Genomic DNA, 60,948 nt, shown 5'->3' on the forward strand with positions numbered 1-60,948 from the left:
TAGGGTTGTGCTCAAGAGGCAGCCATTTGATGTGCCCCTTTCACATCGATGTTTCTCTCTCTCTCCCTCTCTCTCCCTCCCACTCTATCTGAACAAAGGTGGAAAAATGTCCTCAGGTGAGGATAGAAAAAATAATAATAGTAATGAAATAAAATATCGGGCTTCTGGAGGAAAGGGTGACAGATTAGAATATCCTGCAAATATTAAGTCACCCTGGATCACTGCTGCCCATCTCTTGGGCATTTTAGTTAATACAGGAAAAATGAAATTTTGGCTTATTCAAAAATGAAACTATGTAACTGAGTCCCATGGGAAAAGGAGTTATCTTCAATTTAGATTGTCGATTTTACTAACTAAAACAAGTTTAAAAGTGAGAAGATTGGCACTACTTTTATCCGCTAAAATATTAGTCCCCAGATAACTTTTAGGGAAGTATCTTTAATGCCTCAGATTTCAGAAAAGTATTTTAATCCTATATGTGACTAGATATCGTCCCTCTTAATACTTGTCAGAGTCCTGGGAGGTAAGCACCATTATCATCCTTGTTTGGTAAATGCTCAGAAGAGAGAAGTAGCTAAGGTCGAAAGGGTATCAGCAGAGCTGAAGCTAGAATGACTGTGTCCTATTCAGTGGACTGTTTACCGAGTGCCTGCTGGGAGCCAGGTCCCCCACCACCCAGTGCTCCTAGGTTTTCCTCTGGTGTGGCAGGACTGCTTCCATGCCTGGCCTTGGTGTGGCAGAGCAAAGGGGCCACGCAACCTTTTAATTACGCTAATGCCACAAGTTGACCAAGGAGGGAGAGGGCTTTGTCTCCTACAACTAGGGTGCACCACAAAACCCAGATGCCCTGCCTATGTTCCCAGGCTTAGGCTGCCTATGCCTAAGAGGGAAAAAAAAAAAAAAAAATCAATGCTCTTCTCTTTGATCTAGAACTGTCATTCCTTTGGAGACTTTCATCTCCCAATCTTCCTTCGAGCAGAAAAGTAGTATTCAAAATTGGCAAAACAAACTAAAGACGTTGATAGTCAACCAACTGCAATATATGATTACTGACTTTTTACATTCAAGGCCAGCCCTAATTTTAACCATAATTTAAAGAAGTCCCGGCTCTCTGTGGCTGCGGTGTATACCATTCAGGAAGGGAAGCCAGGGCACTGTTTTTCTCATGGGTGTGGCAGGGCGTTAACCTTTGGAAAGCATATCAACCAATGAATTGATACCACATCTACCGTGCCAAGCATTTCTGCATTGACCAGGAAATGAGAAGTTATCGTTCACACCAGTGACATTGAATATTCATGTTTTTGGGGGGACTGGGGGAAGGGTTAGATCTTTGTGCTCTAGACAGGAGCAATCAAAGCTTTCTGATGGAGATAGGTATTGAATCCCTGCCAAGTCCGCTGGGCCTTTTGGCAAAGGAGCGCCCCAGCCATTTTTACGCTAAAGAATTGCATCCGTAGGCCACAGTGTGTCCACTCTTCCATCTCCTAGCCAGATGGACTGTTCACGGGTCTGTTCTAATTGGGGAACCATTTCAGTTCTGAAGTAGAGTACTTGAATGATGATGTTCCGTGGGAACCAGCCACTGACTGAAGTTTTGGCCCACCACTAGGAGCTTTCCCATTCCTGTCCTCACCCATCGGTAAAGTGTCTGTCAACAAACTACATCCTCTGCTGCTTGGGTCTTTTTTTAACCTAGCCTCCCGAATCTGAGTCTACTCTGCCTAAGGTCCGCGGACGCGCGGCAAATAGCACACACGACTGAAGGGCTCGTGAAGATAGACTAGTGACTAGTACACGGCGGAGGCAACTGTGCACTGTCCCAGTCATGCAGCCAAACCCTCCTCCCAGGACCGAATGGAGCCTCTTCGGAGCCTGTGGGGGTAGCTCTTTATTCCAGAGCCTGCACTTGCCTTTAGATAGACTTTATTATGCAGTACCTTCCCTGGAACCGAGGAGGACAGTTTTGAAGTAATGAGAGCTTTGATTATTTTACCACTACTTTCTTTTATTCATATCACACCATTAGGACACTGATTTCTGCATGGCTAGACAGTATTTGAGAGTCTTCAATAGCGTTCATACTAATAAAACTCATATTCTTCTTACAGTTTGTATAGGTTGTTTTCTTTTTAAATCAGAAAGAATGATCTTTTTAACTTGGTCCGAATATTAACTGCAATGGGAGCTTTATTGATTTATTTATTCAGCATACTCAATATTCTTCAAACTATCATCTAAAAACAACTCCTGGGATAATTCTTTGATGATGAGTTTGTTGTATTTAAATTTTAGCTACACACTGAATTTTGATTCAGACTTGGGCCACCCAGTCTTTGAGTTGTTTCAGATCCTGAAACTTCTGTTAGCAGCTTTCACTGATAAAGTCACTGCTGACATGGAAACCAGGGTAAAGAATGACCAGAATGAAAGCAATAAGGATTAAAAATGTCCATGTAATCGTATGGCCACATATATTCAGATGTCCATGAAATTCTGAAATTGCTTTGAAGAGTATATAAAAATCCATGCAAGAAAAAAGGAATGTTTTTCATATTCTCTCCCTAGATTGGTAATTGGCTCATTTCTGCATCTTGCAAGATGGTTTCTGATTTTCGGCTCTATTTTATGATATGTAAAGGCAATGTATGATTGAGGGAGGTATTCCTGAAGTCATACAGCATGCAAGATGAGCATACGGACTCCCAAAGGTGATAATTTAGCATCTCAGGTCCCTGCCAGTGTACAAAGACTTTAATAGCAACTCAGCCTAGGTCCCCATACTCCGTAATTTCCATTGCACCGTTGCCTAAAGCAGGTTTTTCTTCACAGAGCAAAGTCACATTTGGCATCTATATAGTGTATGTCAATGAGCTTTTCATTCAAACACACGAATTCTAACAAATTCAAAATGAAGAAATTAACAATAAGCATTGAACATTCTGTCCACGATATAATTTATAGTTTATATATAATAAAAAGTATGGTAATGCTTTGACTTTTGTATTCCATTGTGTTCTCTCTAAAGAGCCTTTTTTTTCCAGGCACCTCCAAGAGCTTACAGCAGAGGTTCGAAAATTTTAGCTTTTGTGGGAATCCTCTGGGTTGTCTGTAGTAACACTGATTCCTGGGATCACCACCAGAGTTTCTGGCTCACTAGGTCTGTGGTGTTGCCAAGGAGTTTGCATTTCTAACAGGCTCCCAGGTGATGCCAATGCTGCTGGTCCAGGCACCACGCTTAAAGGACCATCTACCCTGCTAGCATTGGATTTTCCATCCATGAGCCATTTTGAAAGCTCTAAAATGAGCAAAGAGGTTTTTTTCCCTGTCTTCATTGAGATAAGTTTGACCTATAACATTTGTAAGTTTAAGGAGTACAAAGTGTTGATCAGTGAGCAAAGAATTTACATAAGGATCTAAGAAAGCTGGAGTATTGATAGGGAGGTGCTTTGAATATCATCTAATATTACTGCTTGTTCCTGGAAATTCAGATTCTTTTCATAGATGGTGCTGCTGTCCTCGGTCAGGGAAGTTAAACACATCGACACCGTGTGACTAATTGCCATCTGTGCTCTCCGGGACCTTGCTAATGGGAGAGCGTGTCAGAGATCTTTAATGAATTTTAAAACCTTCCACTTATAGATGATCATAAGCCCTTTTCATGTAAAGGAAATTATGGTTCCTGTCTAAAATATTAAATTAACCCAAATAAATGAAATTGAGCCAACACTTTTGTGTGATGTGTAATTAAAGTCCAATTAAAATGTGAAAATAAAGTCTGTAGTTACATAGTCTATATAGCTTCATAAAATGAAAGAAAAAAAAAAAGAAAGAAATTGAGCCACCAACTGAGTCTCTACATAGGTCTAGCTGTCGGGAAAGGACTAAGAACTATCCTCCACTATCAGGAGTGCACATATATATCTATTATTCTTAAAAATAACAGGATTTGTTACAGCTTAGACTAAGTAAAAGGAATATTTTCACTTATAAATTTACAACCTCTACCACTGACTTCCTGCGAGGATCACTTACTCTCTCACTGTATTTTCTTGGTTCCACAATAAGGGACAATTATGTTGACCTGCCCCGTAACTGTATAAGAGCACTATTAATGGAAAGAGCTTTTTGAGAAATTAACTTTCTAAAATATCAATAATGGTAAAAAAAAAAAAAAAATGGTGCAGTTGGTGAGATTTTTGCTATTATGATGTATAGGATAATTTTGCCTTCACATATATTAACATTAATTTTATTGTACTACCTTTCCAATGACTACTGCGTTTTAGATTAGTAATAATTGACTTTGCTCAAACCTTAGTCATTTATTTGTTCATTCATTCATTCAACAAATACTAACGCCTAGTGTTCTATTTGAACTGTGGCTGGAACTGTGCCTCGACCCTATATTTTCATAAAAGATATGTAAGTCTCAGATACGAGATGTTCCAACATGAAATTAAAGAAAATAAAAACAACACATGAAAAGATACCTGGCCTTTAAGGAATAAGTGGCTTCAAAATAAATGAAAAATCATAGTATCAAATATGCAGGCTTTTATGTTCTTCAAGCTGTTGCTTTACTTTGAAACTATACGAAATGCATACTTATATTTCTATCATATGTTCAGTTGTCAAATTGCATTCATTAATCAATTCATCCATGCATGCCACAGGCATTAAAATAATTTTTCAATAATCATATTTCAGGACATTGCTTACAGCTACAGAAATTGAAGACCAAGTTTCCTATGGAGATAAAGCCAAACATTCCTCTTTCCCAAAATCTCCAATTCAATTGGTTAAATAGTACTATATATATATCAATTTCAGGCTAAATTAGCAACTTGAGTGATGGTAAATCAGAAGCCTTATTCAAGTATTTGGGGACAAAAGAGAACATAAGCATTACAGAACTCTGACTTTAGGAAATTTCACTGTGGCTTTTTTTGTGTGTTGAATGTATTCTTTAAAAGCTAAATGTGAGTGAAATAGATTTCTAATTATTTTAAAGCTTTTAAAAACGACATTACCTTTTCAAATAAAATCATTAATTTTGGTATATTTAAATGGAAAATAATATTATATCATAAAAATCTGAATTTCATAGCAATGTTCCAAACACTATTGAGGGCGTACTTTGGACCAAACACTGTGCAAGTCTCTGGTGGTGCAGAAATGAGCAGTCTAGAGAGGGGTCTGAAATTGCTGTGGTCAGTGTTAATCTTTGTTACTAGTGTACAGGATCTATGTAAACAGAGGCTTAACTTTTGGACTAATCAGAGGTATCAGAGTATTTATGGAGCAGTTTTGGACTTTGATGAAAAAGTCTAATATTTCAGAGCAGTAGACAATGGTACTTATACTCTGGAACCCCAAATAAGCCATTCGATTAATATGCTCTTTAATAAGCTTACTAAATTAAATTTTAGGTATTCACACTCTGAGACAATGAATAACAAAAACTTCATGTTTGTAATGAAAACTGAGGAGGTCTGTTTTCTCCGAAAGTGCTTCCGCTTTCATTGTTTTAACCCTGAAGAGAGCATTTCTTCTGCCACTACATACATCAATCCTAACACGAAGTAGCACAGAATTCTGCCCTCAAGAAATAGGCTTTGATTTAGCGAACTGCCTCTATTGCTTAGATTTCTCTTTTATAATAGGTCTGGGCCATTGTTTTGTCTCAGAAGCTTATCTGTAAAGCTGCACCTAGACAATATTTTGAAGTGGGCAAAATTTGTTTCGGGTGCTTTGTTATTCAGAAATTACAAAAGTAAATAAATATAAAATAAATTTAAGTAATTAAATTATCAAATGGTATTTTATACATTTATAGCATTTAGAGTTTGGAAGTGGTTAAAGTTTAAAACTATATGAAGATTTTGAGGACACCCTATAAATAAAAAAATAAATAGACAATATTTAGATATAAAATTAAAATATAAATATATTTTAATGAACAGTATATAATACATATTAACTTATAGAATTATAGATAGAATTATATTATATTATAGAATTATATTATAGAATTAAATATTTATACAAATTTACATGCATATTTGTAAATTTGTATGAATATTTATTTTCAAGCTTATAACTTGGCCACTTACTGCCCTTGGGAAGAAACAAGTCCCTTTGTTGTTCCGCTGTGTCACACGCCGCGGCATCACGTGGCTGTGAAATGCTCAGCTGTGCCTCCCTCTCCCTGGTTCCGTCTTCTGTCCCCTGTTTTCTGATACATGAGGAGGATGAATTCCATCTGGTGGGTGTTCCGTCACTGGGCACCCCTCTCTGCTAGGTACTTCACATAGTTAGGGCTCCATGAATCCTCACGTGCTTGTGAAGGCAGTAACATCTCACGGGTTGCATATGAAAAAGTAACCTCAGAGAACATTTTTCCTCCATAGTCTATTTTGTTTTGGGGCTTTCTGGGTTTTTTCTTTGCTCTATATTCTCTACTTTTTTTTTTTTAATTATTGTTGACAGTATTACAGATGTCCCCCGTTATCTCCCTTTTGCCTCTCTCTACCCAGCCCCTACCCCACCCCAGGCTTTCCTCACACTACTGTTTGTGTCCATGAGTTATACATATATGTTCTTTGGTTAATCTCTTCCTGTCCTCTCCACACCCCTCCCCACTGAGATCTGTTCCAGGCATCCATGCTTCTGGCCTATTTGTTCGTTTTCAAGGGCAGTAAATGGCTGTTACAAGCTTGCAAATAAAAGCTGAAGCAATCTTTTTAAAAAATGTGTATGTGGATATTTATTTTAGTATATATAAATGCCAAAGGAGGTACTGTCTCTGCCATGCTCTGCTACTTTTTAGCAGTGTCATCTTGGGGAACATTGCTTCATCACTCAGGGTCCAAGTTTCCTCACCTAAACAAGCAAAAACTACCCAGTTCACATAGATGGATGCTAAATGCTCTTTCTGTGTTCTACTGCCAACTAATCTTTTTGGAATAGTGGTTTCTCATCTGTGTATTGACTCCTCATTGGAATAGCTCATTGATACATATCCATTGATTCTAATCACAGTTCATCCGTCCTTGTTTATTTCCTGTGTCTAGAAGTGACAATAGAAGCAAAAAATGTGAACTACAAATTTGCTCACATTTCACTGGGATTACACACTGACTTTTCCCCACACACAACTATTCTTTTCCAAAGAGCACTCAGTGCCTTTTAAACTCACCTAATATAAAACAAGACTCTAAACCACACAAGGAATATTAACCAAAAGGAAATATGTGAAGCCATTACTGAAATATTCTATAGCCAAAAATATAATTAGTGACGAAGTTATACACATTCTGCAATGCCTGTAGAGAAGTGGTTAAGAACACGCGTAACAAAGATGTTTCTGAGAACATTAGAAAGAAAGACAAGGAGGGAGGGAAGGAAGGAAGGAAGGAAGGAAGGAAGGAAGGAAGGGAGGGAGGGAGGGAGGGAGGGAGGGAGGGAGGGAGGGAGGGAGGGAGGGAGGGAAGGAAGGAAGGAAGGAAGGAAGGAAGGAAGGAAGGAAGGAAGGAAGGTTGACACTAATTGTTGTCAATCTAACTCCTAACTGGCCATTAAACTTCCACAATGACAAATTTACTGACTTAAATCCCTAGACTAAAATCTCTAGCCTTGATCTGGATGAGTATACTGTACTACTGTATACAGTATACAGTACTGATGTGCCTAAGGGATAGATTGCAGTCTGGTAAAGCAGACTCAAACTGAGTTCTTGGCTCCTGATCCCTTTTGCTCTGTGTTTAACAGACACACCATGACCTGCTCTGCATCATCTTCTGCTCTAAATCTTAATTTAAAAGTCTTTCTGCTTTTGGTGGGATAATTATTTCATTAATGAGTTTGAACATAGTTCTGAGAAATCCAAACAAGTAGTTTCTGAGATAGCTTGCAAGTCCCTAGTAGCCTAGAACTTCTGTTGTAAGTCCAGATTTGTAAAAAATTTAAAACACTGGAGAAAATACAGCAAGGAATCAGTGCTAAAAGGTCATCTTTTTAAATAAATATTTTGAATGAGTCAAACGGGAAGACAGGAATGTGTAGAACAGAGGGAAGGTAGGAATGCTTAAGCGATTTCTAAAAGATTATTATTACAAAACAATTTCAGCCTCAAGACATGAGATTACCATTTCACTGAAAGACTTGCCAGTGATAATTATAATCGAGATTTATGAAACACTTTGTGTGTGTTCAGGCACTTCTCCAAGTATATTGCATGCATTAATTTCTTTAATTCTCCAAACAACCCTATAAGGCAAACATTTATATTAACCTTTTCTTTTTTTTTTCTTTATCCTGACCCGAGGACATTTTTCCAATTTTTGTTCAGATAGAGTGGAGAAAGAGAGAGGAAGAGAGAGAGAGAGAGAAACATTGACATGAAAGAGACACATCGAGTGGCTGCCACCCGCACGATCCAACCAGGGCCAGGGACAAACTGCAACCGAGGTACATGCCCTTAGCGGGAACCGAACCCAGATCTCTCTGGACCACAGGCCAATGCTCTAAGTGCTGAGCCAAACCGGCCAGGGCCAAACTTCCCTTTAAAGCATATACTTTATTCTGGGTGTGTTTGGAATGACTTTTCTGAAACAGGTTGTAGGTTTCATTACCTATTTAGAGACAAAGCGTTAAAGATACAGATCAGATATTTATAAAATTTATGCACACACATACATTATTTTCATTTTTATTTATATTGTTTCTAAATCTAATGTTTTGATAATTCTCTGAGATCAATTGCATATGTGAGCTCCTTGTGAAGGAATGCAAGTAATAGAATCAGTAAGTTTATGGGACAACTTGAAATCAAATTTGCTTAGTTGTACTAGAAAGCATTTTTCTCCTTGAGCAGAAATAAATAAAATGCATGAGATATGTTTATAATTTGAATAAATTAGAAGAAAAAATTATATATAATAGTACAAAATATTGGAAAAAATAGACCAAAATATTGGAGGTGGTTGCGTTGGGGTCGTGGGATTGTAACCAATGTCCTTCTTCCTTCTACATAAACTTTTCATTTTATTTAATGGGTGATTGTTACCTATATGATGAGAAATATTTAAGTATGGAAATAGGTAATGTAATTATAGAGTACTATAATCAGAGAATCTTAGAGTTATAAATATATTATCTGAAATAAATTTCTATAAATTATGGGCATCCATTAAAAATTTTTAAGCAGTAATATGCACATTTGTTATAGTTGAGATCTTAGAAACTTACTACTTCAAAAGGAAACCTATCTAATTATCAAATTTTTATATATTAGAATAGATATTGGATTTTTAATATCTACTTACTGGAAACTTCTTTATATTGACCTAAATTTTATTTCACAGTTGTGACTTAGACTTAAATATACAGGAACAATCTCTAGGTTTAAAAAAGCAATTAAAGGGGATGTTTTGCTCATTTGCTAGTAATTTTGAAGCGCTGTTTTATTCAAGGCTCTCTGCTCAGCAGTGACTGAAGTATACCAAGACCAACAGAACATGAGTCCTGTCTCCAAAGAGCTCCCAGTCTAGTTGAAGACATGAGACTTTTACTCAAATAATAGTTGGGTATAATAATTGAAGACATTGGAGGGATAGATTGTAAACTGGGGGTGAAAATTAAATAAGGCAACGTATATAAAGCACTTTAAACATTGCAAGTACACAGCAAATGCTAATAATATTTGATATTATCATCATTGTTATCATTGTTATTTGCTAATATTTTTCTTCAGATAATGTCAATGACATACCATTTTTTAAGGTGGTAAGGCTGTTCCCAGAGCACAAGGGAAAATAGCCTCTGTATATTATTTGAGATTATTTTAAAAGGCTAGTTTAAAAGCAGAATAATTTTATCATCTCAATGAAGATTATTCTTTATAATTAAAATGACAGAAGATGATCTACCTGGGGGTCGAACGACCCTTTCACAGGGGTTGTCTAAGATATAATTACAGTTACGAAGTAGCAACGAAAATAATTTTATGGTTGGGGGTCACCACAACATGAGAAACTGTATTAAAGGGTCGTGGCATTAGGAAGGTTGAGAACCACTGGTCTAGAAGATAGTTTGTGTATGAACAGGACTTTTTGTTAATGTGTAAAATTTTAAATTTGGTTAGGAAAAGAAAAGGCTTACCCAGAATGCACAAAAACTATCCCATAAATGTGTGCATCTCTTCTAATAATCTTATTGCACAAAGAGATAAAGGTTATTATCTTAATTCTATAAAGTGTATAAGGACTTTCTACTTCTTAACTGTATCTGGGCCCTTTCCCTGACTTATTAGGCTTTCTAAGGCCACAGTGTTAAATTATAGTTTATGTTCAAAAAGAAATAGAACATACCCAGGTCACAATAAAACAACTGTCTACACACTGAATGCTTACAGCATGTCAAATGCTGTATGACTCCAACCTTGTTAAAATTCACATTAACACTGCAAGACAGACATTATGATCCCTATTTTTCAAATGAGAAAATGGAGCCTCAGAGAGATTGGTTGACTTTCCCAAGGTCACACAGCTCATAAATGCCATAGCAGGGATTCAAACCTTGCTTGGTCACTTCACGATGCCATGTGGAAAGTTTAAGAGGTTTAACTAAAAAACAAACAAACAAAAACACAATATTCTAGAAAATGTTACCTTTTTAAACATATATAGAAATTTTAAAAATAAAACATGAGAACTCCAATGAATGAAAATACAAAAACAGAAGAAATATCTTTTTAAATCCGCTGTTCTGTGAGAAACCAGTGGTTCTATATTGTATTCAAAGGTGTGCCCTAACAAATAAAAATATATACTTCTACTCTGAGGAGTAGATGTTTTTAAAGAGTTTTTTGCCCTGGCCGGTTTGCCTCAGCAGTTGGAGCGTCAGCCTGCGGACCAGAGAGTCCAGGGTTTGGTCCCCGCTAAGGGCACATACCTCGGTTGCAGTTTGTCCCCGGCCCTGGTTGGGGTCGTGTGGGTGGCAACCACTCCATGTGTCTCTCTCACGTGGATGTCTCTCTCTCTCTCTCTCTCCCCCTCCTGCTCTATCTGAAGATAAATGCAAAAAAAAAAAAAAATGTCCTTGGGTGAGGATTAAAAAAAAAAGTTTTTTCATTCTAACATTTTTTAACAAAAATGATTAGCTTGATCATCCTTGAAAACCTTTTATTCCCCCCACATCCTCTGTGGTACATTTGAGACTTCTAATTGGGGATTGCTAGTATCCCAGTTGTCTGAGGCCAGCATCACTTCGAGACCATCCTAGCAGCTCAGTGTCAAGAGGGGGTCAGGATTCCTGGCAGGTGCAGGCCCCGCCTCTGGCCTGGAGCGCAGAGCATTGTGGGAGCAGCAGCCTTGCAGCAGCTCTGTGTCTGCACCTGTGTGCATCGAGCAAGTGTTAATGGTTGCCCCTGGCCTTCATGGGGCCTCTGGTTTGCCTTAAATATTTTGTTTCCTACATAGTGGGCTCTACGGCTTATTCATTTGATACCAGTTCCTACGGATGCTAATCATACATTAGAAGGAGAGTGGTTTTTCATAAATTATGTCAGTGTCTCCACTTACCAAGGAAAAAAAAGTTGGATGAGTGCGATTTAGATCCAGATAATTTCCCAGGGACTCATCGGATGCTCTTGCTGGTGAGAAGGGCAGGTGCCTCCAGACCACACGCAGCTCCTGAAGAACCACCCAACAGCCTCTTCCTGTCTGCACTACAGCTGCCTTTTAATTAGACTTTTCAGGAGGTCTGTGTAAGTCACAGTAATTCATACTACCAAAAATATAATTTTCCTAAGTATTTTAGGATCTCCAGCTGGACTCGATTAAGCAGAAGTTAAGCCAAAGACTTCCTCCATGTTCATACTCACCAAATGGTGGTTGATTCCATGTAAATTTAGAAAGTCCAGTGTTAGGTATATTTTTAAGGTTCTGAATAACTTTTTTTCTTACAAACTCTGGTATCATAAAATAAAAGAAATGCTTTTCTAAAATGAGGAAACCACCATGAGGTAGTGGGAAAGTGAAAGCTTGGTAGTAAACTCAGAGAAACTTAGGTTTAGGTTTAGATTCTGGTCCGGACGGTATGGCTCAGTGGTTGAGTGCTGACCCATGCACCAAGAGGTCGCCGGTTTGATTCCTAGTCGGGGCACATGCCCAGGTTGTGGGCCAAATCCCCAGTGGGGGGCATGCAGGAAGTGGCCAATCGATGTTCTCTCTCATCGATGTTTCTCTCTCCCTCTCACTTCCTCTCTCTGTAAAATCAATAAAGAAAAAAAAATTTTAATAAAAAAATAAATTTAGATTCTGCCTCTTTCTAATTGGAAGACTGAATAAGTCTCTTAATCCCTCTGGGATGCAGTTCTGTCCTTAATAGAATGAAGATGCCACGTACCACAGAGGGTTGTTGTGAAGGTAAATAGTGTGATGCACCACCATACTATGTCTCCAACAACTGTAAGTTTAAAATCATTCATAGTACCCTATGGATGCTTTCCTAGTAGCAATCCATTCCCGTCCTACTGGGAGGCAACTCTTATTTGTCACTCTAAAATTTCTAGTTATTAGCTACGTGATTTTTAAAATTACATCTGTTTATGTTCCTAAGCAATATACACATATTTTTTTTTTCACCTTGCATATTTTTACACTTTCTGTTCTTGACTCCAGGTCACCTCCTCCATGAAGTCTTCCCCAATCCCACAGGCTCCAGCTCCTTGACTGTCCCTGACTGTAAGACTGCTCTTCTCCAACCCTTTCTCCAAAAAGAATCCTGTCATGCTCCCAAATAACACTCTGGAGGCTCCCCAGTTCTCTTGGTCCGGGCTTAGAGATGAAGACTTTGATGCAACGTATGCAAACTACAGTGTTATTCCTCTCTTTTCTCAAGCTCCTTGGGAGAGCCTTGCCCATTAGGGTGGAATCTTCACAGAGCTATCCAGGAGTCCTGGAGGTTTCCTGGCCGTGAAAGATGAGCCCCACCTTAATACTTCCCAGGGACTTTTCCCCCCATGGCCACTGGGCAGGTTCTTCAGTTCCTCATGTTACTCTGAACCAGGAAAATGTGCGGCAGAGAAATGCTGACCTACCTTGACTTCAAAATACTGTCGTTTTTAGGGGAAGACACATTTTATATCATCAGTGTAAATAATTATAGAGTATTCATTACTCTACTCTGACTTTCACTCTGATCAGTGAAATATAAACAAATGCCTTTGCTCACAACAGGGAAATTTATAGGGAGAGAAAAAAATCTCAAAAGCCTGTAGAAAATATCTTCTAAGATATAGGGCATTCCAAATCATCTCTGAAAATCCCTTCTATGCTAAAATTAGCAAAAGTATTATAAATATAATGTCTAACTAGTATGATTATAGGGAAGCTTTAGGATGATGTAGGCAAGTGTATTTTTATGTACTTGGCCTATAAATATCCAAATTTTGGAATTAGAATGAACTATTACTAATTTGATCATACAGATTTTTCTATTCTGTATTTAAGCTTTTATGATATACTGATGTCATACATATAATTTACTTGATGCTGTCCCTTAGTGAGGGACATTATCTTCAAATGCAACAGTGTTCCTGGAACAAATAAAATTCACTTGATAGAATGATTTCCAATGAGAAAATAAGGAACATCTGTATTTGGCAGAAGCTTCATTTCCAAATGTGAGCATTTCACAGGTTACTTTGGCCAAAGTCTTTAGAAAGAAAATAAAGCTAATTTCTGCAGTTGACCTCCAAAGTTTTAGATTGATTTAATATTGGAATTTCTGCTGAGTTGTCTTGAAAGTTTTTTCATTTTGTTTTGTTTTTGTCACATGTACTAAAAGGTCCAAAAGGACCTAAGGCATCTGTTTATTTATATGATATGAGATTAGGAAGCTTGTTAGTTTTTAAACAGTCTATAAGGGTCTTCTCTTTCCAAGGTAGCAATATCATATTTCTAATAACTTGAGTCTCAGAGTTGCCAGCAATTCTTGAGAGAATAGCTTGGAAAATTAGATTTTCAATAATGTGCAAGATAGGACTTCATCACCTCCTGTCTAAAAACCAATATTGTTGAGGACAATCCAGGAGAGTTGAGGAAAAGGATTTTCCTTGGGAATCTAATGGGATCTGTCTCCACCGTGCTTTTATCTGAACCAAGATGGCACTGCTGTGTCTTCCTTTGCCCTCAGATCAGTCAAGATCTTGCAAAGCCTGAGTCCAACACCAATTCCTAGAGACACAACTTCATTCTCTCTCACCAAAACCAAGTCATCTTTCAAGTGATAACATTCAACCTAATTTGCCAATGGTCATCTTCATGTTTCCTGGGCAGATAGGCTGGTGGTTCTGAGAATGATAAATTGATGCCCACTTACCTGGCGTAATCTTTTTTATGGATCAGTTGGGTCCCAGCCTCACAGCCTGGTGTTTTCCTTTATGTCCACAGTTCATTTCTGCCACACAAGATTTTTAACATAAAAGTTGGATTTTTCTATGATCCAGAAAAAGGAATCATTTAATTTCCTTCCTTAAAATAACTGTTTTTCTCAATTCAGTTAAGAAGAATTGTTTTGTTTCTAAAAATAATCTTTTTTTTTCTACAAGCATACCAAATGCCTCCTAACAGAAAAGTTCCCTTTTCCTTTCTTGTCTGTTTCCCTTCAAGTAGAGAGTTCAGAGAACGTGAAAGGCAAGAGTAAAATGAAGAGCTAAAATTTAATTTTAGATCCAGCCAGACTTCTACCCCTAAACTGAAAGGCATGTTTCCTTACCAACACCTGGGCCACGCCCAGTGAATCAGAATCTTGAATGAGACCAGGAAACCAGTGTGCTTTTAAAGTTCCCCAGGTGGTTCTAATAAGCATCCAGGCTTGAGATCCCCTAGACTCTAGGGCCTAGAGTTTCCAATCATAAAAACACTGAACATCGCTCATGTCCCCAGCATATACTTGCTACTTCATATTATCTGTGTGACTTTTAATATTACCTGAACTGTTTTTGTGTCTGTAAAGTGGAGGTAGTGAGTGGTGACACCTGCTCTTTTGTGTTTTTCACTATGAAAACCACAAGCGAAAATATTTACTTTCCATATGGCAGCTCATTCTGCCTGAAGTTGTTGTAAATGTGCATCAGTGTGATTAGGGTGGTCGATATGTGATTTCCACTCCATTCACTCTGTGAGAATTAAAGCTCCGAAGGTATTTAGTTAATGGCTATTATATTCTTTTCTTTTTAAATTATTCATTCAGCCCTGACCAGTTTGGCTCAGTGGTTAGGGCGTCAGCCTTTGGTCCAGAGAGACCGGGGTTCAGTTCCCACTAAGGGCATGTACTTTGGTTGCAGTTTGTCCCTGGCCCTGGTTGGGTTGTGCAGGTGGCAGCCGCTTGATGTGTCCCTTTCACATCGATGTTTCTCTCTCTCTCTTCCTCTCTCTCCCTCCCACTCTATCTGAATAAAAAATGGAAAAATGTCCTCGGGTGAGGATAAAAAAAAAGAAAAAAATACCATTTCAAGATATGACATGGGTGTAATTTACATAGAGTTGCCAATCTGGCATTTTTTGGTCAAAGACATATCAGAATGTTAATCATTGAACATTTTAAATATTTATCTCTTCGTCTTAAAATCTTAAGGATTGTTGTAGACATCGGGGCCTATCTTATTTACAAATACTATTTGAGTACTGCCCAAGACGGCAGATCACAGATTTCATATACAGTGAGAGAAAGTAAAAACATTGCTGGACAGGGGAAATAACAGAGTCCGAGGATTTCTGCTGCATTCTTGGAGTACCAGTACTGCTAAGGCTAGATATGTAACTATCGTATGCTCTGTTATCTTTCGGTCAGGGGTTACCTTTATTTCAAGCACAGATGTTGTAAAACTTAACTATTTTTAGCTACATTGAAGTAATGTTCAATCATGGTATAGATTAGGGAAGGCAAATGTGAGACACAACAGAATTTGTTTTCTCCCTGCTAGTGGGAATTTCCAAAGAAGCAAAACAATGATAAGAATTAAAACAGAGCCCGGCAGGTGTGGCTCAGTGGATTGAGCGTCATCCCTCGGACTGAGAGGTCCCAGTTCAATTCATTCCTGGTCAGGGCACATGCCTGGGTAGCAGGCTCGATCCCCAGTGGGGGCATGCAGGAGGCAGCCGATCGTCAGTGTTTCTATTTCTTTCTTCCTTCCTCTCTCTAAAAAAATCAATAAAAACATATGTTTTAAATTTGGGGGGGGGAAGTAAAATGGAAAACTTGGGCAAGTATCTGTACTCTCACTGAATGTATTCTGCCTTTGTGTTTTGTTGGGAATTGTTTTTATGGGTATGTTTTGACTGACTATCTTTCATTGGCCACTGAGATTCATTTCCCTTTATAGTTTAGTAATTACATTTGTGAGATATATTTTTAACATCTAATCACTATCAAGGCACTCTTAAGAGATGTAATTAGAACAGTCACCAGACATTCTGTCTAAAATGTACTGCTAACTCATTTTTTTTATTACAACTTGCTATTAGTATCATGAATGAATTTTAATCATAGAGAATATCCTCACTGAAATGGCATTCCCACTGGTTTAAGTGCCTTCTTTTAATTTGTGGGGGATTCCTTACTGGGGATTGTTGTCAAACATTCATTTTTTATTTTTTTAATTAAATGTATAGGGGTGACATCGGTTAGTACAATGATCTAGTTTTCAGGTATGTGGCTCTATAACGCATCATCTGTCTATTTTTTAAAGTATACTTACAGTTACTGGGAGGCAGATTGAAAGCAGGCCCAAACAATTAAGGTGAGATGAATAGAACTTCCTCTCCCCACCCCCACCATTTCCTCTGCACTCCAAAGACACCACAGGGAACCTTCCTATTAGCAACACTAAATAAAACCTGGGATAAAAGTGACTTAATATTTCTCTTTTTATTCTGCTTCTTTTCTATATTTCAAAAGTAATTCCTGTATACGGTAAAAATTAGAAAATGCAGGTAATCAAAAGAAAATCACTGGCAGTAACATCTATGGGCTGCCTCCTACATGCCCCTTACTGAGGATGGAGGCTGCAACCCGGGCATGTACCCTGACCGAGAATGGAACTGGGTCCTCTCAGTCCATGGGACAATGCTCAATCCACTGAGCCACACCAGCTGGGCTATATTATATACTCTTTAAAGCATTGACCAATTAAAAAAAAAAATCACTGGTAACTTATTATCAAACTGTCATTACCTAATATTGATTTTAAATGTGCATATTTTAGAATCAGTGTGAAATTTGGAAAGAACATAGTTTTGAAGAAATGTTTTTAAATTTTGTCTCTGCCCCTCATTGACTGTGAGAACTTAGTCAAGTCATTTAACATCTGTGAACCACTGTTTCCTTACCTATAAAGTGGGGATAATGCTATTTGCATTTGATGTGGAGATAATGTAACATATTAAATTACCTGGCTCTAAGTATGTACTTAATTCATTTTAGTTTCCTTTCATCCTTTCCCACTATTTCTTCTTAAAAGAAAAATGTCCGTTTTAATGATACATTTTAATGTAACTAAAGACTACCATGTATTCTTGGCTATCAATCAACCAAGATAATACATAGGTTTTCTGGATAAACATTAGGTTTCCACTTATCTTTCCAAAGAATATCAGAACTTTCCGGAACCTACAGCCTGAGGTTGAAGGGGTATGTGTTTCACTCCAGCAGCAGAGAACAGGGGCCAAGAAAAGAGCTTTGTTACCTGTCACCTCCCTGCCAGCAGTTAGCTCAGGTCCCAGGAAGGCCTGCCCCTTAACAACTGTGCACGTTAACAGCAGCTGAGAAGCAGTGAACTCATGTGAAAGTCAACTTGCACTGGAGAAGCTATTGCCTGCCGGTCAAGGTAGAGAAGAGTCACAGGTCCTGTTCGAGTCAACTCTTGGTCAATTCTGTTATTCCAATTCAGTTCATTGGCTTTGCATAAATTCTAGCTCTTACTTCTCCGGTGCTCCTTTTAGCTACTATCACTGAATGCAAACCAACAGAGCAGCAGGACAAATACAAAAAAATGTCGTTAGAAATTTGGTCAGATATTGGGAAAATATGAATGGGGATTACTTACGGATCTAGGTTACCTAGATGCCCATACACACATCCTGAATTCACTGAACTTGAGCTGTGTGCTTCTCGGTTATTATCCCATCTACATCCCCAAACCAAATCACATTTATTAAGATGACTTCTTTGGTGTTTCTAATTAAATTTGTGATTGGCTAAGTCTTGTTTTATGCACCGTAACTTCTTTATATATTTGATTTTTAAAAAGTGAACTGGCAGAGTGAGTTATGCAAGTTCCTCACAAGGACCAAGATTTGATTTTAATAAAACAGGCTGCAAAATGTTCACTTCACCCGAAATACTAATTTGCCACATTGCATGGACTTTGACACCATTGTTTCAGATAACTACCTTAGATCAGAGCACTGAAGATTAGCTGTTTGGGTTACGGCAGAAAACAACTGCTAGGAAGAAAGCTATTTGTGTCATCATGGCTGACATTCAGGGTCCCAGCACTATTGGCCATCCCTGATGGCATTAATCCTGCTTAATTTCTGTTTTACAGAGGAATCCAGCTAATCAATAGAGCCTTTAAAAGATACTTTTCAAGACACTCAAATTTCAGGGAAATGGGTCCTATTTTAAAAAATCCATTTATTTTTTAGAGAGAGAGAAACCTTTATTTGTTGTTCCACTCATCCATGCATTTATTGGTTGCCCTGACCAGGGATTTAACCCGAAACCCTGTTGGATGTGGACGACGCTCTAACCAACTTAACTAACTGGTGAGGGTCAGGAAATCGGTCCTTAAACAATTTAAAGAAAAACTTTATAATGATTACGTTACCTTTACTGAGCATTTACCATATTCCAGACTTTTCTAGGTTCTAGGGTTATACGATCGAGCAAAGTCCTTGCTGAAGAGAAGCAATAGGGAAAGTATCAAGAAGCAAATAAATAAACCGATGTCGAAGTTAAGCTTTGTTCTGGTTTTCTCTGAGTCCTTTTCTAGGTGTACCAGATGATAGTCTGATCACAGTTTATCTGTCTCACCTGTTCCCATTCCAAATTGAAAACTTCCAAGTTGCATTTTTATCTGCATCACCTGCCGTTTGCCTGATTTTGTCCTTTTCTACCTGGGTTCAGGTTTAATTCTCTAAGCCTTAGCTTGAAACTATTCTCTTCAAGGCCACTGAATTCTGAACCCTTTTCTCAAAAACTACACATTAGTCTCTCTAGATTCCATTCTGAAACCTATCCATCCTTATTATCAATTCAATTAAGCTATAGGTCTCTGTTAGTTTATCTTGGGTTTTCCATGTCTGTTGCTCTTAACTCTCTTCATTCTTTCTTCTCTTTCCTTGAAGAACCTTGAAGAAGGTGAATTACTTCATTCTCCATTATGCTTCTATCTTTTTGGCCTTGTTTTTCACCCTCAATTCATAAAGCCCTGTCATTCTTTACACCTCTACCTATATGTTCTTTCTCGCCTCATCACTAATCACCATGAAATATTTATCTCAAAGAGAGTCATGACTACAAGGTATTGTTTGGCCCTGGACAATTACATTTGAGATTTTCTGACTAGACACAGGTTCAGTACAACTCAATTCTACTATAAAGTGTGCGTGAAGAATTTGTTTTACCCCTTTATTATCTTTCCTTACATAAAACTATCTGCAGTCATGAAAAACTGTTGATGTCTGCTTCTGACTCTCATGGTCTTGAGTAAGAATGGTGACCTTTTAGGTGACATAATCATTGCAGTGGAAGAAATATATTCTTAATAGCAACTTGAAGCTTGAAGAAAAAATTATAAGAAAGAAAAAAACTCCAGGTTCTAAATAAGACTTCTTAAGTAAAAGTTGGCCTTTTAATTATTATGAATTCTTTACAAGCCACAGATTTTATTTGTTCATGCCCAATCAGATGGCTTCTTTCTGGATGTTTCCATTGAAATTTTCAGCAGTTCTATTGATACCAAATGTTCATTGAAGTCCACATTCATTGCTCTTGATGTCTCTGAATTCTTTATTTTGGTCTTGATATATAAAGGTGACTCCAGATTACCTTAAGGAGGACTTTCAACAACAACCAGACAACACTCTTTCCTGGCAGACAGGAAGGGCAATGGAACATGCATCTCCAAGCATCCTGTTCTTACTTACATGGATTTTACTTAGGGTGTCTAGGAACCTTGATCCTCTACAAGTCAAATAGAAAGACAAAAAAAAAAAAAAAAAAAAAGGCTATACTCAATATTAAAGTTATATTAATTTAGTTTTTGTTATTTTTTTATTTTTCTAGGAATGAAAAAGTCAAACTCAACCGCAAAAATGCAGATCCCATTTACTCGCTGGTGCTTCATACTCCTCATCTTTATGAATGTAAGTAAAACAAAATTATTCTAAGTTATGTTACTCACGAATGCTGAAATATGGAGGGGTATTTTTGGTATGAGTGAATGGACATTAGTAAGAATAAACATTGTTCTCCAGAGGCCAAAACTAAGTTCCTCAAAACTATCATTTTCTTAATATTTTGTTAAGAAATCTCCCCTCAGAACTTACACTGATTTGGTTTAGTGTTAGGTTTACCCAGAAATGTGAGCCTTCTTGGTTTACAAAAATCTAGCATTAATTTGAGACATCTCCTTATTATCTTGGAAATTAACATCGAAGGTTAATAATGTTTTTGTAGAAAATGTTTTTCATGTTAGCCATGTGACTCTGTATCATAGTTTTGGGATTGCTGTCGCTTTAAAACATCTAAACTCTTCTGGTCTGTTCATTGATTCTCAAATGTATTTCTTATCAAAACCTGACCAAGTTTTAAGTTTAACATTACCACAGTCACTCCATAACTCCAGCTTTTGACAGCATGTCTACTTTACATAATTTTATATTGTTTTATTACTAAATGATTAAGCAAGTAGTCAGAACTATAATTGTCTTAAAAAGCCCTATCAATGCCTGTTTTTTTTTGTTTTTTTGTCAACTTTTTACGCCACCATCACATCATTTTAATAGCAAATGAAAGGGAAATGAGTTAATTTTATATAAATAAATTTCAAGTTGTCTTGATCTGTATCCTCTCTACCGCATCACAACACTGGCCAATGAATTGTAGCTGACGGTAAAGATCACTTAGTATCTGATTCTCTTATACTTACCTAAACAAAGATTGCATAGGGTTTTATGATTTCCATTGTTTCTTTAATGTGTAGTCACAGGCTTACAAGTTTGTATAAACTTTACATTATTCAAGGAAAAATATTACTAACATTCTATAAACAATATAATTTTTAAAGAGAATTTTTTTTTGTAATGTTATACATCAAATAAATGATTTGCAGGAATAACTTAAATGTAGCCCTTTTGTATCTATTTGGATAATAAGTATAGTTTATTTTATTATGTAAGATTATCATATTATTTAAATCTTTAGGTAAAGTACAGTGTAATATGCTAAACGTAATCTAATATTTAGAAATGCAGGTAACTTTATACCATTGGAAATATAATAAAACATTTAAACAAGAATATTGTAGAAACTATTAGAATATTTTATTTTGTCTGTAAACGCCTGAGCCTTATTGCTGTTCTCTAGATGCAGAAATATTGGTATATTCTATTTATATATTGATATTGTTATTTTTTGTAGCTCAAATGAAATACTATTTGATCAACTATATGTGAATATTTCTAAGTAGTTTTATTCATAAAGCATATAATTATATTAGACATTGACAAAAGAAAAGGTAAAGTAACTACTAGATAATAACAAGACAGTCTGAGTATCATCTCACCTTTTTTATTACAAAGGCTACAGTAATTTTTGGTGTCTTAAAAACTAAAGTAGGTCACTTTTATTCAAAACTTTTACCTGATATATTGTAACATTCAAAGATAGAAAGAATTTTTTATATTTGCATGAGCCATGGACAGAAATGTTCTGCGGTTAGTGGGCATCTTTCCTAGCAAACATAACTGCACAGGGCAAGGGCACTCCAAGTTTTGTGCTGTTTGTATACAGAAATGTGTTTCTCTGTTGGAATTTGTATTATGTATTTGATTTGAAGGAATTGTCCATAAAACATTTTTGATACATCCATTTCCTTTCACAACACTCATTATGTTCCATGTTGATACTCCTCAGAGAAAAGTACTTTTTTTTTTAACTAAATGACATTGATTTTAGTTACTCCAAAATGTCACTTCTTAGATACATTATTGTGAAAAAGCACTAGCAGTATATTTATTGAATTCTATCAACCTGATTTCCAAATGGACTTTGAAGTACCAGTTTGAGTCACAACATTCCATTAGGCTCATCTACATCAATCAAAACCACCCCCTCACCGCCTCTCCCTTACTGCAGTAATGCAATAATAGGCTTAGAACAGTGCTTAGCACACAGGAGCACTCGAAAAATGCTAGTGGTGGTGATGATGATGATGACCACGACCACAACAACGATGACAACAGTGATGAGAAGCGTTTTGTGTTGCTTCCTTCGCTGCATCCCCCTATTGGCTTCGAGTTTGTCATATCCGCAGCAGTTCTGGTGTCTACTGCTCAGGTAGAGAGTATGTAGGACACCCTGGAGGCAGCTGATCCCACCTCAGAGAACCAGGGCTGACACTTCACGAAGTTCAATTGCACCCTTTGTTACTTTGAAAAGTACAAGTAACTGAAAACTGCGAATAATTCTTCCACATACATTATCGTCAGTAAGGACGGCGATGTGGAAACCCTGTCGGTTATACCCGTTTGTGGTTCTGGACTCCAGGCCCAGGGAGAGCAGTTCAGTCTGTGGCAGGCAGCGGGGACCTCTCCCTGCAGCACAGTCGCCGGGGTCCCGCATCCACGGGGTTCACACTGCAGAGACGGCCCATTTCTCCAAGTTGTACACAGAGCAGCTCTGCCATTGTAGGTCTCTGTACCTCGAGAACCCGCCTGGGACACACAGTAGGCTCGTCGTCTTCCATCGACGTGCATGACCGTGCGAGTCAGGTTCCCTCCCTCCGGACCCCGCGATCGGCCTGGAAGACACCTCCTCGGCTGTGAGCTGCGTGAGGGCAGGAGCCCGGCCAGTTTTGTCCCCGCTGAGTCTCCGGAACCTAAAACAGGGCTGGCACCGGGGAGGCAGAGGATGTACTCACGGAAGAACCGCGAGGAGTCCGCGCACGACACTGCCGCGGCCGCTTGGTGGTCGTATGCGTGGCGCCATTTACTGAGTCCTGGGGAGTGACGTCACGTATATGGCCGCCAAGCCGCCGCACAGGACGCCGTCCCAGGTGGCTTCGCCGGCTTCTGGAAGATTCATGTGACACGGCTTGTGTGCAAAACACTGAGCACCCATCTTCACTCTAAACAACTATGCACCCTTCCTGTCTCTTGTCTATCTTCGTGGGAGCGGAGAATCGTGTATTTATTTGCATCTCCCAAATACCTAGTATAAACAGAACACATGAGACGTAGAATATTTTTTAGGTATTTTATTTTGCTTGGTAGTTTTACCTTTCACTACTGCCTCTAATGTGCTGCTTTATTGCTGAAAATTATATCACCTCCCTAGTGATTTTTATTTGTTTGAAATCATCAGCAGAATTTTCATGTGTTTAATCAACTTTATAAAAATTTGTTTATGTATGTGTTATTTTTTAATTAGTGGTAATTCTATGATTGGAATTATATATTATAATTTTATATATCGTCATATATAAATAATCATGTATATAATTATGTATTTTGTACCTATTTATATATAAATAATTATGTATTTATGTCTATACCAACATATCTGTTATACATAGATACAGGGTGGGGCAAAAGTAGGTTAACAGTTGTTTATATGGAAAATAATACAATAGTTAATAAATAATAACACAAGAATAAACTGTTTCACATACTCACAACTTCTACTTCTCCCCACCCTGTGTATAAGAGAATACCTTGATGTATATGTTATTTTCAGAAGAAAGTCACTAAAACATTCTGCTACCACTGGAAAAATTCATCATCAAAAATTCCATGCTCAAATATGAACCAGACCAGAAGCAAACTCAGATTATTATGGCTCATTTTATAAGAAGGTTCTAATTCCTCATTCCTTCGGTGCAGAAACAATCTCTACTGAACTGGCTCCAAACCAAGTTCACTGGAGATTGTTTCGATATTGCAAGAATGGTAAGATTGAAGCTACTGTCATCTGCATGAAATGCACCTGGTCTTTCAGATGCTCCTTTATCCACTATTACTGATGTTAAAGCTGCATCAAACCACATAATGTAACTGAAAATACAAGCACAGGGTTTTCCCCTCGATATCTTTGCACATCCTGCCTCCCCATGGCTCCCACGGATCTCCAGGTAGTGCAGGAACATGATCTAATCTGTTGTCCAGTCCATTTAAGGATAGAATGCAGAATGTTACTTCTGGAAAGAATGCTAAACTTAAGCAAAATAGTCCCTACTGTCTAACATATCTAATAGAAGTGACAGAAAAGATTTACACATCTCATAGTCCATCTTCTAATTTGATTTGAAGATGGTGGGAAAGTGGCACAGAAATAAATCATATATCAAATGAGAATTCTCATATCAACTAAAGATTCTAATAATAGAGCCACAAAGAATCTAAAATAGATAAATAAGCTGAACCAATCATTAATATCTTTTATCGTGAGGACACCGTGATTTATGAAAGATCATGGTTACATGATCTTTAGTAGAATTATTAAAACATACACATACATAGAAATGTTAGACTAATACAACCCAGAAAGAAGCCTTCGTATTAAATCTCTTTAAAATACTTCTTTTACTCCCAAATCATGTTCCAATTCATGATGGAATATCTGAGCATTTAATGACTGATAGTTCTTTACCTTTCAAGTTTCTGGTGTCAGGAAATATTTTATAGTGTTGATCTTTCTTGCTAAACTGTAAGCTCTTTGAGGGCAGGATCTGTGCTTGTTTTATTGAGCGCGGTATCCTCAGCATCTAGCTCATCAAGTTCGATGACTATTTGCTGATTGATTGATCTTAAAAACAGTGGGAAAAGGGTCATATGACAACAGAATGGTGTTCATCTACATTAGTAAAGGGTTTGCACTTTTGAAATCATTTTTGTTGGCTCATTAATTTCTCCTTACTCTCCAATAAATTCCAGAGGCATTAAATTTAGAAATAATCCTAATATTTTAAGAGTAGTGTCAACTATATTCACAATAAGTGTCCATCTAGAGTTTCAACACTAGAGTTATAACAATAATAATTATTTCCCCTCTTCTTTTGGCAAATGATTTCCAGTCAGATGGCTTGCTGGCCCCTCCAAAACAAGTCTAAGAGGGAACTTTCCGTCTTCCCTGTAGTAAGAATTTTCTTTCCTAATTTGTCCCCTTTCTCAGAGTCCTACCAGTTTTTTCCAGTAATATGGGCTAAAATATCTGGCTGTTTGACTAATACTATTCTCCATTCCTTATATTCAAATCTGCCTTCATGTTATTATTTGAGAAAGTGCTGAGAGTTGCTCTTTCTTGTTCCTTGACAAGACCATCTGGTCCATTACTGCAGCTTCCTGGCTGGTCTCTCCAACTAATCATTGGGCATCTGATGCCTACCACGGGAATTTTACTAACGCTTTCCATTCACAGCTTTCACTGATCAAAATGCTACAAAATATCTTTATTTCTTACCATGTTTAATAATATTCGCTAAAATTCATTGAGCCTTTCGTGTCCCAGCACTTGGTATTTGTTTTCCCCAGGTTCTGTATTATCTGATTTTTCTTGACTCTGTTTCTTACTAACCCTCAAGTATGCTCCCCTCCAGCCGGAGGGTTTCCTTCCAGTGTCTCACACATGCCATTTCCTACTCTATACTTACAAGCATTTCAAAGCCTTCCCCCCCCTCTCTGCCTGTGCAGACACTACATATACTCAAGGTCCTATTCAGATTCTACCATGTGTCTGTAGCAGTCCCTGACTACTCTTGCTCCATGCCTTCTCTCCACTCTAAATTTGTATTGTATTGTACACTGTACAATTTATCACTTAGTGGCATGCTGCCTCATAGGACAGGATGCCCTGTCTACACAATGACGGACATGAGAAAAACAGTGAGGCTGTACCATTAATGGCCTGGGGTATACAGGATAACTTAATGAGGATGATTTTGTTTTAGAGACCGTGGGGAATAGATAACACTATATAACACTATTTCTGCCATCAACACATTTGGGGAAACTTTAATGTTAGAATAATTTAGACAGAGTAAAGCTAAATAAAAGTATGTTTCAACAGATATATAGAGAGAGAGCGAGGAATATTCCTAACTTCTGAAAAAGAAAAGGCAGTGCAGGCTGAAGCTTGCAAGTCTTTTCCAAAAAAGTCTCTGTGCAGAACCTGGATGTTAAAAACAAAAACAGAAACAACAACAAAAAAAAACGTAGATTCAAACACCACTAAAACATTATAGCCACAAAACAAACTGAACACAATTCAGGACAATATATTAGACAGTGATCTTTTTAGACACACACACACACATCAACTTTGATAAACAGGACCTATGATGGTGATAAGGATTAACTGAGACTGACAAAAGTAATGTCAGCATGTACCAAAAATGCAAAATATCTAAAAGAAATATTCAAGATTTACATGAATTTTTACCAATGAAAATGAATGACCCTGTATAGATCATCTGCTGATTAAACCAATGAAAGAGATTAAGGCTAATTATTCAAGGCAGAACATCTCAGAACAAATTTGTTTGTTCTATGGGAAAAATGGGGTAAATTTTTGGCAGTGTGTATAACCTAAGCACAAATAAAAATCAGCTGAAGAAATCCAATGTAAAAGCTTATTTAGTACATTAATGTATCTATTTTTAATACCACAATTAATTATTCTTGAGCTCCAAAGAAAACAAAATTGATTTGATATTAGTATATTTTGGAAATTGGGTTATTTTCTGTGTGTACATCTAAACTTTATAGTGATAATAAAATTAAAACAATCTTATATGACAAAGAGGCGCATGAGTTTGTACGGCTGCTCTACGTTTTCAATAGTGAATGGAATTATGTTATAAAGCAAAAATATTCTACATAGAGATCATGCATAATTGTTGCTGATAGGAGGAAAAATAAATGTTTTTGAATTTTTTATTGTTTCATTTATTTGTGTCCACACCCATCTGTGCTCTCTATAAGTAACTGATTTTTGTTTTTAATACAGTATCCAACCCTGGCACTTCCAACCATGGCAAATGTCACCACTGTTCCAACAGAGCCCGAGCCATTTCTGTACATTGTAGGACGACAGAAACTGATGGATGCACAGACCAGATGCTATAGACGGATGCAGCAGTTACCCCCATACCAAGGAGAAGGTAAAAAGAAAGATGCATGTAAAACATGTGCTTCAAATGCCATTGCAGCTTCATTTTCTTCTGTGAGTAAATATATATCGACTAATTTTAATTTCATGTGCCAGCAGTGTTAACAGTGGTTTTCATATCATGTATGCTTGTGTAATTCATGCAGCAGACATGCCTAGTTCCTTTGCTCAACTTCATCCAAAGACTTTCTGGCTAACATCTGCACTTAGGACAAAATGACTGCAATAACTCAGTATTCCCACCTGGCAAGCAGGAATGGTGCAGGACTAAGTGAGGGAAAGGAATTGGAAAATGACAAGAAGGGAACTGGACAGTGGTGGACAGAGAATTTGCCTGAGGTGGAACCTGTGAAAATTTGGTCTTATTTGGGTTAATTCGGCCTGTCTTCCCTTCCCTGGCAGTGGGTCGGTAACTCATGCTATTCCTTCTCCTTTTCTACCTCCAGTTCCCCGATGAATTAGAAAAAGAGATCTCCTAGGCAGAATTATTTATCTACCATCTTCTCTAGAATGCTCTCTGTGATTGCCCAAATATTCTCAGGGCCAAGCATATTTGATTAGCTATAGAAGGCCCACAGGGAAACAAAAGATAGGATATGCGTTGGCCAAGCATTGCTACGTCCATTTACATTCCCTGCCCTGTCTCCTATAAATCATTTGAAAAGACCCAGCAAGATCTCATACCCTTGTATAGTCTAAGACAACACTCCTTGTATAGTCTAAGGCAGGAGGAGGGGGAGATTGGTTAAATATACTCTGTTACTACATGTAATTCGCCTTCAAATAGTTAACATTTTAATTTGTCGTTCCCATTTTTGTTTAAACAAAAATCGAGTCAATTGGAAGACAGTAGTGCAGTGAAGGCGGGGACGGGAGCAGGGAAGAGAGGGTCAATGGGGGGGGGAAGGAGGGACATTTGTAATACTTTCAACAATAAAGAGAATTTTTTTTTCAAAGATAGGTAGATGGATGTTACTTTTCTGTCTGCAGTAGTTTCAGTGTTTTTGTTTTCTTAAAAACGTGAAAGGGCATTAGATGCAACTCACCACTAAAAAGAAACCATTTCTCTGAAGTAAATGAAACAATAGAAACACAAAACTGCTATTTTCAGAGACCAAGTGAGTACAGTCATCTTCTTTTGGTCTTAGTTACATTGGGAGGTTGAACTTTTGTGTTACTGACCATTTTTGAAGAACTGCCTTCAAAGCTTGAGGTTTATTCTTTTGAATGTCTTTATAGAGATAAGCCTTCAAGTTTGAGGCTTATGTTCAAGATTTAATTTTTGAAAGCAGTGAGAAACCACTTGGAGCCAATGTTGATGAACACACAAAGTGATCAAACTGACCATTATTTTAGCCATTAATGAAGTGTGATTCTAAAGTATGAGACTGTGTATATGCGATCCAACTAGCTGCAAATGCACCTTCAGTGGGAATTTTGAACAATTGCATCACCCTTGAATTAAGAATAGAACCACCCAAGGCAGCCACTTTGAAGTTGGTGGTTAGTAGGATATATATGTTCCAAAATCATACAGTTTTTTCAAGGTAAAATTTATCTAAGGGGATTTTGCATCCACTTTCACATGAGTTCTCTTATAACATTTCCAGAGATATTTTATTTTATTTTATTTTTATCCTCACCCGAGGACACTTTTCCATATTTTGTTCAGATAGAGTGGGAGGGAGAGAGAGAGAGAAACATCGATGTGAAAGAGATACATCAAGTGGCTGCCTCTCGCACAACCCAACCAGGGCCGGGGACAAACTGCAACCGAGGTACATGCCCTTAGCGGGAACTGAACCCGGGTCTCTCCGTACCGCAGGCCGACGCTCTAACCGCTGAGCCAAACCGGCCAGGGCTCCAGAGATATTTTAAAGAAAAGAGTTTGGATTGAAAGATTCCATACAGAAGACACGTGTCTTTTGAGGAACAAATGGAGAACATGCTACAAAAATGTCAATTCCGTTCGGAGTTTGTAAAGTTAATACCTTTATTTTGTTGCTGCTGCTGCTACTGTTGTTTTCTAAACATATTTCCGTGTGAAGAGCCCTGGAATAACTGTCTGCGCACTATCACGTCCTGCTCAGGCCTCTGCAGTTTTTGACAACGGCAGTGTTCATTTCTTCCTAAATGGCCAGGTCCCTTCTGCAACCGCACCTGGGATGGATGGCTGTGCTGGGATGACACACCGGCGGGCGTGACGTCTCATCAGCCCTGCCCCGATTACTTTCCCGACTTTGATATTGCAGGTAGAGCATTTATTTTTATTTCATATTTTGCTATAAAGCTTTTAGCGTTTTCCTGGTCCTGAAAAGAAAATTAGATTAAAAAAAAAAAATACACCTACCTAGTCATACTCTGCATATTTTAGCATGTTCTGAAGCATTTTCATAAATAAAATGTTACCTGGTTGCACAAATATTATAAACTGTCCTTATTTATTTATTTATTATTTATTTATTTATTATTTATTTATTTTAGATGTTTTATTTGTTTTTAGAGAGAGGGGAAGAAAGAGGGGGAGAGAGAGAGAGAGAGAGAAACATCAGTGTGAGAGTGAAACATCAATCGGCTGCCTCCTGCACACCCCCTACCGGGGATCAAGCCCAAAACCCAGGTATGTGTCCTGACCAGGAATTGAACCAGCAGCCTTTCGGGGCTCAGGACAACACCCAGCAGCTGAGCCACACCAGCCAGGGCAAAAAGCTGTCTCTATTTTTTAAGTCACATTACTGGTCAGTTGTGCACACTGGTCATAAATTCCATTACATTTTGAATAAAAATTAACCATTTACCTATTTTAAATACTAAATATTAAATTTTAATAAAAACAAATTAATTTTTCTAAAACTGTGAACGGTTTTTTTTAATGACTTGTTTTTTTAACATTTTTTTAACTGTCTTAAATTTTGGTGACTTACGGTAATGCTTAATCTAGAGTTTGCAAGTACCAGGTGAGTATAACGTGCACAATAGAAATTTTATATAATGTTGAAAATTACATAAAACAATGCCATGTAAGGGAAAATAAATCAGAAGGTGTTAACTATAGGTCCCAGAGTTCGGTTCCAACAGATGATTCAAGTATGCTCAGAAAATAAAACAAATGCTGTGAAAATGGATTCCACTACCACCCAGCATGAACATCCACAGAGCTGTGTCAGGTACACTAGGGACACCAAACTCACGTTAGTTATGAAAGGAACATAGGAGTACTTTTCACTGAATATCATTTTTTTGCTTTTCAAAACATTTTTATAAACATTCCTGTCATCCCCCTCATCCGCAGTTTTGCTTCCCATGGTTTCAGTTACCCCTGGTCAACCATAGTCCAAAATTATTAAATGGAAGTTCCGGAAATAAACAATTCATAAGTTTTCAATTGTGCAGCACTGTTCTGCCCAGGAAGTGAATTCTCTCTTTGTCCAGCATATCCACTCTGTATGCCCTGCCCACCCGTTAAGTCACCTAGTCGTCATCTCGGTTATCAGATCAGCTGTCCGGGTAGCCCAGTACCTGCCTTTAGGTAATCCTTATTTTACTTAGTGATGGTCCCAAAGCACAAGAGTAGGATGCTGGCCATTCAGGCCGGCCCAAGACAAGCTATACAGCGCCTCCTTTAAGCGAAAAGGTGACTACAGTGCGACATCACCTTTTGACAGAGAGACCACATTCACATGTTTACAGAATATTATTTTAATTGTTATATTTTATGATTAGTTATTGTTGCTCATTCTTACTGTGTCTGATGTATAAGCTGAATTATCTGGTCTGGACCAGAGAGAGCCTTTCGACAGAAGGAATCCATGTTTGTTTCACACTTAAGAAAATCAGCTTTGACTTTAGAGTTGTTCGGTCAGAGTTTCCACCACATTTCAAGGTCAGCCAACCCATCTACTTGGTCTCACTCGTTGACTGTGAACAACAGGTTATGGCCCATAGGTGGAAAGTAAAGACATCAGTTAAGACAGAAAATAGCACTCAGATGGTAAATACAGGCAAGAACAGATGACAGCAGAGAGATTCGTCTATCCCCAAGACAGACGAATCTTTTTGTGCTTTGTTCAAGAATGAGATCCTAACTTTACCCCAGTGAGACAGACAGAGATCATGGAAATGGGATGACAGGAGACCACTTTTTAAACCAGTTAGGCCAGCCCCATCTGGGAATCCTCATTCCCTGGGCTCCACTCAGCCCTAGATTCCTATAAACTCTAACTAAACGCTGTTTGATGGTGATCCTTCAGGTCTTTACTGACTCCTCCCAATAACTGATGCTTTATGAATCTTGACTGACGACTACATTACAGGGAACATGACTGGCACAAAGAGCTGTTCTGCCACCGAGGCTCCAAGGCCAGTTCCAAGGGGCTGTCATTATTGACTAAAAGACAATCAGCAAAACAGGGATATCCAGGCATAGATGCATCTTTTCCGCCCGGGTTTTTGGATATAACTTTCTCAGCTGGGAGACAAGTCCACTTCAAAACAAAAGCACATCTTAAAAATACCTATATTCAACAAACTTAAACTCTTTAGGATTTAACATCGATCCAAAACTATATCTTGATGATACACAAAACAGTTTAATGAAATGACAGAGATTTCATTTTAGACAAAGAACTCGAGAAAAGATGGGTAGATCATGAAAGAGTGAAGAACAGTATTGAAATTCAAAAGAGACTAATAGTCTGAAGGAATTTGCTACAATGTAAAAAGCAAATTTAATAAGGAGGTATTTAAGGCCCCACCCTGGGAGTCAAACATTTAATCAACATTAATGGCACAGAGCTAAAATGGTTTAGGACAATGATTCTCAACCTGATACCCTTTGGAATTAATGAACTTTTAAAAAATACTGATGCCTGGTACCTCTCCAGACCAATCAAATTTGAATCTCTGAAGATTGGGCCTAAAAATCTATGAAAAGCACGTACATGTGAATTTAGAATCTAGAATGAATGAAACATGCTGTCCTCTTCATGGGGAGTCCTGCAAACTTGGAGGATGTTGGAGGGAAATACCAGTATTGGAGCACATGCAGAGGGCTCAGGCTGTGAGGGCACAGCGAGCAATGTGGTGGAGTCAGCCGTGATGCTTAGTTTGGAAAGGGAAATCAGGATAGGCACATTCTTTCTTTAAATACTGAAAACCTGCCAGGTGGAGAAGGAGAAATTCTTCATGGCTGCAACAGTTCAAACAGAAAATGCCTATATCCAGACTTTAGTTAAATAAAAACAAAGCAATATTTCCTATAGTCCTGTCCATGATTGAAAGTTCTTCAGGGTGAATACCTCTCCTCCATATAATATATTTCGCCATGCATAGCTACATGATTTTGTTAAAACCAAATTATGTTTATTTTAATAAAACTACTCTCTGACAACCCACTTTTTAAAATTACAAGTGTGCTTGGCATTGTCATCATTGAGAAAGAGCATTAGCAAAACCACTGACAAATTTCCAGTGTCAATTTTTCTGTGCTAGTTAGTGCTAAACCTTTTTCAAGTATTTTTGGTGTCCACGTCTTTACATAGTTTTTGTCCAATGGCTATCTCAGCAAATGCACAATTCAAAAGTGTTCTATTTAACTTTGTAACAGATTTACATTAAGCAATGATGATTCTAAGAGGTTGCTTGAAAATCTGTTTTTGCATCATTTTAAATCATTGTTAGAGTAGACTTAGAAACAAATCTACAATTTGCAGATTAAATTTTGTGTTTCATCTGTAGTATCTGTTTCAGTAATACAAAGAAAAATTATAAATTTAATCTAAAAAGTGCCAAAGATTAAAATATTTTTATACTAGCTCTTAGTATATTGATTGACTTACCAAAACTATTAATAGGAAACTATTTTATTTTTAAAATATGTTTTTATCAAATTTTATTTAGGGGGAGAGAGAGAGAAACATTCATATGAGAGAGAAACATGGATTGGCTGCCTCCTGCACGACCCCTACTGGGGATCAAGCCTACAGCCCAGGCATGTGCCCTGACTGGGAATCGAATTGGGATAATGCTCAATCTACTGAGCTACATGGGCTGGGCAAGAAACTAAATACTCAGTGTCCTCCAAATATTAGTTTGTGATTCTGACTTCCACATCCCTCTGCTGAAAAAGAAACCCAAATCCATGTATAACAACAGAGTTTAGTTATCCAGGGGGGATAGGTCTTTGCCTTTGTCAATGAAGAAAAATGCTTCAAAAATATTTTCCCTAAGAAATGATTAAAAATCAAAACTTGTTCAGTGTTCCAAATACACGTTAAATTCTCTTTGCATATCATACCAATTCATGGTTGTTATAGGATTTCTCAAGCAATAGATACATTGCAGAAGTACTATGGAGAACTAAAGAAAGTCTGAATAACAGATCAGATTTGGCAAGTGCATTCATTTTAAAGTTACTTGTTTATTATTTTTATTTAATTCAAAATACTTTTTTCTTCCCATTATGTAGCCAATTAGGTTGGAATTTTAATACTATCTTGTAGTCAACAAAATTATTTATGATTCTTTGGCTCACTGGAATGGAGTATAAACAACCTTGCTACAGGACTAGAAGGTTAAATGCAGAGCCTACTAGCCCTGCTGTAGCTTTGGAATCAAGTAGACCCAGATTTGATCCCTGGCCTCCCTACTGATAGGGAAGGGGAAGTTACTTAACTGCTCTGAGCCTCAGTTTCCTCACCTGTGCAATGGGGAGGCCAATACCCACTTTAAATGGTCATTGTTAGCATTTAGAAGATAATTCTGCAAAGTGCTGTTAGCACAGTGCCTGCCCATTGCAAAGGGAGAGACCTTTAATATGCCAATCCAGCTGAATCAGCAAATTTCACTGTCATGTAGGAGATGATTAAAAAAGTAAATAGTGAAAGCTAAATCAATGAATCCCTAATATATTCCATGTGGGATGAAGAAAGGTGATTTCAATGAAATTTTTTTTGAGAGGTATAATAATGACTTCTTGATACATCCCTTAGTTTTGGACTTATTTGTTCTACTGAATTTAAGCATATGAAATTGCCAATATTTGATCATTTGACAAAAGCTGCAATTTCATAAGTCAACTTAACATATGAATATTGGGTGTAAATGAAGAAAAGTATGTCTTGCTCTTCTCACATAGTTCTATCTAAAATCATAAATTTAATGTCTGTAAAAAAAACAGGAGATACAGTGTAGGTAGCATGTTAGAGTCTGAAAGACCTGATATTCAGTCCTTGCTCACCCCTATGTATTAACTTTAAATTCCATGACCTCTCTCACTGTATCCATACTCTTTGTAGAATGGAGGTAGTAATGTCTGTGTTACAGGGCTCTGCTGAAGCTAAAATGAGACAATGCATATCACAACGTTCCATATGATTAAAACACCTCTATAATCAAGTAGATTCATGGTTGTCTCTATGTATTGATACACTCAAGTTCTATAAAGTGATTAACATTTTGGAATGATTTTAAGCCTTAGTTTATTATTTTTTCTTCTTGTTTTTTGTTTGTTTGTTTGTTTGTTTTTTTAATGGTAAGGTAATAACTGTTATGTTTCATTAACAGAAATGGTTTCAAAATACTGTGATGAAAACGGGGTTTGGTTTAAACATCCTGAGAAGAATGAAACCTGGACTAACTATAGTATGTGTTATGCTTTCTCTCCTGATAAAATGAAGGTAGGCTCTATTTCAAATTTCAGTTTTTGGTGCGAGTGCCATTATCTATACAAAAGATATATATATAACTGCAAAGTACCTACTTCCAAGAAGCTAACTTATATTATAGAAAGAAATCAGATAATGACCTGTATGCTTAATTCTCTTCAGTTTAGAACATGCATTTTAATTCATTGAAATGTGGAGACTTAAGCATCAATTATCTTTTTTTTTTTTTCCATATTGATGTTTAATATGTATCTGGATTCCATTCTGTGGATAAACCACATTCACCGGTTGATGGACAGCGGAGTTGTTTCCACTGTTTGGCTTATGAGTGATGCTGCTCCAGACCTTTGTGTTGACGTATATTTTTATTTCTCTTGGGGTTTTTCTCTGATCACTCTTTCCAGGGGATATTAAAATTAATTTATTTAAGAACCAATTTTTGTTTCTGTTGTTCCACTCAATTGCATATTCAAGTTCTCTTTATCATATAATTTCTTTTACACTCTTTGAGTTTAATTCTTGTATAACTCCTGTAGCTGGACATTTAGATCATTGGTTTTCAACCTTTTTCATTTTTGCATATGTCTTTTAGTCTTTAAACTTCCCTCTGTGTACAGCTTCATCTGTACCTAAAAAGTTTTGGTATGTCATTGTGAGTTCTTCTTTGATCCAGTGGTTATTTAGAAATGTGTTACTTAATTCTAAACAATATGAGTGTTTTTTATTTTTTTTTATTAATTATTTCTAAGCTGCTGTGGTCAGTAAAGATGGTCTTTAAGATTTCAATTATTTGAAATATGTTGAGATTTGCCTTACTGACTAGTATATGTCATTTTGGATAAACAATCTTGGAATATTGAGTCAACACTTGGAAAGAATGGATATTCTGCAGATGCAGATGCAGTGTGTGTATGTGAATTGTAAAATGTGTTAATCATGTGGTTCAAATCTCCTATAGCTTGATTTTTGTCTGTGTGTTCTATTGATTAACTAGGCATGCCAATCTAAGCTTTATACTTTATATGGTTTGAGTTTATATTACTAGGGGCATAGAAATTTTAAATTGTTATATTTTTCTGACTTAACATCTGCACTTTATGATATTACACCATTTTCTTATGGTTAGTGTTAACCAGGGTCATCTTTGCCCATCCTTTTACAGTCAGTATTTCTGAATCCCAGCATTTAATGATGTTTCTTATAAGCAGTATATACATGCTTTAAAAAGCATCCAGTCCAACCAAATTATTTTATAGGTGAAGACTGCTGAGGTCTAGAGAGGGAAGTGACTGACTATGAATATCACAGAAATACTTAATAATACTCTGAGTAAAGAAGAGCTCTGATAAATCCAACCCTGTGTTCTTCCCACAACATCATGCATATTTTTAATCTTATAATATTCCATGTGTTCATTCAGTCTATTATAATTTAATATAATGTAATTCTCTGAATTTTTTAAAGGAGGGAAACAGTTGTTGATTTACACTGATATTTAAAAATAGAAGCTGTCTCCCTCTTCTATAACGATTGATTCACCCATTTGTTTTTGTAACTGTGTTTGTGGTTGCGTCTGTCATTTCAGAACGCGTACTTCCTGTACTACGTGGCTATTGTGGGACACTCGGTTTCTATTCTCACCTTGTCAGTCTCGCTGGGGATTTTCCTGTATTTCAAGTAAGTACTCTCACAGCATCTACTTTCTGATACTGAACTCAATGGAAAACTGTCAAAGTCTTCTGCAAATCAGAAGAGATATATGGAAGTCAAGAAGTAGAAAAAATTATACTAATGAAAATATCCTTTTAACTCTGTCTTTGAGGGAAATAAGATAGATTCATGTAATCTTTAAAGGCAGTATGAGTCCTGTGAGCCTGTCAGCACGCTGGGTTAACGTGGTAAAGGTCCCACTTACCATGGCTCAGGTTCCGTGCAGTGTAAGAGAGGGTCCTCCTCCTTTGACTCCCACTCTTACAACATGGGGCCATGACCGCAGGTTCAGACACACCTGCCTAATATGAGTTGTATCACAGGTGGATTTGACCAGAAGAGAAGTGGCCTGGTGAGGCCACGATAGTGTTTACCCAGAGAAGGAAGGCGAGTCTCACTTCTTGATTGACGCGCCTGGCCAGGGTCTAAGAGAATCTCTGCGAGAAGATGGCTGTTGTCAGGTGTCAATTTTATGCCCTTTCAAACCTAATATTTTTCACTACAAATATCTTTTAAGACAGTGTGAGGAATAAAATTTCAATGAGAGTTTCGATTCTGACGCTGTGTCTATACACTTGATTGCATTATCCATGGCAACATGATTAAGTTGATATCGATACTGATTTCACAATAATGGAGAATTTAAAACATTGGTTCTGCTTCTGTGTTTTCAGGAAAGGCTTTATAATGTATATGAGAAAGTAATATATGTTAAATTTGGTCCTAAAAACATGCCCTAAATTTAGTGTAATTTCTTTAAATCAAAGGCAGAAGGCACTGCATTATCCTTTCAAGAGAATTCTGACTTCTACGTGACCATGTGGATCTTCCATTAATTTAGTCATGGTGGAATCATACAAATGATGAAGAAAAGCTCCTTCATAGCCCAAACTACAAATAATCCTCCATACTTTAGAGACGTTACATGTAATTAAATATTCAGTGATTCATAAGTAGAATAATAGAATCTTAATTTGATTTTTGTTAAAATATTATGATAATAACTAAAGAAAATTAAACCAAGGGGAGAAGCACCTGCAAACCTACCCTTAACATGACTATTATTATTTTTTATTCTTTTGAAATTTTTGCCTATATCTTATATCATAATTATATATTATATTATATGTGTATCTTATGTAGTCAAGATTCTTATATTGACCCAGCAACAATACTGAATAGCACGTTTTTGTTAACTGAATAGCAAATAATAACAGAGAATGAGCTCCTTCTATGTATAGTTTAACAGGAGAAAGACATAAAGCAACAATACATGAGGGATTAATTATTAGAATTATAATAAGAGTATTTTCAATCACAATGATTAGAATACAGCAAAGTAAACAAGGAATGACCCTGCAGGAGCCCTCAAGCCAGCAGGCTAAGAAGGCCTGCAGAGGAATTTAAAGTTACTAAATATACAGGAGGCTGTATTTTGTCACTATGTTGCCACTAAAAATCCTGGGATATTACTCAGAATGAGTTCAAGACATTCTAATCTTAATGTGATTTTATTCTGAGCATGCCAGGGAAGGCAGCAGGCGGGGCTGTGAACCCTGAAACAAATAAGAATCAAGCTCTCTGTGCTATCAGAAAATAAATGTAGAAATATATATAAAGTCTTTGCTATTTTAAAGAAAATTGAGCTTCTATGTCCCCTTCAAGATAGAGAAAAATTTTCTCAGTTATTTATTTTAATTTGTGTTAATCCTCCCCCCGATGATATTTTTTCCATTGATATTTAGAGAGAGTAAAGGGAGGGAGACAGAGAGAGAGAGAAACATTGATGTGAGAGAGACACATCAATTGGCTGCCTCCTTCACATGCCCAGACTGGGGCCAGGGATGGAGCCTACAACCCAGGTGCGCGCCCTTGACGAGGAATTGAACCAGGACACATCAGTGCGCAGGCTGATGCTCTAACCACAGTCACACCGGCCAGAGCTTTCAGTGGTTTAAATTATAGGAAATGCAATACTAATAATCTTAACTACAAAAGTGGCAGAATTAAAATAATGTTCACAATGATATATGGGTTACTTCTGGTCCACTGGTTTAGGACTTTTGGGGTTAAATAGATAACCTCAGATTAGCTCAGCAAGACTCCTCACTACTGGTGTCAAAAGTAAATGTCCACAAGACAGTTAAGATGAGTCTCCTTGGGGAACATTGGCTGGAAAGTCACATACGTGGAAACTTATTTGTGCTTGTTTCCTGACCATTTTAAGCAAGTTTGCAATAAATACACTTATTTCATCACTTCCATTTACAATTTATCATTTTACATTTCTGTATAATACTCCTAAATACTGATGTTTCTCAAGAAATCACAATAGTAGCTCATTAACATCTATTTTGACTGCTTGATATTCATGCTTTACTGACTGTTAAATATTTCAAATATGAATTACTCTTGCCTTAATGTCAATAAAGATCGATGTTAGAAGACAGGGAGTATCTTCATTGCATTACATTGTCTATATTACATTATATTGGCCACATCAGCAAGAAAGAGGGTCTCCCCTGGGACCTCCAGAAGGAATAGAGATTCCTCTGCTACTCACTCGGTCCTCCCTATTCTTTGTTACAGCTGCAGTGGATCGACAGATAACTCATTCTCTTGTATAGTATCCACTATTATATATTTCTGACTACCTGCTTATTCCTCCAGAGAAACCACTAAATCAATGGCACCAAAGATACCTTCCTTTCTCCCAACCCTCCCACCCCCTTGACATAACAAGACACCAGAGATAACTCAGTCCCATCTTGGCTCACTGTTCACTAATAGAACAGTAGTAATAAGAAAAGAGGCAAAAATTATGATTGAAAGGGAATTCCTTAAGGATAAAAAATTTGTGCTAAATCCAAAGTTCTCAAGTCCCTCGTCAGATGGAAAAGAGGTATAATATATATATATTTTTAGTTTTTCTAGGAGTTTTAATGCTATCCACTCCATGTTCCCTCTCTTCCCCTCACTTCTCTTGTGCATTGTGAACAAGGTATGATACTTAGGTAAAGGGAAACCTGGAGTTCCACTGGAAGACATAACTGCTTGTACCGATCGCAACAATTATTCCAAATGCATATTTCCCCACGCACCAGTAAATCTGTAACAACTTTTACTTGTTTCCTTATTAATACTTGTGTGCTTTGAATGTGACTATAATTGCAGTTTTATAAAGAAGTGAATACTCGTTCTTGTCCTATGATATCAAATTGATTTATGCAATCGGAAAAACTTAAGGCAAAAATTAAATGCTTTCTATGCAACTAAAAACTCTTAAAAAGCATACACCTATCGTGTACTAATAACTTAAAACAAAATTTTGGCATAAAAGATTTGCACCCACCAGGTTAACTTAAACCATGAAATTGACACTTCACTTTAGCCTCAAAATAGGAGCCCTGGCTCAGTTGGTTGGATCATTGTCCTGTACACTAAAATGGTGACAGGTTTAATTCCTGATTCCTGGTCAGGCACATACCTAGGTTGCGGGTTAGATCCCCAACCGGGGTGTATACGGGAGGAAACCAATCGATATTTCTCTCTCACATTGATGTTTCTCTCTTTCTCTTTCAAAACCAATAAAAACATGAGAATTAAAAAATATATACAACATCTTGAGATTCATACTCAAGTAGATCATTATCTCTTCTTCACATCTGAGTGACACCTCAACTAGCCAAGACAGAAGTTTTATCCTCCCACTGTTGGAGGATCTATAGTACTTATGGTTCCCTCTCACTCAAAGAGGGAGTACTGTTCTGTCCACCTAAATACCTACATTTTTAATCAAGATAATAAATCACAGCTCACACCAGGTTTGTGCTGTTGCTACTTAAGTCTCTTCGCATCTGACAGGAAATGTCACCTTGTCTCATATTCATTCAAGCAGCAAGAATTTACATTGAGAACAATTAAACACAGAATTACTCATGTTCGATTCAGTTAATCCTCTTTAGCATCCCATTCCTTCCCTTCAGAATGATGATCACATCAAGGGTAAATGAACAATTCCATAATCTATAAGTTCCCTGAATGCAGAAGCTGTCTGTTTTGTTCACCTACATGTACCCAGAATCTACCAGAAGTTCTGAATTATAGTAGGTATACAGGCACGTGTTAGATTTTGAACAAATTTTAATAAATTTAAAATACCTATCACATTTCAGAAAGTTCAGTATAAATGTCATCAAGTGTAATAAAATTCTTAACAACGAACAGAAACTATATAGAATACTTCAAAAAACAGCGACTCATGTTATGTGTTAGTCATAGTGTTCCTTGTCCAGCTTTGTGATCAGTTTCTCACTGTGTACATAATACAGTACTATGTGTAGGTTTTAGTAATAGAATAATGTCCACTGTTAGTTAGTTAATACCTGCATTAAGAAATTGGCAAATGTTCAGTATGATACAAAGTGTAAGATAGGGGGCAATCTACCCTTTAATATAATTCTCTGATGTACTGGAAAACTGTTTAGTGGCCAGAGTTCAAAGAAGAAAATTGTTCTCACATATTTTTAATTCAAAAAAAAAAAAGAACATTAAGCCCTACAGTGTATCAGACACTCTTCTATGTGCACAAAGAAAACTGCTTCAGCACTTTAATTCTAGTGAGAGAAAAGGAGAAAATAACAGGCAGTAAACAAATGGTATGTCAGGAGCGGAGAAGAAAAATAAAGCCGCATACACGAGGGCCTGAAAGTAAGCTGGAGGTGGAGGAAGCATGTTCTGTTCGGGGTGCTCCCCGTTTACACGGGAAGCGAACACGAACCAGCCCGCCCCGTCAGGGTTGTCCTTGTGCGGTATTGAGCTGCCGGGTCCAGAGAGAAGCAGGCAGCTGAGCAGCGCTGCATGACGCATCCATTCACACTTCTTCATTCTGGATAATGTCAACTGTCACTGCTGTAAGCCAGGCTGAACCCAGTAATGAGACCACAGATATTTGCCTCCCAGTGAGAAGAATGAGAAAATGCTATTATGACTGTATGGAAAATGGCAGGTCATAATCTTAGCCATGCAGTATGATGTTTCACATGGCTGAATTTTTTTCTCTTTAAATCCTTAAATGTGCAACCTACTTTTATAGCATTCTTATGAAATCAATTAGGTTCAGTTTATTTAACAGACTTTTCTGCTGCTAAATAAAGTAGCACATGCGTGGGTGTGTGAAAGAGAAAGAGAGACAGAGAGGGAAATTTCTCTAAACCCACTCTGCATTCTACCCCGATCATCAAGTGGCGAATTGTAAAATATTCTGTATTAGCTGTTTACCAATGCTTGTGCTTCCTGAAATTGAAAAATGTAGCTACAATAATCAAAATGTGTTCTCACACATGCCCTCACTACTTAAATTTACTTTTTACTACAGATAATTGACAACTCATTTTCCTTTGATTTGAAAATATAGGAAAATCATTGTAAGTAAACCTAGACCATCCTCACATTTCATTTTTCCTCGGAATTTTCTTTCCAAAATTCCTGGCATTCTAACTTTATTCCATGAAGATGTTTTAGGGATAGTTACTATTATTAATCTTTAGCATCATTAATTTGAATGCCTTAAGTTTTCACATGATGCTAAGCATTTTTTAACAGGGTCAAATATGGTAAATGCAAGATTTATATTTATCTAAGATAATGGTTCCAATTTTGTTATAGCCATTCTACAGGCTCCCTTCATTTGCATTGGAAAGTGAAATAGGATGTTTAATGTAATGTTTATTCATGTGAACACTCACACAAACACATATTACACCTGAACGAAGTGGGGGACAAAGGAATTTAAAAGATCTAACACATTGCTTAGCGCCCAGAAGGTGGCAAACGGCCACGCCAAGGAGGATAGGTATGGGCAGATCCAAACAACAGATGCCCTAATGAGATCCGATCGGAGCCTCGTGACAAGTCTTTGCCTGTGTCTGAGCTCCACCATCAGGAGGAAGTGGAAAGTAGGAATCACAAAGCTGATTCTAGTTGGAATACGAGAAATAAAAAGGTGTTGGAAGGACTGTCAAAAGAGGAGGATACCAGGACACTTGATAAAGGCTGTGTATGTAATGGGTCAAGGACATGGACCCGGTACTTTGTCACAGGCCACCTTGTCCTGACTTCATGCTCTGGTCTCCTATTGGCCGCACAACTTCTGCCTGGTTACATCAATACATAGTCGGCTTTTCATCTGAAGCACACTCCAAACTGCAATGGTTTCTCTTGTAAGAGTTCTACTCTCCATTAATTTCATGACATTTGTTATCATTGAAAGTGATTTTATCACACACTCTTTCACTTGTACAAAGTCACCTGAGGACTGAAAACTATGAGCTACCATGACTGGAAAACTTTCTGAAAAATCAGACCTAGAAGTATGAGTCTCGTACATGGGACCAAGCTTTACTTCTTTCAGTAAGTTCTCTCAACTCTTGCTACAGGGAATATTAAAAATATTACCAAAACAATTTCCCCAGGACCTTGAACATTTTGGCACTGGTTAATGCTGTTGCTTTGTCTTCCAGGAATCTTGGCTGCCAAAGGGTAACTATGCATAAGCACATGTTTCTGACTTACATTCTGAATTCTATTACTATCCTCATCCACCTAATCCAAGTGGTCCCGAACGGAGAGCTCGTGAGCACGGACCCGGTGAGCACTGCCTTCTTTGACTTTAATCTTATTTTTAAAGATGCAGTATTTGTAAATAGTGAACATGGTCTTATTGTTTGGCCTAAGCACCTCTTTATATGTGTAATCATATTTAATTTCACAGTTGAGTTTTGCATTAAGCAAGGCATATCATTTCTATGTAGTTACTGGGAGTAATGGTTATATGCTATAGTAAAGGGCTGGGAAAATTCAGTCATAACCAAATAAGAATTATACAACAGATTGTGAGTTTTTACTACAAATCAGAAATGTATTGACACCTATGGGAAGTGGACTGAGCACACCTTGTTAACATGAACAACACTAGGTATTCCCACTGGCCCAGTGCGTCACTAATGGGTTACAAGTGTGCCTAAATATTAATACCCTCGGCATTCTGGCATTGGCCTGGGCTTGGACCGGTCACTCAGCTACGAATAGCTCTGCATTGACTCGAGTAAGCCATCTACATATTATCCTGTTCTCTATCTGCATGACTTGAAAAAGGCTTAATTCCCCCTCGTTCACTCTTCTCCCAATCTCTGCTGATGAGCCCCGTGAACTGAACTCAAGAAGAAGCCAGAGGGCAAGCCCTTTCTCCAGACCAGGGCAGTGGGGCGGGGTGGGGAGAACATTGGAAAGCACACGCAGAAGCTGTCTAGCACAGAATGAATGGCCGAGGGGTAACTTCATTTCCGTTTCTCTGCCTAACTGTGTTATGCAAGCGTCTGCAGATAGCCTCATCTTTCAAAACTTGCGTTTGACAACTCTGCCAACCCAATGACAAAAATGCGTGAAATCCGCCCAGAGCGTGCATCCTGTGTGAGTGGCATGGCATGGGAAAGCAGCTCGATTACTTCTGATGGAACCACAGTGGGGCTGTGCCCAAAAGGAATTAAGATCCATCTTCTAAAACCATGCCAACTGTCATCTGAGACAAAGTCCTGTCCTACCTGCAGAATGAGAGCCCGTGGGTTTACCTTGATGAGTTTTCTTTTTTAACGTCAATTAATTTTAATAAAAGTAGTTTTATTTTATTTATTTCTCATAAGACCCCAGTGAAGGATGGATAATAACTAGCTGAGTTAGCAGGCACAGTAGAGGCTCATGTCCTCTGTATCATATAGTTAGCGTTGGGATTCGCACCCAGACCTATCACACAGAAGCCCATCCGCTCTCCTCTCCACTGTACGGTGCTTTTGACTGTCTTGTTTACTTCCTTAGGGACATAGCTTCTTAAAGAAAGGGCTCGGCCATTCCCAAGTGAAGATTTTCCATAACTAGACATGGACACTACATTTAACTAGGGAAGTTGACCGCCACTAAGTTTAAAACAGATGTAGAAGCAATTAACTAAGCATCTCTCAACAGTGAAGACTCCAATTTCCAGCGTTCCATTTCTCATTAAGTGTGGAAACATTGAGAAAGTTATCGTCTGTACAAAGTAGGCAGGGAAATGGCAGTTCTCTCATTAAAGAATTAACCCTGGGAGCAGCACTCATTCAAATTATGAAGTATTGTAGACTCCCGAATAGACTCTCGTCTCTCCTGTGGGTCTCACACCCCCCTGCCATACCACCAGCTCACTCTCCGGTTCTTAGCGTGAAGGGGGCTTCTCGTGCATTGTGGAATTGTACCAAACCTGTTATCTTCCTGAAATAGTCTAAATTCGGGATTTTTCTGAGTTCGCTATTAAATTGCAGAGGTCATTTAGCCTTATCCATCAAATGGAAATAATAAATTCTCTCCCACTTATTGCCAAGAGATTGTCTTGGAGTTCCAAAAGAAGCATAAGCTTTTAAAAATTCCCAAGGGCATTAAATTGCAAGGGATTTTTATAAATCCCTTATCTGTAGAACATGACTAGCACTTGATTCTCTCATGTCAATATATTGCTAAATCAAAAGACTTGTCATTTTTAGTTATGCAAAAGCAAACTTCCTAGAAAAAATCTGTAAAGCACTTGAAAGGTAGAATTTAATCCAACCAATCAAGTGTTTTTTTGAGTGCCCAACACTTAAATTTTACTCTCTAGGCTGTACTAAATTTGTATCATTTTGTGAAAATGTCGATGACAATTCCCTTCAATACCTAGGAATGTGCCATGTAACCATGCGTGTGGGGTTCAGTCATTTGTTTACTTCTTTCAAAGTGTGTGTGTGTGTGTGTGTGTGTGTGTGTGTGTGTAAGGTAAATGAAGGAGCAAAAAGTCTGTATGCCTGACAGAGAAGTGTCCTCTCCTCTGAGGATAGATAGAATGAGAATAATCACCGATAACAAGCCACTTGCGATGGCAAATGGGGAATGTTGGTGTGTGAACACACTGTGCCCTCGTTCACATTCCAAATGTCTGTTTGATCCGTAAGGCAGGGCTGGGAAACACGGCCTCTCATCAAATACACGTGTATAGTATAGGCTAGACACAAACAACTGCAGTGAAAAAAATTAAATCATGTTTATAAATTGTGAAACATACACTTAACCCAAAGGAAAAAAATAGGTTCTTTTTTGTAATACTTTCTCTCTTTGAATACAGTTTTGGTTTTCCAGTGAGATTTTGTTCAGTCGCTCATCTAACCCTCCATGTACAAAGCACACACGACTCCTGTCTCTGGGCAAACAAAATTAGTTCAAGAAAGAGCAGGAAAGAACCCGCAAGTACATATGCCTTATATGTTATACATTCTTGAAGCTCCTTATTTATTATTTCCAAGAGGGACACAGGCCTCAAAATTTATGTTTAATCCTCCTTTAAAATGAATACTCTGCCATAACTGTGTTCAGAAAAAACCAATTTGTTGAGCATCTTTTCCCATTCAAAAGATTGTTAGTGAATGGCAGTTGAAACTATACATTCAGCCATCGAGAAAGATGAATTTTTTCCTGTTGTAATATATTTGAATATACAGGGGGTAAACAAGAAATAGGAAAAGTCTACCTTTCCCAGGACTAAAGTTCTCTACCTCTAAAAAGACAGACAAAATAGCATCCAGACAATGAGAATTATGTCATCAATATATCACTAAGTCACATGCAAAATTACATCTTTAAAATTTGTACTTTAAATGAATCGATTGAAATATTGCATTTTGCTTGAAAAATGAACATTTCAGAAAACATTAGATTAAGGTTCTCCATAGCCAAGAAGAGGGGCGAGAGCAAAAAAAAAAAAAACCCAAGAAGAGACACAAAGAAAACACAAACATTGTTTAGAAAAGGAAGTTATTGGAGATCACCAGTCTATAAATATTCATCGAAATTGCAACTAATCTGGAAAACAACCACAGTCATAATTTTTAAAAAGCACAATCTATCAGAAGTTCATCTATCTGTGATTCAGGCATATGTCTGTTTAAAAAAAACAAATATCACAGAATATGTAATTTTTAAAGACACTTTCTCTCCGAAGCAAATAAAAGACAGAGTTATTGGTTATTTTTTCATTTTGACCCAATTCTCATGTCACTGAATCAGCAGCTAAGAGGCAAAAAGATGTTCCTTCCCAGTACCCATGGGAATATATATATATATATATATATATATATATATATATATATAAAGTTATTTCTTGTAAAAGGTGACTTCATCACTCTGAATGTTGTCACACTACTTCTATTAGAGTTTATTTTATTGGGGGCAAAATAAAACAGTGTTCTCACTCCTCAGTGAGGAATCTCTGTGGGTTCGTGGTCCCTGTCCCATCAAAGTAGTTTCTTCCCTTGGAAGTTTTTTGTTAAACAGATTCTCTCCTGTAAAACGAAGCGTGATAATCTTATTCCTTCGCAATATTTTTTTTTTTTTAAGTTAAACGCCAAATAACTCGTGGCATAAATAAGGCTGAATAGATGCTCAGTTTATTGAGTGATGGGAAAATTGCCCATTGTCATTTGTGTCATTGGAGCACTTCATTTCCATCATATCTAAAATTTCATTTTCTTGATCCCTCTGCTTATTTCTTCACGTGGAGAGTCAGGAGGCAGAATTAAAAGCATTATTCTTGCTGCATCTAAAGGAAGCTGGTGGCATACTTGTCATTTTCCGGAAAGAAACGTCTCTCTGAACGTTCTATCTGGGTCTGAAAGGGACAATCCGGGGAGATGGTTGGTTTTCACTGGGAACCTGAGGACTCTGCACCTCAAAAGCCAAAACAATTAAATCACATTTTCTATAACCTCCTGTATAAGGGAAGTCAAATGAGTGTCAACTTCTGAAAAACAAAGTGAATTTCTTCGAATTCTCTTTTGTTCAGGACACTTGAGCCACCAAACTATGTCAGAACTTCATCCTTGGCACAGGACAATCAGCTCAGAAGGGTGCTCAGGGCTGAGGCACGGGAGACCCATGAAACCCAGGGTGCAGAGTGGACTCCTCCTGCCCAACCCAAAGGGTAGTATAGGAATGTAAGGGAGGGGACAGGGACAGCAGAGTTATTGAGGTGAGAGATCAGTGGCAGATAAAGCTAGATTGGAATTATCCATTTGTTAACCTATGGAAGCAATTAGATTGCACATGGAAAAAAAAAAAATGGATTTGAGCAACCATGCAGAGAAAATAATGCCAAAATGTGGTCATGGGATGGTGTATCCCACTCTGGTCATTGATGCTACTTCACGTTACTTACATGTCAAAACCAATAAATGATATTTCAACCAAGATCCTATTGGTGCAGAAAAACATAGAGGACTTCTTCACTGTTTTTAAATTTTATTACTTAAAATTGACCACTTTTGCATATAAATTTTAAGAATTTATTTCTAAAATGTCTACAGGCATCAACCCAATTTCTATTTTCTCGTATCCAGTCCATCTGGGTGGTATCTCTACACAGGAAAGCAGTAGTGTTTAGTGATGCAGTTTCCATAGTGAGTCTTCATCTCAACATTTGATGCTAGCTTTCCCCGCTTTGCAAAGGCATTCCCGAATTTAGTGCAGAACTTCTTATAGATTTGTTTTCATTCTCAAAAAGCTTCCAGCTGAGAGTCAAGGAGTTTTGTACACTCCTTTGGGGCACATTGGTTCCTTGCTAGAACCAGCTGCAGAGCAGTGGTCACGCTGATCCTTGCTGTGCTTCGCTGACTTGCTCCCAATACTGTAGCCTTGTTCTTGCTGGACTACAGGATCTCAGATCCCAGCTCTTCTACTTCCTTGTAGATTATTCTGTAATTTTGAGCAAGTTCCTTCACCTCCTTGTGCCTCACTTTCCCAGTGTGTAAAGTGGAGATAATAGCACCTACCTCATAGAGTTGTTGGTGAGGATTAAATAAACCGATACACCTGAAATCCACAAAACAGGGTCTGGCACATAACGACTCTCAACTGTTAACTATTGTTATTTATATTATAGTTGTTACCATTGTCATGAAGCCTGAAGCCCTTGCCATTTTCTGTGGCATTCAGTTTCATGTCTGTGTCACACAGCACAGGAGATGTGGAAACTCAGAGCATTAGTAAAATAACTGCCTCGACCCAAGAGGGACTAAGTGTAAAAGCAGAATGCAGAGAACACTCAGAGGTTTGCAAACCACAAATAATCCAAAGGGCTGAGACTATAAAACTAAATCAGTCATGGCTTGCAAACCGCCAGAGAAGCGTGATATGATATGCTCATTACACCATATAGACAAAGACCCTTGAGCATAACGAGCTGTTAATGGTTATTCCCTGCCTCACTGCTACCAGGCTTGACCTTCCATCGTGCAGTGTCCTGCTTTCCTGTTTACTGGAGTTTTGTTTGCTGACCACTTACAGAATGCTTCCTTTGCCCATTTCTGGGTCATCTTCCAATGTACACGCCGAATCATGCCTGCAGTTCCACAGATTCAAGTTCATTTTCTCTCAGGCTTTATCAGAAATCAGCTCAGGATTGCACGGCAGACTCACATTTAACTGAACATGTTATGCCTTTGGAGTCCTCTGGAGAAACTTCAGTATGTCCCTACACAGTTAGGTAACGCTGACTTTCTGCCTGGCGGAGTTTCCTCTTCATTCAGCCAGCTTTAAAGAATGAACAAGCTGACAGTTTTCAAGTTGATAGGAGAGCCTTTTTGCCCCTTAGTGTATCAGCTATACTAATTTCTTGACAGAGTTCCTTACTTCCTCCTCGTGAAGTTTAGGGACACGTGTGAACCCAAGTCAGGACGTTTGCCATCGCACTGTGATCCCCCCAGAACAGAAGTGTAGCTCTTTGATGGTTATATTATCAGCACTAGAAGGCCAGCAAGTAACCCAAATAGGAGTCATCAGTTGGGTTCAGCGTAGCTCCTGGATCATATATGACAAATTTATCACATGGTTATCTCCTCTTTGTGGCTAAAGAGATATTACCAACATATCAATGAACTTCAGGAGCAGCATTGACAATTTCTGGGTTATTCGCCTCATTGGCCATAGAAAAGGGGCTAGAAAAGTCATGTGACAAATCTATGGCTGCTCTTAAAAAATTATGGTTATCTGACTCATTGCAGAAAAATAAATTAGTCTATACAAGTCACCAGCATGTAACAGGAAAAGAGCATTTTAGGGACTAGGCTTCCATTCCCCTAGATGGCTGTTTATATGCAGTACTAAGGACCTATGCACAATGACTCTGATTTGCGGATACAGAGGGTGGTGCGTGTTACCAGGTGCGTGGAGAAGCAGAACGCAGACAGAATGCAGATACTTTGGCTCATTTTCACATTTACCCCCTTTTCACTGTCAGATCCTTGTCCGTGTCTTCCACTGAGTATCTCCATTTCTTTTTGACAGCTGAGCTGCAAGATTTTGAATTTTATCAACCAGTACATGATGGCGTGCAATTATTTCTGGATGCTCTGTGAAGGGATCTATCTTCACACACTCATTGTGGTGGCCGTGTTCACTGAGAAACAGCACATGAAGTGGTATTATCTCTTGGGCTGGGGTATGTATTTCCTCCAACTGAGTTTTGAGTCACCTTCTCCTCTGTCTGTATATTTATAATCTTCTTCTAGTCTTGGCCTCAGAGAACAATCAGGGACCTGGGTCCTTTAAGGAATGAGGAGACAGCAGATGTTGGAAGAAGTTCAGTCTCCCAGAGAGCTTGGTAGAAGCCCTTCTGCAAGTTTATACAGACTGTGATGAACACAGGGGTCAGTGCAGAGATGGAGGGGGATGATTATGATTGTCTTCAGGTGACCCAGCATTCCTGATTGAGAGAAGATCTGATCAGGCCCCCTTCGGTTTTATTTATCACCTGTTTGAAGAGCAAAGGAGAATTCCACATTTTGAATCCTGTTTGTCCTCCACCCTGGCCCCACATCCCTTCCTCAAGGACATTCTTTCTTGTCAATCCATCAACAGGATTCCTACAATGAAAAGACAAGAAGTGGAGTCTAGATGAGCAATAGATTTAACCACATGGGCCTCCAAATAGAGCACATCTGACTTCATAGCACATGGCAATGGTTATGAAAAGCCTGTGGCTGGATTGCTTAATGTGCGAAGGTCTGTGAGGACTTTAGAATTGTTCCCCTTCTCCCAGGGCTGCTAACGGTCTAGCTCCTCTGGTGGAAAGGGAGCAGATAGTGACGTAGAGAGAGGGGAAAGGCTCTGGGACAAAGACACATGCTGCTTTACTTAAAAATAAAAATCCCACGAGACTCCCAAACCAGAGGAGGACTCTTACTACAGAAAGGGTGCCCTTGCTCTGCATTGACTCCTGGAGAGAGGCTGTGGAGTTTCTTCAACTAAGCCTGCCCTTTAAAGCAGCATTTTGGGAAGCTCCTAAAAATACTGGTAAGAGAGAAAGGATTACTGAGAATGGAGGACAATCCAAAAGATGTCTAAAAACATCAACCTTTGTATTTAAAACCCTGCCCAAAAGGCATATCATACAGTTGTTTAGAAATGTGTCTAGAAAGTCATAAGCAGCTCAAGTCTTTCCCCCAATGTATCCCAGGGCTGGCCCTGGGCAATATTTGTTTTTATAACTCCCCTCCCTAACAGAAATACTTGGATTTTAACCAACCATATGACCCAAACCCAATGAGATAATCCTATAATGGTGGGTCGATGGGGCAGATATTTGGGGTGTGACATTCTGCAGAGATGAGGGCACCCGGGAAGGAACAATTTATACTGCTCTTTCCATACTGTTACATTGTAAATTAGTCACAGAACTTCAGCATCATTGCATGCAGGTCAATGAAGACATCTGCTTAACATGCACAAACAATTCAAAGGAAAAAAGGAATAAGCTCTTTAGCTGTATCAAAAAGAATGTAATGAGGCCTGGCTGGGTGGCTCAATTGGTTGGAGCATCATGCCATACACCAAAAGGTTGTGGGTTCAATTCCTGATCAGGAAACATACGTAGTTTGTAGGTTCGATCCCCAGTCAGACACACACAGGAAGTAACCAATTGATGTTTCTCTCGCACATAGATTTTTCTCTCTTTCTCTCTCTCTCTTCCTTCCTCTCTCTCTCTCTCTCAAATCAATAAACATATCCTTGGGTGAGGATTAAAAAATAAAAGTGCAGAAAAAGAGGTATCCTGTCTAGAGGAAGGCCAAGAGCCTTAGGGATTAGAAGATTAGGGGTTTATACTCCTCTCCATATTATGTAAGAAACACATTTTCTTTTCTACAAAAGGATGAGATGGGAGTGAGATCTCGATATGCCTCTGTGGTTGTCTAACTAAAAGTACATATTTCAGAATAAGTCCAGAGAATGAATTTCTCTAAACCCAAGTGGGGGAATAGTATGTTAGAACTGCTGTGGATGCAACACAATTATGTTTTGTGGAAATAGTCAAACTCAGAATTCTTTCAGGTCAAACATTTAATCGATGTTCGTATTGAATTATATGCTTCATGGGTTTAGAAGGCAAGGTTGTTCTCTGGTGAAAACTCAATACTTTCAGGCATTCTCTTTTTGCATATAATTCACAAAAATCAAAGCGTGTAGGTCTAATTCACTTCTGAGACACATTTCTTAATCTGATAATAATTTAAAAACTCATTCTACACATTTCTCAACCAAATTAAATAATAATCTATTGCACATGGGTACATCTGAGGGGAAAAAAAGATTTTTTTTCCTTATGGAAATCACAACTTTAGGTTGATTGCATAGAGATGTTAAATTTTCCACTTTTTTTTTTTTAAAGTAAATTACTATTTTCCAAGCAACTGTAGTTATAGCTTATGACCAAGAAATTGGGTGTAATTTGTCCTTTCTCACATTTTCAGGGTTCCCATTGGTGCCAACTACTATCCATGCTATTACCAGGGTGATGTACTTCAATGACAAGTAAGTACTGTGGTGGTTTTCAGTTAACATTTGTAAGTAAAATGTGTCTGTGTTGATGTATTCTCCCCCCTGTTTTCCAGCTGCTGGCTGAGTGCAGAGACTCATTTGCTTTACATCATCCACGGCCCTGTCATGGCAGCATTAGTGGTGAGAACTGCTTTTTAAGTCTGTTATTAACAATGTTACCTCTGGGGATTTCTTTGAAGATGGTGCTATATAGCATATATATATTATAACTTTCCAATGAAGCTCATTTCATGATAATATATAAGAAAAAGAACAATTTGGTTTGAAAGTCTTCCATTGGGAAAAAATCATTCTTATTTAATAAAATTGGGGGCAGTGCATAAGTTCATTTCTATACACCCTATGACAACTGTATAGTTTTTTGTTTTTGTTTTTAACAATGTGATCATTAAATTCTCCTAAAGGTTAGGATCAAGGGCTGAGGAATGATAAAGGTGTTGAGGATAAGAAAGTGGGAGACCACAAAGTCCCCCTGCACCTTTTTCCCTGGGCTCTGCCAAACAAAGCTATCTTCCACTTTACCTATGATACACAAGCCATCACCCTAACTATCAACGATCGGCACCTAGGAGATTTCATGCACTTCCCACACATCGCCATGATGTTTCTAAGAGCAGCCCTCAAAGCAGGTGCATCATCAGGACATTTTGCTCATTAGGAAGACTCAAGTGAACTCACCCCAAATCACATGACTAGTAAGAAGTTGGGTTGGGAGAGAATATGACTGTCTTAATCTATACTCAACTTCTCTATTTATACCCTTGGTTTACTATGTGTTAGTCAGCCTCAAAACCATCAAATTGAATATTTAGACATTATTTTTCTCATTAACCACAATGTTTTGTTCAAATAAGAGTGAGAAAAATAAAAAGCATCTGAGTCATGGACCGTGTTCTGCCCCTGCACTGAAGAAGCATCCATTTGTAACTGGCCAAACTGGATTATCATGCAGGCTGTCTTCTAACTTTCCCGGCCTTTCCAATGCAAATCCTCTCTCTTTTGCCCGTTTTCCATGTAATGATGTACCTACTAGTCCAACTGTCCTCAAGAGGACCCACAGACATAGGTCTTGAATATTCACAATTCCCCATAAAAATGCAATTATTACTAAAGGTCTCTTTTCTTAAAATGTTGAGGCAATGACATTTATTTATATTTCAGGTAGTGGAAATCATTCCAATTATTTTAAAATAAATTATTAATTATATTCTAACAAACACTTTGGTTCAAAACTATCCTCGCAGCTGAAAAGAGTTGTGCCCCCCAGAATGGCTAATGTGGAAAAAGTGACCATCCAAGGGCTGGCCAGGCACAGGGCAGTCGGAGTTCCCCTGGAGTGCCGGAACACAAATCGAGCCCCCTTTGGAACACAGTGTGGCAGTGTCTTAGAAAGTCGAACATACACTTACCATAGGAACAGGCAATGCCACTCCTGGGTACTTATTTAAGAGAAACAAAAACACATGTCTACACAAAGACTCGTGTACAAAAATATCCATCATGTTTATTCACAATAGTGAAATAGTGGAAACCATTCTACGTCCATCAGCAGGAAAATAAATGAACAAATAATATGTGTCATTCATATAACGGAGTACTGCTCAACAATAAAAACAAATGAAATGCCAGTGTACACGACATGGGTGAATCTCGCAGGCTGTGTGTGAACCCAGAGAAGCAGGCACACAAAAAGCACCTGGGGGTGAGGGGACGCTGTAAAGAGGCAGGAGGGAACTCTCTGAGGTGACGGAAACTCTCCTTCTTGTTTCCAGGGGATGTTATACAGGGCGTACATTTGTCTAAACGTCTTGAATGTAAACGTAAAGAATCCTTTTTATTGAACATACATTATACCTCTAGGGAGTTATTTTCTTTTCAAAGTGTCCTTTAAAACTAGAAGGCTGGGTCAGCTGTCTCCACCACATGAACTTGACAAATGAGAATGTCAGCCCTCCTTACACCCTCAATTAAGTAGTCCCGGCTGTGGGACATCTTCATAATGAAAAGACAAGAGAGTAAGAGCTAAAGTGTTACCCCTTTGTGAAAGTAAAAATCAAAATAAAGAATAAACACCCTCACCATGGCCGGTTCGGCTTAGCAGTTAGAGTGTTGACCCATGGACTGAATGGTCTTGGGTTCGATTCCAAGTCAAGGGCACGTACCTGGGTTGGAGGTTTGCTCCCCCGCCCTGGTCGGGGTTGTGCCGGAGGCAGACAATTGATATGTCTCCCTCACGTCGACATTTCTCTGATGTTTCTCTCCCCCACCCTTATACTCTATCTAAAAATCAATGGAAAAATATCCTTAGGTGAGGATTAACAAAAAAAAAAAAAAAAAGAAAGAATAAACACCCTCATTAGAGTCGAACCTAATATATTTACATGTGCAGGAAAAGATTTACTCATTTAAGGGAAAACCAGGACATTTTAATTCAGGTCTGGAAGGCTGTTGGTTGTAGGGATGCTCAGCGACCCAGCATCCTACCGGGCAGTCTCACGCCCTGTGCAGGGGCATCTGCTCCTCACACTGGAGAACGAATTGAGGGAAATGGGCGTCCTTCTGTGGCATTGACCTGGACGCTCTGCTTGTCCATCACGTCATATCTTTGCAGATCAACTTCTTCTTTCTGCTCAACATCGTCCGTGTGCTGGTGAAGAAGATGAGGGAGACCCAGCAGGCCGACTCGCACATGTACCTGAAGGCAGTGAGGGCCACTCTGTTCCTGGTGCCCCTGCTGGGCGTCCAGTTCGTCGTCTTTCCCTGGAGGCCCACCGGCAAGATTCTCGGCCAAATCTATGACTACGTGATGCATTTTCTGATTCATTTCCAGGTGAGGAAGCCGCCGGTGTGTTCATTCCCCGACTTGCTCAGCTGGTTGACGCAGGACGATCAATTTCCTGGGGCTCACTGTGACTAGAAGGACCCTGTCGACCAAATGTCACCTGGAAAGGATTCTCACTGCCTGCTTTTCTGTTTTTCTAATCTTGAAGATGGAAACAGGGAAGGCTGGGCTTTGAGAAACACCTTTCTGAGGACAGATATTTGTCCGCGGACCGAGCCGTGACACAGAGCTGAGGTCGGAACTTCTGCCTGCACAGTTTTCGACCTCCCGTCCCCTCCCCGGGATTTTGGAGGCCATCCCCGTTTCTGTTTCACCGAAGTGAGTTCTGAAGAACAGCATACCCATGCCAACCCGTTTCCCAGCCAAGGATCAATATAGTCGCTCAAGTCATGAAAACAGCGAGAGAGGCAGGTGTTTCTATCGGTATGAAAAGCTTCCCCTGGGCACGAGCTGGAAGCTACGCCTCTTCAGCTGGCGTCCAGTTTTCAACGACTGCGTCTGACTGCGCTGACCGTGGGGGGAGGGGTCGGAACCCCGGAATTCCTGCAGTGTTAGGCACACCCCAGAGACAACCTCACACTGTCTAATCCACGCTGAACAATTACAGTTCCCATGTATGAAGTGCTTAATGTTCGAGGGAAGTATTATTATGCCTATTTTACAGATAAGAAAGTTGAATTTTCTGGTTAGAGGCAAAGTCAGGAAATCTAACACTAAGGCCTATGCTCTAAAATCTCATAATTTACAGCCTCCAAGTCAACAAGCCCGGGGAAAGTGGTGAAGAAAATGGCTTTTGGGAAGCACATTGTTGCTTTGGCTTCCCTGTTAATCCCAGGGCCCTCCGCTGGTCCCACCCGCATCTCCTCCCTGCTCGGCAATTTTCAGAATCTCCTTTCCGAAGTAAACACTGAATCGGTTTTGCCAGGGGGTGCCATGAATCTGCACAGAGCCGTTCCTGTCTTCTGCTCGGTCCCCCTCCACGGTCAGAGGGTGTCAGGAATCCACCCGTCACAGCTCAGTGACCACAAAGGGACGTGTACCCAGATCTCTCCTCACATGGGAGAGAACAGAGTGGGTGCTCAGGGGCTTGCCCATATCTGCCACACAGGAGTGCAGAACGGATGCCCTGTTTCCATTCACTCTGCCCCAGATCCAAAGCCCCACAGAAGGCACAGCGCAGGGTATTTTAAAGGAGGTTGGGACCTGGGAAGTCCTCAGGCAGCGGTGAGCCGGCTGCAGGCTCCTGGGCCACCGTGTTGCTGTTTCAATGATAATTTCAAGGTAATTATATTTTCTCCTCCTGAGGGTCAAAATGAATGGGGCTAAAGAGGAAGTTTAGGGATTGTTTTGATAATCTAATCATTGCTTTGGCCATGTCTACAGACAATTAAAGTTAAAGGTAAGGGAGCTTCTGAGTAGTGGCCAGGACCCCAGAGTTCACTGAGTGCGTGTCCTTATTTGAGAGACACACTTGGCTGTGGGTACAGCCTGCACTAGTTCACCACGAGGGCACAGGGCACAGGCACCGTGACGCGCGTGCTTGCAAACATTTTCTCTGCTGAACTCTACAAGATGTCAGTTTTAAAAAAATGTTCAGGGCAAAAAGTTCTTTTCAAATCCACTCAAATCAGCATATTCTGCTGTAAATCTCCATGTTAAAGGCAGCAATATCATTAACCAGATTGACTAGAGCTGTGCTTCTAACCAAACGATAGCATTCTTCTAACAAGAAAAACAGAATTCGAAGGGAATATCCTTCAGGGAAGCACCTAACGTTGAGTGGCAGTCACTGCCTGTCATGGGCTTTGACTAGACGTTCCTCTGCAGGTGGTCTATTTATATGGATGGCTAAACCATGTCATGCACACAAAAGTAACTCGACTCTACCCTCCTCCTCTTTCCAGGGCTTCTTCGTTGCGGTGATTTACTGCTTCTACAACAGCAACGTAAGCATGCCTTTCACCTACCACCCCTCCTTTCTAGACAGCAGCACTGCACAGTCTCCAGAGCGCCTCTTTCATCTGGTCCCACGTCTGCATTCTCAGGGTCACGTGACTAGTGGGGTTGTGTGTGTTACCACCGCTGCCAGCAGAATCTTGTTTATGCTCCTGGGGTACAATTGCAGATATTATTCGGGCAGGCAGCTGAGCCATGGTGTGCTCGGACTGCACCCTGGGCAGCAATCGTGAAAGCCAGAGCGCAGCCCGGAAGTGCTAGATGATCAGGGAGGTACTTGACTGTCCCAAACTCAGCCACATTGACCGAAGATCTTTGGGGGTCAGAGAGCAGAGAAGACAGCAGAAAAAGAAGGGGATTACTGCTGATATGCACCAGCACCACTCTTAGTGATTTAAATAACCTCAGTAAATCTAACCAGTAGCTCTGTAAATGCGGGGTGTGCTCCCCTCTCTGTAAAGGAGAATGCTCTCAGTTAAAGACAACAAAAAACATGGAGCAAAGTAACTGGGACTCAGACCCAAAGAGCAGTCTTTGGGACATGTGTTCAAACACTCGCTGCCGTCCTCCTGCGTGTGCCATGACCACCAGGAACAAGTCCTGTTTCCACTTCATTGCAGACGCAATGGACCGCTCCGTGCGGTGGACACTGCGGCTGGAGGCACGGTCGGTCGGTCGGAAGCACGGGCTTCACCGGGGACGGTGGCTCTGCCACATTCCAGCTGTCCGGCCACAGACACATGACCAGTGCCACACCCTCTTGACTTGCCCTTAAATGAATCATTTCACTGTTTTCCCTTTTCCTGAGGAAAATATTTAAAACTATAGGACAAACACTAATAATTACATGGAGAGATTGTGACTCTACTATCTGTAGAAAAGATGTATTTGCCACAGAAACATTTAGCCTTCTTCATCGGGCCTCCCGTTGTGTAACGTCATAGATTGTGCTGTTGTTTCTGTCTCCTTTCAGATGTACACATGTGGAGATGAACTGGCACTCCACAGTCAACTCCTCACATGCTTCGCCTGATGGCACACCAGTTCCAGACCCCCCCTGTGTGCCCCGCACTGTTTAAGTGTCATATTCAAAGTTGGCCGCAAAACACAGGATGTGTTAATAAACTGATGCAAATATTTCGGATAGTTTGTCTTATAGAACAGATAGTGCAGCCATAATCTCTTATGTTTTAGTTTTGTTCAGCGATAGAGAAAAGCGAAAAGTTTAGGAGACAGGAAGGATGAACTTAACTACTAAATTGAATCTGGTTCTGTAAAAATCGAGCCAGATGAGCCAATGGATGGCCCCTGGTGGCGTTTTCCGCGGCGGTTACTGGAGTTTTCATATTTAGAACTTCTCCCCTTCTTGAGTGTTATAGCCAGTGTATCACATTTATAAAGCAAGTTTGGTAAGTTTGTTTACGTGTCAGAAGTCTTCCCATAGAAAGAGATCGTTTTATTCCGAAGAGAGTGTCACTCCGTGAACTGGAGGCTTATCTAGCACACCCCGTTTCCAGCCATGTGGGCTAAAGGAAAATCAACAGAATCATCATAAAATCCACAGCTCTGCAATGGTTTACAGATACATTTTCATGGCCAATAATGCAGAGATGTAGATAAAAGCTTCTGCCTTATCAGAGGTGGCAGCAGATAAACGTTTCCCAGCTCTTCCCCCCTAATATGATGGGTATGCCATATATGAATGTGAAACCCAGTCAAATGTCCTTCCTTGGACCCGAGAGCTCAAGAAGAAGCCTTTGCACAGTAGCAGTCGCCTCGCCCGCGGTGGCTGAGGGGACAAGCCGGTGCTCCGGCTCGAGACCCCCCTGCGCAGCCGGAGCAGGCACCCAGCAGCCTGTGGATCCGAACTGAGATTCAAGCCAACCCCTTGGGCCTCTGACACACTGTGCGCCTAAGCTCGTCTCGGGTAATTTCTGACAATTATATGACAACGAGACTCCCTTTCCCTTCCAGGTCCAAGCCACCCTGAAGCGCCAGTGGAATCTCCTGAAAATCCAATGGAGCCAGCGCTACGGGCGCCCCAACCGCAACCGCAGGCGCCCCGATTACAACGCTGTGCTGGCGGCCGCGGCCGCTGCCGCCGCGGCCCAGGCGGACGCCGGCGGCCTCCCCGTGTACATCTGCCATCAGGAGCCCAGGAACAACGAAGCCGCCATCAACCTGGGCGAGGAGGTCCCCGAGGCCATCCCCATGGAAGTCATAGAGCAGGAGTCATGCGCTTAAATGTGAAGTAAACACAACATCATGATCTCTGAGCCTTCATGTCCTGGGAGAAAATCCAACCATGCTTTTAAAGTGATTTCCATCCTCCCAGGAGCCAGACATATCATTCGTGAAGAATTAAGTGATTTTGTCCATAGTGAAACTAAAGAATGTTCTTCTTGGTACTATTGCTACGGGAGACGGTCTAAGGAATGGAGTCTCCCACTGCAACACTTGTGAATTCCATCTTTCATCCAGTGCTGAAATGCAGGTGTCGTGCAAGCAAAGTATCCAAGAAAAACACAATTCAATTGGACTTAGTTCAGATACAGGGTGCTCCTTGTTAATCTTGAGCCATTTATACCTTAACAAATTAAAATCACTGTCAATATTTTAATTTTTAACTCTAAATTTTGAATTAGAATATTGCTGTATTTGGCTATGGATCTAATTTTTAATTTTTTTATTTCAATCAATTCTGAGGTTACTCAGATGTGTTACCATCCACAGTGTAAACCACACAGATTACAACGTGACCTCTGCCAGACAAAGTGGCTTTCTAGCACAGAGGTGACTAAGATACAATGTTTTGAATGAAAACAAAACAAAACAAAAGACACTGAGTCAATTTGCTCAAAACACGAGACGGGCCAATTTGTGAATTGATTTATTAATATTGTATATTCAGCCTGGTTTGGGATAATCCTGTCCACTAGGCAACCCTAACTTTTGTAAGGAATTGACCTTCATGTTGAATGTGCTTTGGTCGCTGACATTTGCAAAGTGGAAGGTCACGAAGAATCCTTTGCTAAATTTTTCATAAAACTGCCAAAAATAGAATACCTAGTGGAAGAGAATATTCTCTTTAAAGAGAGTTTTCTACTTTCCTAAGCTCCAGGATTTGTAAAGCAAACCACTCCAAAGTTTATAAAGCCAATTACCTCTTGCCCTTGGGTGCTATCTAGCAGTAAAAGATAATTTAAGACTGGTCATTAAAGGACTCATCATATAAATCCATTAACTGCCTTCACCCAGCTTCATAGCTTAACAAGATCTCAGTCTTTTCTAGGAAGATTCAGGACGGCTGATTAGAAATCAGTTTGTAGTTGACCTCTGTTTGCTATAATTAGCAAAACCAGAGGAGGAAAA

General features: G+C 38.9%; 1 protein-coding gene across 1 annotated transcript; it reads left to right on the plus strand.

Annotated features, from left to right (window-relative positions):
- The first annotated feature begins 20,387 nt into the window (after window positions 1–20,387).
- Window positions 20,388–59,820, plus strand: CALCR (calcitonin receptor). Its single transcript, XM_036247311.1, has 12 exons — window positions 20,388–20,438; window positions 27,298–27,451; window positions 29,601–29,711; window positions 35,023–35,135; window positions 36,709–36,800; window positions 43,355–43,481; window positions 50,229–50,382; window positions 52,691–52,751; window positions 52,832–52,898; window positions 55,390–55,608; window positions 57,525–57,566; window positions 59,551–59,820. Exons 1-12 carry the CDS (start codon window positions 20,388–20,390, stop codon window positions 59,818–59,820), a joined length of 1,461 nt encoding a protein of 486 aa, XP_036103204.1.
- Window positions 59,821–60,948: the final 1,128 nt, after the last annotated feature.

Source organism: Molossus molossus, unplaced genomic scaffold, assembly GCF_014108415.1.
Source record: "Molossus molossus isolate mMolMol1 unplaced genomic scaffold, mMolMol1.p scaffold_m16_p_7, whole genome shotgun sequence".
NCBI lineage: Eukaryota > Metazoa > Chordata > Mammalia > Chiroptera > Molossidae > Molossus > Molossus molossus.

What these genes read in the sequence shown, in the direction of transcription:
- CALCR (XM_036247311.1), top strand. Translation starts at nt 20,388, where the DNA reads ATGCAGATCCCATTTACTCGCTGGTGCTTCATACTCCTCATCTTTATG. An exon ending in ACCCCCATACCAAGGAGAAG is followed by an intron (nt 27,452 to 29,600) that starts GTAAAAAGAAAG and finishes CTAAATGGCCAG; the next exon opens with GTCCCTTCTGCAACCGCACC. An exon ending in TCTCTCCTGATAAAATGAAG is followed by an intron (nt 35,136 to 36,708) that starts GTAGGCTCTATT and finishes CTGTCATTTCAG; the next exon opens with AACGCGTACTTCCTGTACTA.